Source organism: Carcharodon carcharias, chromosome 12 (assembly GCF_017639515.1).
Source record: "Carcharodon carcharias isolate sCarCar2 chromosome 12, sCarCar2.pri, whole genome shotgun sequence".
NCBI lineage: Eukaryota > Metazoa > Chordata > Chondrichthyes > Lamniformes > Lamnidae > Carcharodon > Carcharodon carcharias.
The window spans coordinates 81,622,111-81,685,111 of NC_054478.1; the positions used below are offsets into that span (position 1 = coordinate 81,622,111).

At 40.4% G+C, this 63,001-nt stretch overlaps 1 protein-coding gene across 4 annotated transcripts; it reads right to left on the reverse strand.

Annotated features, from left to right (window-relative positions):
• Positions 1-4,124: 4,124 nt before the first annotated feature.
• On the reverse strand, positions 4,125-60,680 carry LOC121284868 (transcription factor Sp3-like). 4 transcript variants are annotated; one of them, XM_041200708.1, is made up of 8 exons: positions 60,463-60,680; positions 60,201-60,292; positions 59,919-60,014; positions 42,125-43,595; positions 34,898-34,951; positions 25,689-25,911; positions 14,561-14,760; positions 4,125-6,440 (listed from the first exon to the last, which is right to left on the reverse strand). In XM_041200708.1, exons 1-8 carry the CDS (start codon positions 60,467-60,469, stop codon positions 6,112-6,114), a joined length of 2,472 nt encoding a protein of 823 aa, XP_041056642.1. In that variant the 5' UTR covers positions 60,470-60,680; the 3' UTR covers positions 4,125-6,111. The 4 variants fall into 4 exon arrangements, with proteins under 4 accessions (XP_041056642.1, XP_041056641.1, XP_041056645.1 ...); XM_041200707.1 differs by having other exon boundaries at positions 59,919-60,023; XM_041200711.1 differs by lacking the exon at positions 59,919-60,014.
• Positions 60,681-63,001: the final 2,321 nt, after the last annotated feature.

The following is a 63,001-nucleotide window of genomic DNA, read 5'->3' on the forward strand; positions in this document are numbered from 1 at the left end:
ATCTTGTATGCAGTGCACCCACGACCTTGTTGATGTACTTTCTTTAGGATAACTGGTTTTTCATCTCTGATATTGGTGGAGGAGTGGTCTTTGGTATATTTGGTGACAAATATTTCAACCCCACTTCAACTGTAATTGGCTGAGAATTGTTTTGGATATCAGAAGGACAGGAAAGGTTCTCTTCCTCACATCACCACTCCTTCCACAACTGATAATTGATAAATAATGGCCCAAGGCATTTGACAGATGTAATCAGAAAAATGGGCTCAATCAGAGGAGGGATAATCAGGAACAAAAACAAAAATAGCTCGAAAAACTCAACAGGTCAAACAGCAGCTGCGGAGAGGAATACAATTCGAGTCCATACGACTCTTCATCAGAACAGGTATGAACAGGGGTGACTAAAAGTTTGGTGAAAGAAATGGGTGCTGAGGAGTTTGGGAAAGGAATTCCAGAGCATGGTGCCTAGGTGGCTGAAGACATAGCATCAATGATTGAGTGGAAGGAAGGGTAAGGCACATGCAGCAAGAATCATATGAATTTTTTTGGGGGTGGGTGGGGGGGGGGGGGGGGGGGGGGGGGGGGTGCGGCTGGGGGGTTGGTGGAAGTATTATGGGGCTAGATGAGTTAAGAAAGACGGGTTTAAACGACTTTGAATTTTACATTTGAGGTGTGAGGGGACTGAGAAGTAAGGTACTCCAGCAAGAGCAAGGATGATGGGTGAGCAGGAGTTGATGCAGGAAAGAATACAAGCCAGGGTGCTTTGGATGAGCTGAAATTTCTGGAGGATGGGAGGCCAGCCTGAATAATATTGGAATATTTAAACAAGAAGGTGACAAAAACAGGAGCAGATAGGTTGGAGGCAGGCAATGTTAGGGTGAAAGTAGACTGTGCTAGGGAAGATATGACGTCAAAAACTCAACTCATGGTTAATAGGGGCAAAGTTGCAAACAATAAGTTTCAGCCTGGGATAATGGCTGGATGGGGAATTGTGGGGGGGTGGGGGCGGGCAGTAAGAACACAGCCTGTGTTACAAGGCTGGAGACAATCTTGGGGTCTTTCCAGTATTTAGCAGGGGAAAACTGTGGATCATCCAAGGCAAGCAAACAGTGGTAATGAGATTGAAATAAGTGGTGCAGTAGTAGAGCTGGGTATCATCAGCATATATGTGAAAGTTGACCCCGTGTCTGCAGATGATGTTACCAAGGGGAAGCATGTAAATATTGAAGAAAAGGGACCAAAGAAAGATCTATGGAGACTTGATGTAAAGGTGGGAATGGGAGACCACCTTCTGGCTATGATAAGGTAGGTAAGAATGGAATTAAGCAAGGGCACACCCACTAAACTGGGTGCTGAGGTGAATGGTGTGAGTGAACTCTCAAAGACAGCGTAGATTAGAAGCAACAATGCACCACAGTCAAAGAGTGCCATTTATTACTTTGGTTAGATATGTTTCATTGTTGGGGCAGGGATGGAAACCTGATTTTAAAGATTTAACAGTAACTGGCTAGATGGGCCTTTCTTAGTGGTCAATAGGTTCACAGAATCTGCAGACTAAAAGGAGTTTGGAAATGGGACAATAGTTTGGAGGAGAGTTGAAGAGTCAATTTTTTGTGGGCTTGGTGACAATGTTTTTAAAAGGTTAGTAACTGAGAATCCTTTACAATTTCAGCTAGCACAGGTGTCACGAAAGGAAGCTGAGTGATCAGTTTAGTAGGAATGAGGTTGAGGTTGCAGGAGCTGAATCTGGTGAGCAAGGAGAAGGCCTGAGGGGGTACCAAAGAGAAACTAGAACTCAAAGCCTAGGTGTCTGAAGACATAGCTGACAATGTCAGATGAAAGGAAGGCCTAGGCAGCAGTTGGCCAGGAGGAGCCCAGGGAACAATAGGGGATAGGCACTGAATTGATGGTTTGAATCCTTCCACTCGGAAGGTGAGAGTGGGGAGTTTTAAGGAGATGGTTAGTAGTGGAGAAGAAGCTAGTGTTTTTTTTCCCCGTTCTCCAGCATGATCCTGGAGCTGTGAGGAGATTTGACAGTACAGTGATGCCTGGTGGCATTTGACGTGATCCAGCTAGAACAAATGTTGGATGGCTAAATTAGTTGTGCACCCCTCAGAATTGAGAAAGGTGAGAGATTAAACCAAGAGGTAGCAGCAGGTTTAGAGAAAGCAAATGTTTTGCTGCAAAGACATCAGAAGTGGAGGTAAGGATGATGATTGTTAATATTCCAATTAACTTCTCTGCCACAGAAATTGAACAACTTAAACTATGGAGTCTCATTCCTTCCTGAGATAAATCATTCTTAGATTTTGAAAACGTTATTTTTTCCCTTACTCTTAATCCAATCTTCCTTTTCCTTTCTGAATCCAATTTGGCTCCAATACTGTCTCCAGTTGTCCCTCCATTCCTTTATCAATCTTTAATAGAATTACATTAATACAGCAGATAGCCCAACCAGTCCATGCCAATGTCTATGTTCCACTCAAGCCTCCCCCCATCCAACTATCAACATAGCCCTCTTTTCCCTTCTCCCTTATTGGCTTATCTAGCTTCTGCTTCAGTGCATCTACACCATTCTCCTCAACAGATGCTTATGGTAGTGAGCTCCACCCTCTGGGAGAAGTTTCTTCTGAATTCCCTGTTTGGTTTCATGATGCCCATCTTATATCGGTGACCCCTAGTTTTGCTCTTCCCACATGAGGAAGGCACCAAGTCTATTAAAATGTTTCATATTTTTAAAGTTCTCTGTCAGGTCACCCATTAACCTTCTCTTCAGCAAGAGATCCAGCTTGTTCATCTTCTGGATAGGTGTAACCATGTAATCCTGGTATCATACTTGTAAATCTTTTGCACATGCTCCAGTGCCTCCATACTATTTTTATAACACAATCAGAATAGTACATGGTATTCCAAACGTAGCCTAACCAAGGCAAGTTAAACATAAGTTCTTCATTCAGTACTATTTCTCTTGAAATAAACCCTAGTGCTTGGTTTGCTTTTATGGCCTTACTGACTTGTCACAACTTTAATGATTTGTGTATTTGTACTCTCAGATCCCTTTGTTCATTTACCCTATTTAATTGTTATTTTCTGAGTAATGCTACCTCCTTATTTTTCTTCACTTACCAATGTTGAAATTAATTTATGAAATTTCATTGGTTAAGAAAATACTATGGTTCCTTCATTCATTGAGGTCCCAGATGCCTTGCCACAACTGCTTCAAATATTTTTTTTATATAAACTGATATTACAGAAAGCTAAAACTTCTATTACCTGTAACTGGGTTTCATTGATGTGGTTTACTTGTTTTGCCCTCAGCATTCCTTGGTGTAAAACATGGTAGCATAAAAAGAGGAATCTAGTTTGAATCAGTTAAGTCTACTGAATGTAGTTTGACCTGGAAAATACTAGAAGTTCAGAGTAACTTCTAATATATTCCAAGTCAAACTAGATTCAGACTTAACTGATTCAAAAAATTATAGTCATGCCAATCATTTTAAAATGGTTTATATGCACACCCATTATTTCTATTATTTGTTCCCATTTTTGTTTTAATTTTCATTTGTTCATTCATCTGCTCTTTTGTTTTTACATCAATTAAGAATGTCATGGAGGACCAAAGATTGTATCAAAATCTTGCAACAGATATTGTACTAGTGACTTAGTTTCAGAAACATACATTAATAATGCATGCATCTCTTATGGCAAGATGACATTAAGAACCCAAGAACAAAGCTCTGTAGTTCCCTAAAACATACCATGACAGTACATAATAGTGTTCACCTGCTCAGCATACTGGATCACAAACTTGGACACGAAGTTTCACCAAAAATAAATTTTAAAAAAGGATCTGTGCTCAGGATGATGCAACAGGCAAGGAAAGTAAACTTAAAATGAAATGTCTAATTTTAGCCATTTGTAAGTTAGCTGTTGGAAATAGTTTTAAGGAGTTGGGTTTTTCCCCCTTAATTGAGTGTGACAAATGAGATAAACTGTTTTTTGCAGGAGTCACGTGTAAAAGTAAATAATACTTTGCAAATTATATAGAAAAATACTTAGCGTAGACTCCTGTTGATAACTTTTTAATACTGATGAAAATTTAAATAAGGTCAGCAATTTATTGATAGTATAATCTTACTTTATTAGCATTTTAATTTATATTTATACATTTTGAAGGAACATGTAAGACTAGACACAATTACCACATGGCAATGTATATATTTTTATTGAATTTTAAAATCAAGTTTCATCATTGTTTTAAAATACCACATTAACTGTTTTAGAAGGGGAGGGAAGAGGTAGGGAGAAGAGTATGATCTATATTAGCTCTAAAATGCAAAGAAAACTGCTCAAACAACCTATTTAAAACATTAACAAAAAGTAAAAAAAAAATGCAATAGGTCACTACAAAACGGTACTATCCATTATATATTTTCACATGTAACATACACTTTTTACCCCAACTGTTGGCACTTGCACATATAACACATCTTAGTTTGAGGCCCATTTTTCCAATGCAAGTTGACACACCCTATGTAAGGAAAAAAATTACTGCAATAAAGGAACTATACTTAAACTTCAAATATCACTGTGGGGAAACCTCAAAGGTCTTGAGTCCTATGTTGAAATACAATGTACAATGTATGCTTTTTGGAGAGTTCTAGATAATCAAATCACTTTTACTAAAGAGTAACTGGATTAAAAATAGAAACAATGATCAACTGAGTAATGATATAAACATTTTCTATATTTGTGTCTTTATGCACACAGTACTACGTTACCATAGGAATAATGCTACATCAAGTGACACCGAATCCTTCATAGTAGTGGTTCCTCAAAATTACTAGAACCAAAAAATTATTGAAACCACAATTCATTTCAGTTGGTTCATCAAAGCTGTTTTATACTGTAATCTGAATGTTTATTCTGCACATCTGATTTCATTACAAAAAGGACAAGACAGTTAGAAATAAATTTCAAAAGGGTGCAAACCACAATGTGATGCAGTACTTAAAAAAAACACACAACTGGCACAGGATATCTCTAGTAAATTCTGGAGAGAAGTGCAACTGAGTTATTTAATGGTACTGCACGTCTGGAGGCAAGAATGGTCACCCTAGGGTTTGGGAAGAAAAACAAAAGTCCAATGGTAGCATCTTTATCCCCACTTCTATGCTGCTGAAATGATGATAGAGATTAAATAGTTATGCATTACCTCTGTAGCCTTAACAAATACATAATAAAAATACAAACCGAATATATATATATATATATATATATATATATGCGCAACAAATAGTTAAGGTAAAAACTTGTATAGAAAATTACAAAGGGTAGATGAATTAGGATCTGCAACGTGTCAAAGAAGTTTTATGCAATAGTTAACTTTGAAACTTCAAGGTTAATTACAATCAACGCACTCAGTCATTTGGCAGATGACCCTTAACATTTAGCAAAAAAAAATGGCTTTTAATAAATTGAAAAAATAGATTAAGACTTCAGATCCCATTTTTACAATATTCCTCTTTTATAAAGAGCTTAATGATACACAGAAATGCATACTTTGACATTTAAATGGCAAACAGCTAGTTTACTAATCAGCTTATAGAATGCAGACCATAGTGACCCTTTTACGATTGAAATATGCTTACTTGTATCAGAAAATGCAATGCACTGAATTAGAAAATTGCTATGAAATTTAATAGAAAACAGATTTATCACAATAAATTGTGTTCAAGATGTACATACTTTCCCACTCTGAACTGGATCATCCCCAAATCTTTTAATTTCCAAGATTTTGCCATCAGTCTTGCATAGCTATTTCCCTGTGTTTATAATCTATCATGAGTGCTATTTTTGAAAAATTGCTACATGTGGTGAGTATCTGCAAAATGTACATGCAACATTGCCAGTGTTCAATAGATATATGAATACTGTATTACAAATACATAGAAAATAAGGCATTTTAGTGACATTTGTCACTTTTCCATAATACATGAATTTTTTTTAACCACACTGATAAAAAGACTGCAGAAAAAGCTCAAAATTTACTAGCCTTTTACTCCATTATAAAATCACTAACACATTGTTTTTTTCTATAAACTGCATTTTTCAGTCCAGACAGTCATCTCCACCAATAGTGACTAACTGTATATCAGTATTATGTAACATTTCTTCAGTATTTGCACCATCAGAATGGTCAGTTCCAATCGCTTCCATATGGCCCTGCTGAATGCTTGCTATTACAGGTGACATTATAGTTCCTCCTGAAGTAAGGATGCCAACATCAGAGGCAGATGTCACTTCCATTGATGATATAGCTGCACTGTTGTGGCTGGAAAGATTGGCCCTCTTGTTTTGATGTGTTTTGATGTGCTTTGAAAGGTGGTCACTTCTTATAAAGCGCTTGGAGCATTCTGGACAGACAAATTTCTTCTCACCTGCAGGGTGTAAATTCAGACTTTTATAAAACTCTCCAGAACAAATACTTGCATTTATGCAGCACCTTTTACAACCTCAAGACATCAAAAAGTTCTTTGCAAAAAATGGATTATTTGTAAGGTAAGAAAGTCAGCAACCAATTTGCGCAAGACCTAAAGATTATGCATGTACAAAGTATATGTAAGTTAGTGAAATCCTTTGAAGATTGGTTCCCTTCTCTATAACATGTTCAGAGAAACTAAATATTAATCTATACAAAAACATTACTTTAACATACTAAAAATCTTACATCTGTAGGTAGTTCCTGTCAACTTTTTCCAAAATAAATTTGATGCCTGCACGATACCTTTGATTCATGTGACATTGTCTTCCAGCTTCTCAATCTGTATTGTAGAGAAACTTACGTTCCAACTAATTCTTTTCCAAATTACTATGAATTTTGCTGTTTAGCTACAAATATTAAATTAAACTTAATAAGCACAGAAAGCATGACTTTAAAATGCAACTAAGATACACCTGTATGCTCTAGTCCAATTATTCACCAACCTTTAGCCCTGTTTCATCCAAAGATTACACTTGGTCTTGCCTCAGTGTGAAAAACAAAAATAGACCATTTACCATCTTTCCCGCTGCTGGCAAACTGGCATGGCGTCATAAAGACTAACCAATGTCTTCCCACGCCATTTTGCCAACCTTCCCACCCTCGAGCCCCAAAGGTCCTGTAAAATTCCAGCCAAGATCCAATTCTGAGCTGTGCAGATGAAACAATGGGACAAATGAAATAGGAAAATGACTTTTAATTAAAAACTAAGTTGCAAGAATGCCAGGTCATATGGGCTGCTCTAGAACAAATGCTTGTATTTCACTAATGTTCAAAATTGTCCTCAACTCATATTAAAATAAGCATGAAATGCAGAAATTGTAAGAAGATCTAAATCTTGTTGAACAGTTTGCATAAAACAGGATACCAGAGTATCTTAATTCAGTGATTTTCAAAGTTGTTAAGTGGGGACCCAGCAGATATTGATACTTCCTGGGCTTATTGTTCAAACTTCTCAAAAAGAGAGTGACAGATATTCTGAGGAAAACATTGTCATTATTGCAGAAAACATTTTTCTAAGTTCAGCATACAGCAACAGAAATAAAATGCCAGTTATATTGAAACTTGGACCATCCCAAATTCCCAGAAAGCCCTCCTCCTATCCTACATTATGAAGCCTTTGATCATTCAATAAACAACACAATCCTCCTCCAACACATCTCCACAATTCTCCAACTTGGTCAGACTGCCCTGACTTCTTTTCCCATTCCATGCTGTCAGCTTGGGAGTCTCCCAATGAGACCCTACTCCTCCACATTTACATGCTGCCTCTTGGTGACAACCCCTATGCACATGGGGTCAGCTTTTACAAATTACGCTAATGACACACAGCTCTGCCTTTCCACTGGAGAAGATGAGCACAGTTGACGTTGAATCCTCATGACCCTTCAACAGACCGAAGTAAAAATAGGAAAAGGGTGAAATAAAGTTGTCTCAATTTCTCTGCTCCTCTCACCCATTCTAACCTGTCTCTCTCTGAACTTACTGCACTCCGTTCTCTCAGGTCCAACCCTAACATTGTCATCAAACCCGTTGACAAGGGTGGTGCTGTTGTCTGGCGCACTGACCTCTACCTCGCAGAGGCTGAGCATCAACTCCCAGACACTTCCTCCTACATCTCCCTGGACCATAACCCCACCACTGAACATCAAGCCATTGTTTCCAGGACTGTCACTGACCTCATCTCCTCTGGAGATCTTCCTTCCACAGCTTTCAACCCGACAGTCGCCCAACCTCGGACGGTCCGCTTCTACCTCCTACCCAAAATCCACATACAGGACTGTCCCGGCAGACCAATCGTTTCAGCCTGTTCCTGCACCACAGAACTCATTTCTTGTTATCTTGACTCCCTTCTCTCTACCCTTGTCCAGTCCCTTCCCACCTACATCTGTGATTCCTCTAACACCTTACGTCACATCAACAATTTCCAGTTCTCTGGCCTCCTCTTCACCATGGACGTCCAATCCCTCCACACCTCCATCCCCCACCAGGATGGCTTGAGGGCTCTCCGCTTCTTCCTCGAACAGAGACCCGAACAATTCTCATACACCACTACTCTCCTCCGTCTGGTTGACCTTGTTCTCACACTGAACAGTTTCTCCTTTAACTCCTCTCACTTCCTCCAAATAAAAGGTGTGGCTATGGGTACTCGCATGGGCCCCAGCTATGCCTATCTCTTTATGGGGTATGTGGAAAATTCCTTGTTCCAGTCCTACTCCGGTCCCCTCCCACAACTCTTTCTCTGGTACACTGATGATTACTGCGGTGCTGCTTCATGCTCTCGTCGGGACCTGGAAAAATTTATTAATATTGTTTCCAATTTCCACCCCTCCATCATTTTCACATGGTCCATCTCTGACACTTCCCTTCCCTTCCTTGACCTGTCTCAATTTCTGGTGATAGACTATCCACCAATATCCATTACAAGCCTACCGACTCCCACAGCTACTTTGACTACAGCTTCTCACACCCCGCTTCCTGTAAGGACTCCATCCCATTCTCTCAGTTCCTTCACCTCCGTTGCATCTGTTCTGATGATGCCACTTTCAAAAACAGTTCCTCTGACATGTCCTCCTCCTTCCTTAACCGAGGTTTTCCACCACGGTAGTTGACAGGGCCCTCAACCGTGTCCAGCCTATCTCCCAAGCATCTGCCCTCATGCCTTCTCCTCCCTCCCAGAAACATGAGAGGGTCCCCCTTGTCCTCACTTATCACCTCACCAGCCTCCGCATTCAAAGGATCATCCTCCGCCAACTCTAGCATGATGCCACCACCAAATACATCTTCCCTTCACCCCCCCCCCCGGCAGCATTCCGTAGGGATTGTTCCCTTCGTGACAACCTGGTCCTACTCCTCAACCCCCTCCCACGGCACCTTCCCATGCCAACGCAGAAGATGGAACACCTGCCCCTTCCCTTCCTCTTTCCTCACCGGCCAAGGACCAAAACACTCCTTTCAAGTGAAGCAGCATTTCACTTGCATTTCCCCCAACTTAGTCTACTGCATTCGTTGCTCCCAATGTGGTTTCCTGTACATTAGAGACACCAAACGCAGACTGGGTGACCGCTTTGCAGAACACCTTCCGTCTGTCCGCAAGCATTACCCAGACCTCCCTGTCGCTTGCTATTTCAACACTCCACCCTGCTCTCATGCCCACATGTCCATCCTTGGCTTGCTGCATTGATCCAGTGAAGCTCAACGCAAACTGGAGGAACATCACTTCATCTTCCGACTAGGCACTTTACAGCCTTCTGGACTGAATATTGAGTTCAACAATTTTAGATCTTGAATTCTCTCCTCCATCCCTGCCCCCATTCCGTTTCTTCCCCCTCCTTTTCATTTTTTCCAATAATTTATAAAGAATTTTCTTTTCCCACTATTTTTAAATGTATTTCCATCCATTGTTTATCTCTACCTTTTATGCCCTTTTATATTATTTCACCCCACCCCCACTAGAGCTATCTGTACCTTGTCTGTCCTGCTCTCTACTCTTAATTAGCACATTCCTTTAAATAATATCACCACCTTCAATACCTCTTTGCCCTTTTGTCTGTGACATCTTTTGGTTGTCTCCACCAATAATGGCTGCTTGTCCCGTCACCACCCTCCCCCCACCCCCCCAAAACAGCTTATATTTCACCCCTTTCCTATTTTTACTTAGTTCTGTCGAAGGGTCATGAGGACTCGAAACGTCAACTGTGCTGTTCTCCACCGATGCTGCCAGACCTGCTGAGTTTTTCCCAGGTATTTCTGTTTCTGTTTTTGTTCTGGATTTCCAGCATCTGCAGTTTTTTGCTTTTATCTCTGCCTCTCCATTACCTCCCCACTGCATGGGAAGTCTGCTTGTTTGTCATTGGCCCATAACTTCTGAGCTCCAGAGCAGCATATCTGGGGATCTGGAGGATACCCCAAAGGTGCACTGGGGAACAGCGCCCCCACCCCCTCCATCCCAGATGTTGCTAGGGAAGGACTACATGGCAAGTGCCTGGGGAGTTCAAACTTCCAATGGGCAATTGCCCTGCTCTGGGAACCAACTGAAAATACGATTTAAATTGCAAACTTCGGATGGTTCCGACTATCTTACAGAAATAGTTAACCAGAAAAAGTTAGGAGAATTAAAACCACTTCTGGGTAACTATTGTACTGACCTCCCACAGGACCTCCCTGCTTTCGGCAGTTCAGCCCTTGACTGAAGGCCTCAGGAGTGCGTGCCCTACATAAAACTGCCAAGTTGGAAGGTCGAACGAGAAAGGGTCGTCTGGATTTCAAGGTAGGAAAGTAGGAGCAGTGTGGCAATCTGACTTTGATTGCCACTCCATGGAAATTCAGACCCATTAAGTCATAATGAGTCACAATTTTCTCCACCTGAACACTGGCAGCACCTCAGACATCATCTTAATCTTAAGGTCCTGTCAGAATCCCTGTACCGTTCCCAGAAACAGGCTCGGCTAAACCTGACTTTAAGCAAACTCTCTTCAAAATGACCCGAAGCTGCTCTTCGGACTCCACATCCTCTTCATTACTTCTATTTTTGTTCTATCTTAGCCCATTGTTGCTGAAACCTTCATCTATACCTTTCAGCTCCAGACTCAACTATCCTTGTTGGCCTCTAAGTTTTAGCTCATCCAAAACTCTACTGCCCATTTCCTATCCTCTCACCTATCAGCCCTGTTCTCCTTGGTCTATGTTGGCTCCTGATGTCCCCACTACCTCAAATTTAACTTTATCTTTTGTGTTCAGATCCCTCCAAGGATTCACCCCCATTGTTGTAACCATCTCCAGTGCTGCAACAAGCAACTACCAAACAAACCTTTCCTGGCTCCAGTCTCTTGCACATTCCCCCTTTGTTTGCAACCAGGAGTGGCATCCATCCCATCAGTTACCTGGCCCCAACCTCTGGAATCTCCTACCCCGCCCCATTTCAGCTCTCCTTCTCCTTTAATATCCTCCTTGTGACACAGTTTTTGGTCACTCCAACTAGTATTTCCTACTTTGGCTCAAAGTTTAGTTATTTTCCCCCTTATACCCCTGAACACATTTGGTCCATTTTCTAGGTTAAAGATGCCACCTAAATGCAAACTGCCAAAATAGCCAAAAGAAACAAAATAGAATTACATAGCACCTATGGCACAGAAATAAATAAATTGTTCAGTCCAACTGCACTATGCTGACTTTTGAGCCTCCTCTCGTCCCTCATTATTTAACACCATCATATCCTTTCATTCTCTTCACCCACGTGTTAATCCAGCTGCCCCTTACATGTATCTATTGTTCACCTTAATTACTCCCTTTAGCAGTGTCATGAAGAGACATTAATGTCTATAATGTTATTGGAAATTATTTTTAAATTGGAATTGTAGTAGGGTCTGTGTCTATGTGTGTGTCTTAATTGGGATTAAAGCCAGCTAGTCTGGGTGCTTTGATGTATAAAAGCAAAAAACTGCAGATGCTGGAAATCCAAAACAAAAATAAAAATAAAACTACCTGGAAAATACCTGCTTTGATGTATAGTGGTTTCAGATGTTAATTAGATAAACGTAAAGAGGAGAAGGTAAAGTGTAAATTTGCATTGTTGAGTAAACCACTCAAAAGAATGGGTAAAAACTTGCACCTAGCTGGGAGACACTATGCAATGTATTTTATATTACTAATTACATTGGTGGAATGAAAGCATTATTGTTAGGGGAGGTAAAATGAAAAAAACCTAGTAATACAATGGAAAATTTACATTCAAAGGAAAAGCTAGATATAAACAGAAAGGAGTTTGTGTGTGTAAGCCAGTGGAATTTAAGATCTAACCAGCCTGTAAGCCCACAACTGTGTCTGCAAAGGAACCAAATTGAAAGGAACCTCATTTTGAATTTGTAAGATCAAATGTGCTTTGCCCGGTGTCTGTTTAAAGTATATGGGTTACTATTGCCTTGGTGAAGATTTACCTTGGAGTGATTAATTTGGGGATCTTTTAAAGGTTATTATGGTAGTAATTTGTAGACATGTGTATGTGTTTAATTTGTTGTTAAATTAATAAATGTTTAATTTACTTTTATATAAAAAAACCTTGAGGCTTGGTGGGGAGGCGGTGGTGTAGTGGTATTGTCACTGGACTGGTAATCCAGAGACCCAGGATAATGCTCTGGGGACCGGGGTTCAAACCCCACCATAGCAGATGGTGGAATTTAAATTCAATAAATATCCGGAATTAAAAGTCTAATGATGACCATGAAGCTATTGTCGATTGTCATAAAAACCCATCTGGTTCACTAATGTCCTTTAGGGGAGGAAATCTGCTGTCTTCACCTGGTTTGGCCTACATGTGACTCCAGACCCACAGCAATGTGGTTGACTCTTAAATGCTCCCTCATCAAGAACAATTATGGATGGGCAATAAATGCCAGCAACACCCAAATCCCAAGAATGAATAAAAAAATTCAGAGCTACATCTCAAAACATGCCAATTGAAAATATAGGTTATGACAGTTGTTCAAGTCCCCCGCTGGGATTTAAACAACTCAGCCTTTACCAACTGCTTTGTCATAACAATCAGGGAGTTCCATTTTCTTCTGGCTCTTTGGCTAAAAATTTTCCAGTTGATTTTAGTTACATCACAAATGGAAACACCATCTATGTGTCCACCTTATCAACTCCTTCATAATTTTTAAGACCTCTGTTAGGTCATCCTTCAATCTCGTCTTTCCAGAGGAAAAGAGCCCAGCCGTTCCTTAAGTATATTTTCAGTGCTGGTTTCATCTTTTTTTGCACCTTCTCCTTGCTTCTATATATCCTTTTAATAATATGGAGGTCAGAACTTTATACGGTATTCAAGTGTGAAAAGATATAGATTTTAAATTATCAAATGAAAAACTCCAAAATGTAAAGAAAATCATAAGGCAGGGCAAACCAAATTAAAAGATCATTGCAGAAAGTTACTCTTTTATATGTTATAATCTCTAATAGTGAAAGCCCAGAGGTTTCAATTAAGATATCCAGGATAGAAAAAGGAAAATCCTTGAACTGACCAACATTTTCTTTCAATAACAAGGGTGTCAACTGGAACTTTCCTGGGTTCAGGTTTAGTATTTGACCCAAATTTAGAGATGAGATCTTTTAATTACACCTGCTCATTATCAGGGTATCCAAGAACCAGTTTTCATGGTTAGTAAGGAGTCACCAGCATATTTTGCCTTCTGAATTACACAAGGTATGATGAGAGAGAGAAAATATATCTGAACATTTATTCTGCAGAAGAGGATTCTGCTCAGTGTCTGATAATAAAGCACAGTGGACTATTTTGCCATCCAGGGTAGCAAGTTGGTCTATCCCTGAGAGCCAGTGCTAAAAATTCTTGACAACCCACAGGTGCATTTCCCAGTGAGTAAATCATGCGACAGCCATATTGGTAATTACATTGTCTATTCTAGCTTAACACTGCAGCAGTGTGCCAGTAGAATCATGCCCTGACAAGCTCACAGATCAATCCTGTAACAGGTGGTGGAAATGCTCCACAGCTAATCTCACTACCCATATTTCTAGATAATTGATTGCTTTATTGACCATCAGTTCTAATCCCATTGCAATTGGTGCTTCGCCTCGTCGGGCTGGGAGAGAGCTCTGCAATGTACATAGCTGAGCAATCTCAGTTGCAATGATTTCAAACACAAGCACAAATATTGTTGCTGCCATGAAACCTGCTATTCTTAAATATCCTTTCACTGGGACACATGACCCTTCTTGTGAGTAGCATTTCAATCCAAGTTACTATAAACTGACCTAAAGTCAGAAAACCTTCTACTACGCATTCAAAATAATATTAATAAGGAAATAATTTCTTGTAAAAGTTGTATCTGCTTCTTGTAACTGATTGCCAAGTCTAGCTATTGGACTATATTTAGCTCAATAGCTCAGGACGTTAGGAAGAGTGTTCTGCTGGAGGATAATTGGGAATTGATGAAGTAGCAACTAACATTAAGACAGAGTGAAATCCACTATATTATGTTTTAAAAAGGTGAATATGAAATTAACCTGTATGTGTTTTTCTGTGTCGCTGCAGTTCATCGCTGCGAGTGAACCGTTTTCCACAGAAAACCCAGTTACAGACAAAAGGTCGTTCTCCTGTGTGCCAGCGAAGATGAGCTCGAAGATGGGATGTTTTTCCATATGTCTTTCCACAGCCTGGAAAGTGGCAAATATGCTGTTTTTTCTTGCCTAAATTACTGGAGGATCTGAGGAAAAATATAAATTCAAATATCGTAAGCACTTTCAGTTTTATCCTCTGAATTCTGCAAACATTTAATACAGTTTCAAAATTTTCTATAGAATTAACTGCACCAACTGAAAACATTAACTTAGTAATTACTTCTGAATAACTATTTTACGCACTATTGTATATAAGACTATTCTGAGGAATGGCAAAATTATACTTAGCAATTATCTTCCTTTTTTTTTTACATAAATAGAACCTAAAAATAATGAGGATTTTCTGTCTATATCTTTAACAAATTTACTTAATTGATAAATAAAATGCAGGCTTTCATGGCTGCAATGGTGCAGTTTATAATAATTTGAATTTACATAGCCCCAGCCCTTAATGTCCTAAGAGGGCTGCTGAGCCAAAAGAATAGAAGATGCTGAGCTAAGGAGAGGTTAAGAGATTGGCTAAACAGAGGTATTTTAAGGCAAATTTTAATGTGAGAGAGCTAGAAAATAGAATGGGGCCTAGACAGGCAAAGGCGTAAATGCCACAGTCAGAACTAAGAAGAGTCTAGGAGGGTGTGTGTCGATAGAAAAGTCAGAAATACAGCAACAAAGCCTTGGAAGAATTTAATCACAAAAATGTGAAATTTTAATCTGATGTCTTGAAGGACTGAGAACATGCACATGTCAGTAAGAATGGAAGGGGGGCAGGAATAGAAAAAATAGGAAAGTAGAGCATTAAGGAACAGGAAATGGATGAGCTAAATAGTGAAAGCCAGGCAAGCACTGGAGTTAAGTATATAACAATGTCACAGAGGTGGAAGTAGATAGTCATAGCTATAAAGGGGATATGGGGTTGAAAACTCAACTTGAGGTTGGATAGATTTTTATTCTTTCATGGGATAGCATGTATTGTCCATCCCGAATTGCCCTTGAGAAGGTGATCATGAGCTACCTTCTTAAACCACTGCAGTCCATGTGGCGTAGGTACACCCAGTGCTACTAGGGAGGGAGTTCCAGGATTTTCATCCAGCGACAGTGAAGTGAGTAGTCTGGTTCAGCCCAAAATAGTGGATAAAGTTTGTTGTGGCTCAAAATATTGGAAAGAGTTTGTGGTAGGGTTCAAAGACAATTGATATATTCTCAATATTTAGCTGCAGGAAGTTACAACTAATCAAGAACTCAAACGTTGAGCAGTCAGACTGACAGCCAGGAGAAGGTGGAGAGAAAAGTGGGACAGAGCTGGGTTTTACTAGCATATATGTGGAAACTGATCCTATGTCAACAAATGACTCCAGCATGGAGGAGAAACAGCAAAGGCAAGGATACACTCTTGGTGGGTGCTGATGTGACAGTACAAGTAGAAGATAAGCCCTCAACTTTCAACAGGATTGTGTAAATAAGCTCTTATAAACTGGAGATCAATGATCAAAGAAACGGAAAATTTTATGAACCACTGAAACCCCCGTTTACATTTCAATTTAGATGCAAAATGGTCTTAAAGAGATCAACTGAATTCAACTAATTTATTTACGTATATGAATTACAGTAGTCTTACCTGAAAATTCAACAGTCTATATTTCTAATCTTTATAACTGTAATTTTAATAAGGCTTAGAAGGCAAAGTTGAATTTTAAATTACAATGATCTGAACTATCAATTCAATTTCACCATTTCTAAACTTCTCCTTAGCCCATAACTCCTGATGAAACCAGATAAGGATTTTCCTCCCCCTCCTTCTAGCAGGGGTCACTGGATAGTGACCAGAACCAAGACCCTATCTCCACAAGTCCTGAAACAGAAGCCAAATGTAATATGCCCACTAAATTACTTGGTTCAGCACAGAGTCTACAGAAGATGTTGACCAATCATAAGTAAAATCCTATTACATGACAGATTTTAAAGTTTAATAATGTTTAATATAGAATTAGGATGTTAAAAACAAAATTACTCAAAATTCTCAGACAAAAAACTAATGCTGTTTTATCTCTGAAGATTTGATTGACATGAACTCAGTGCATTGTTTATTCATATCACTCGCATACAACCTTGCGGAATGGAAGTTTGATGCATATTAGTATTCAAGAGTTCTAACATTTATCATCAAGCTAAGGAAAAATGTTCTTAATGATCTTTTGGGGATGTACTGTTTTAATTATCATAGTTTAAGTAACTTGCTATGTCTTTATTGCTTCTATTACGTACAAGCTAGAAGCAGGCCATTCAGTCCCTCGAGACTGCTCTGCCATTTGATAAGATCATGGCTCATCTGATTGTGGCCTTAACTCTACTTTCCTGTCTATCCCCTATAACATTTGACTGCCTTGTCAATCAAGGATCTAACTCAGCCTTAAAAATATTTTTATGACAGTCTCCACTACTCTGAGGGAGAATTCTGCAGACTAACGAAAGAGAAACAAAATCCCTCATCTCCATCTTGAATATTTGTAAATACATCCGACAGTTTTGCCTGAACATCACAGTACAACTGATATTTTCATCTGTCAAAAAAAAGGAAAATGGGAAGGTTCTCTCATGTGATGAGTGGCAGGTCAGATGATTGGACAGAATATAAAGAACGGCAGAGAATGACTAAAAGGTTAATCAGGAGAAAGAAATTAGAGTACGAAAGGAAGCTAGCTAGAAATGTAAAAACAGATAGCAAGAGTTTCTACAGGTATTCAAACAGGAAAAGAGTAAAGTGAGAGTTTGTCCTCTAGAGAGTGAGAATGCAAAGTTAATAATAGATAAGGAGGAAATGGCGGATGAAATGAACAAATATTTTGCTTCAGTCTTCACTAGAGGGTACAAAAAAAACTGTAAATCGGGAGGTCAAAGGGAGAGCGGAACTTGGTGCAATTACAATCACTAGGGAAGCAGTACTAAGCAAACTGATGGTGCTGCGGGCTGACAAGTCTCCAGGTCGAGATAGACTTTTTATTAGAGTTCTTTGAAGGAGTAACATGTGCGGTGAAGAGGGGTGCCTGTAGACATACTGTACTTGGATTTCCAGAAGGCATTTGATAAGGTGCCAAATCAAAGGTTATTGCGGAAAATAAAAGCTCATGGTGTAGGGAGTAATGTATTAGCCTGGATAGAAGATTGGGCAGCTGGCAGAAAACAGAGAGCATGCATATATGGGTCTTTTTCTGATTGACTGGATGTGATAAGTGGAGTCCCGCAGGGGTTTGTGGTGGGGCCTCAACTTTTTACAATTTATATCAATGACTTGGATGAGGGGAGCGAAGACATGGTAGCTAAATTTCCAGATTACACAAAGATAGGTAGGAAAGTATATTGTGAAGATGACACAATGAGTTTGCAGATGGATATAGAGACAGTTGAATGAGTGGGCAAAAATCTGGCAGATGGAATATAATGTGGGAAAGTGTGAAGTTGTTCACTTTGGCAGGAGTATTTCTTAAAGAATGGATGCAGAATTCCGAGGTGCAGAGGGATCTAGCTGCTCTTGTGCATGAGTCACAAAAAGCTAGTATACAGGTACAGCAAGCAATTAAGACGGCAAATGGAATGCTATCCTTTATTTCAAGAGGAATTGAACATCAAAGTAAAGATGTTATGCTTCAGTTATACAGGGCCATTAGTGAGACCGCATCTTTAATGAAGTGTACAGTTTTGGTCTCCTTACTTAAGAAAGGATGTAAATGCATTGGAGGCGGTTCAGAGGAGGTTTTCTAGATTGATGCTTGGATTGAGCAGGTTGTCTTGAGGAAAGGTTGGACAGGCTGGGCTTGTTTCCACTGGAGTTTAGAAGAGTGAAGGGTGACTTGATTGAAGTATATAAGATCCTGGACAGTATTAAAAAATTGAATATGGACAGGATGTTTTCGCTTATGGGTTAGTCCAGAACTAGGGGGCACTGTTTTAAAATTAGGGATCACCCTTTTAGGACTGAGATGAGAACATCTTTCTGAGGGTTGTGCGACTTTGGAACTCTGTGCATCAGAAGGTCGTGGAAGCGGGGTCACTGAATATTTTTAGGGCAGAGATCCAATTTGCATGCATTTGCATCTTATGCAAACTCATTAAAAGGCCACCTCGCCAGAATCAAGTACGCCCTCCAAATTAAGTACCCTGCCAGCGAGAATTTAGAACGTTAAGTTTTACGAATCAGCTTCACCTCTTCCACCACTTTTGAAGTCAGCAGATGCTACTTTCACCTTCTTGGGGACCTTACATAAACTTCACTCGTATCAAGTGCCGCCAGCAGCAGAAGCTGCACCAAGGCTGGACATGGGAGGCATGCTGATCGGGGAAGAGGGTGGGGGAAAGAGAGTGTGTCTTAGAGGGTGGTGGTGTTGTAGGGCCCTGGGGGGTAAATTTAGGCTACCGGTGAGAGGACGGAACAGTCACAGTCAGAGGGGAGAGTGGGATGAGGTAAGGTGGCAGGTACAGGGTGAGAGTTTGGTAGGAGAAGCTCTCATGAGGGGGTCTGTCACAGAGTGGGACTAGACAGCTGGCTCAAATAACAAAAAGGAGTAGGGTCAGGGTGGGCATGGGGATGTTTATTCTAAAGGGGAGGGAAGGCATGTAAAGGTGGGTGGTAATAGGGGGAGTCTGGAAGATGGCACACACAAATTTTCAAATCTGACCTTGACCACAGTTAGCCAATAAGCAAGATCCCTGTGGTGGGAGGAGGGTCTTTTTGGGTGGGTGGAGTCCAAGGTCAACACAATTGGCTGACTAAAGGGACATCCTAATAATTATGAGGCATCTGGATATTATCCAGGCTCAGTTGTATTCTCTTCTAAATGGTGAAGCCCACATTGTTGCAGGTTTGTTCCCGACTCATAGGGCTCATAACATTGAGATCCCAGCAAGTTGTGCAGCTGCTGTTCATTCTATAGTATCTCCGCTTAAATAATATTCTACTTTTCTATTCTTTTCAAAGTGGATAACCTCACATTTTCACAAATAACAGTCCATTTGTCAAACTTCTGCCCGCTCACTTAACCTATCTATATCCTTTGCACATTCTGTATCCTTTCCATAACTGGCTTTTCAAACCATTTTTTGTATTGTCAGCAGCTTTGGCTACCCTATACTCCGTCTCTGCAAGTCATTAATATAGATTGTAAAATAGTTGAGAGATCAGCACTGATCCTAGTGGTACCAATTAGTTAGCTTACCAATTGAAAATGACACATTTATCCAGACTCTGTTTCCTGTTAGTCAGTCCTCTAACCTTGCAAATATATTATACCCAACACCATGAGCTCTTGTGTAAAGACCTTTTATGTGGCACCTAACTGAATGCCTTTTGGAAATTCAAATACACCATGTCTACTGGTTGGTTTCCCTTTATCCACCCTGCTCGTTACATCCTCAAAAGAACTTAATAACGTGGTCACTGTTTCCACTTCATAAAACTACATTTTACTCTGCTTGAGCGTATTATTATTTCCAAGTAAATTGTTACTACTTCCTTAATAATGGCTTCCAGTATTTTTCAAATAATAGATGTTAGGTTAACTAGCCGAGAGTTTCCTGCTTTCTGTCTTCCTACTTTCTTGTATAGCATTGTTACAATTGCAGTTTTCCAATCTGCTGGAACCTTTCCAGCATCTAGAGAATTTTGGAAGATTACAATCTACGCATCCACCATCATTCCAACCACTTCTTTTAAGACCCTAGAGTGCAGTCCAACAAGTCCAAAGCACGTATCAGCCTTTAGTCCCACTAGTTTGCCTTATATTTTTTTCTCTAGTGATAGTAATCGTTTTAAGTTCCTCCATTACTTTTGTCCCTTTATGTTCTACTATTCTTGGGATACTTTTAGTTTCTTCTACCGTGAAAAAAAGAGATTGACAAGGGGGTAGACATGAACAGGAAAGTAGTTAAGGCCACAATCAGATTAGTCATAACATTTTCAAATGGCAGATCATGCTTGAGAGGCTGAATCGCCTACTCCTAATTCATATGTACGTCTGTAAAACACTTTGGTCTCAGCCTCTAAGCCACCAATGTTTACTTTAACTAATCTTTTCTATTTTATATATCTCTGCTCTTACTCTTGCTGTCTACCCATATATTCTAATTTCTCCCCTTTCTATTTTTTGTCTCTAACTTTCTAATCTCTATCATGCAAGTTTTTTTCAAGGAAGTCGTTGCTAACTGAGATTTTTAAAACTGCTCACTGTAGTTTGTGGAAACTTGCTTTGCACAAAACAGTAACCACCTTATCTTAAAGAACTGTCCTAGATAATTAATACTATGTAAGGTGCTTTGGAAGAATTAATAGACGCAAGGGTGAACAGATGCAAATCTTCTTTGCTTTGAAGGGAGAGTCAGCAATAGTGTAAATGTTGTAAGTTTCTCGTTTACTAAACTAACTAAAACAACTGCTTCATGATTCAATAAAACATATACTTGGGAAGCCAAGTGCATTTTGTATGTAGTTGAACTTCAAAATGGAGGACACCCACATGCACATTTGCTTATAAACTGAATAAAAGACAACCAAATACATAATATATATGACTAGACAAGATTATTACAGCAAAATTCCCCGAGCAATAAAGAAGGCTCTCTCAGATCGTTAAAAAGTGAACATGGTACATGGTCCTAGCAGCATACTCAATCTTAATTTTCTGTGTACATGGGATGATTACGTATCATTGGGAAAAGGCATTTTGTTGAAGCTTTTCGTCTTGCACTCATCAGGATGATCACAAGAATACCAATATCAGGGGAAGCAACAGCTCTCTTCTCATACAGTATAGAATGCTGATTGGTTGGTTAAACTGTCAGTCACCATTAACTAGTGCATTCTCCATGGCCTCTACCAAAGTCCATTTGCCAACAATTAGCGCACTCTTCTCATACAGTATAAAGTTACTGCTTCCCCTAACATAGATATTCTTGTGATTGTATCAGAGTGCAAGACAAAAAGCTCTGGCAAAATGTCTTTTTTCAGCAATACTCAAATTCTGTACTACCAAACAATGATTAATGTAGTGAAAAAATTGCAAAAGAATTTATAAAGAAGAGAACACCAATGGTTATTCCTAATATGGGAGAAGCAATATACATGGCAGTTAAAGTTGGAAAATATGGACATAATAATCCTAAGGTAGCACCTTACAACCTGTATTTAATTTTTAAATATAGTGTTCATGTTAATGTTGACGTTTGTTCATCTCTTAAAAAGTGAGAAATACCTATACAAGTACGTTTATAGGGGACATGACTGTACAAGCATAGAAATGAGATCGCAGACTGAAGGAAACAGCAAACTAGTATGAAATGCAACATATTTGGATACTGCCCCCAAAACAAAGAGGGGACTGATAGAAAACAAGATGCATGATCAATCTCATACAACAGAATGTCTGTACATTTGCCTGATGTGCAAGTGGTTTACTTTCAAGAAACTAAAGAAAAATAAGCGATTGTACAAGCAGCAAACAAGAATACAATCCTGGCAGCTCATTTCAAGTTGAACAATGACAGTATATCCACATAAGAGGTTGTAATTATTAGGGTAGATAAAGGGGAACCAATAGATGTACCATACTTGGATTTTCAAAAGGCAATTGATAAAATGTCACATAAAGGTTAATACACAAGATTAGGGCTCATGGATTTGAGGGTGATAACTGTCACTTTAAGATCAGTTCAACTGAGTAGGAGTCACATAATTTGTTCAACAAATGTCTGGCTAGTGGGTGGTAATAGACTCTAGGGAGGGGTTTCCTAGAGAAAAGATGGCTGTATGAGGGACTGGCTGTATACAAGCAGCCATGGAACCCTTGTGTAAATAGTTTGTTTTGTTTGACTAAGAAACCTCCCAGAGCGTGTTTCTACAGATTGGTTAATAGACAGGGAGCTGAGAGTAGGGATAAATGAGGCATTTTAAAGTTGGCAGGTTGTGACTAGTGCAGTGCAGCAAGGATCAGTGCCGGGGCCTCAGCTATTTACTATCTATATTAATCATTTAGACGAAGAGACAGAGAATAATGTATCTAAGTTTGCTGATGATACAAAACTAGGTGGGAATGCAAGTGGTGAAGAAGGTAAAAATAGGCTACAAAGAGATATAGACAGATTAAGTGAGCAAGCAACAAGGTGGCACAGAGAGCATAATGTGGGCAAACAGAACTGGTCATAAGAATAGAAAAGCAGAATATTTTTCAAAAGATGCGAAACTTTTAAATGTTGATGTTCAGAGAGTCTTGGGTGTTCTCATTCAAGGAACATAATGTTAGCATGCAGGTACAAGCAAGCAATTAGGAAAGCAATTGGCATGTTGATCTTTATTGCAAAGGGATTGCAGTGCAAAAATAAAGTCTTGCTACAATTGTACAGGGCTTTTTAACAGCACACCTGGAATAGTGTGCAATTTTGCTCTCCATATTTGGGGATATATTTGCATTGGAGGCAGTACAGCTAGGGTTCAATAGATTGATCCCCGGGATGAGAGGGTTGTCCTATGATGAGAGGCTGAGTAAATTGGGTCTCTCTTCTCTGCAGTTTGTCATTGAAATATTCAAAATTATTAAGGGAATTGACAGGGTAGATACAGAGAGGTGGTTTTCCCTGCGTGGGGAATGTAGAACAAGAGGGCATAGTTTCAGGGCAGGGGCCAATCATTTATACAAAGGAGATGAGGAGAAATCTCTTCTAACCAATGGTAAACAGGATGTATGTTCTACGTAAATGTATACAGCAACTGAATTAGGTGTTTTGGATGATAATTTTGTATGTGAAAATACTTTAATAGGTACAACTCTGCATTCAATGCCCTTTCAGCTTAGAACACTTTTTTTTGCTACATTTGCATTTTTCTAATTCTAAAGGTCCTCTAACATCATAGAATAAATTTAAACAGATAGTGGGTGAAGACTTTAAACATAATATACTTAGAAGAAACTGCTTATTCTCAATTTATTGCATTCAGGAATTTTAAAACTACAGCAATACGAGTTTACAAAACTTCAGCCTGCCAGCGTACACTTTGACTAAGGTTACTTCAACATTTGCGAAGAGGAGAGCAAAGGCAATGTTCATAAAGAAAAACTTAACCATGATCAAAAGGTAAATGTTGCATGCTGTCTATAAAAGAAAAAAATCAATGCACTCTTCTTGGATGGTTCCACAGGGACAGAGAAAATTTTTGTTTATGACACTTGTATATATGAGGCAAATGAGGCGTAATTTTACTGTGTGCTTCAACTGGCATTGCTTCTACTTTTTGCATTGGAGGGTAAACAGCATATTCGCTTTTTAAATTAGAATACCAATCCATAAGTGTTCAACATGCAAATTGAGAAACAAATTCTAGACAAGCAAAATTTATTAGAAAGTCAAAGTCTATTATATGGATTGAAGCTCCAATGATGCCAACATATTGCTTCTAGGTGGTGGATCATTTGCTTAAAGATTAAATGAATAATGATTGTTTTGCTGGGAGTTGTTTATCGACAGCTCCTACCAGTTATTTCTAGAGCTTCAAGGAGGATATATTCTAGGGAGTTGAATTAACAAAAGTAATATATGGCCACAATCGAGGGAATTCAAACTTAAAGAAAACGAGGGATTAACACCTAAGGGTATTTGCAGATTGCTTTCTTAAACTAGGAAATGGAAAATCTGTAGATTCAATTGAAATAATAGAGCTTCTCTTCCAAGGAGCCAAATTGTAGATTTTCTAATGGTAAAAGCATGTATTCAATATCAATTATTCTTCAAAAACTGTTCTTTGTGCTAAAAATGAAATAGTTTTTAAAATATTGTTGGATGAATTAAAAGAATAAATCAGCATTGACTCTACAGGCTAAGAGGATGGTAACAGTCAGCTCCTTCGATAGCACCTTCCAGACAAGGGCAGCAGATGCAAGCCACCATCTGCAAGTTCCCCTCCAAGCCCCACACACCTTCCTGACTTGGAACTATATCACGGTCCTGGGTCAAAATCCTGGAACTCCCATCCCAACAGCACTGTTGGTGTTCCTACAATACATGGGCTGCAGCACTTCAAGAAGTTAGCACACCATCACATTCTCATGGGGAATTAGGGTTGGGCAATAAATGTTGGCTTAGCCAGCAATATCCACATCCCACGAGTGGATAAAAATACCCTCCAGAGTTTCTACACAGTCTAGCTCCAATGGGCATGCCACTGCACAAGCTTAGACTCAAGGAAGGAACAATTATGTTGCTATGAAACTCAAATCCTAAATAGGGACTTTGTAATGGAAGATTGGTAATGAGAAAGCTGCTATCTTCGATGATAGGTGCTTATAACAGGCAGATTTCAAGGAAATGGTGTATTTATTCCTCGAACAATATTGAGCCCATCAGATGTATACCTCCCTTTTCGAGAAAACAGTTCCAAATCAGACTTTTCACATTTAATGACTATAAGCAAGTCACGAGGCTAGACTTTTGACAAAAGTTTTATATTTCTAGGTCTATTTACAAATGGTCAGCTTTATGTAGCTTTCTCCAGAGTGTGATGCTCTGATTCACACAGTGTGATTGATCAATTCTGTTAAAAACTGGTGAAATAATTGAAAATCCTGTATTTAATGTGGTCAAATTAGTATTTTTATTGCATTTGTATTTCAAATGTTTTGCAGGTCTCTTATAGTACTTCAATAAAAGCGCCAATGTTAATCCTGGGCACATTATTTTAGACACTGTATATACAAAGACTCAAAGTTTGGCTCATAGGAAACTCTGCTTATAGAAATGGTCTTCATATTTTGCTGTATGGAAATGTTGAAAGTTTTAATTAACATGAAATTGGTTTGCCAAGCTTACTCATGGTATACAATAAGACGATGACTATGGAAGCCCTTGTTTTCCTATTGTACATTTCCCCCTGAAGAAACATTTAAGTAGTGAGTATAATGCTCACAGAAGCTTTCAACACTTAAAAGGATTAATTTTAATTAATCCTTTAATTAATTAAAGAAACTAAACAGAAACATACCTTCCCAAAACATCCTTACAATTAGGACAAGTACATGCTACTCGCCGGAGTCGTTTTCCTGGTTGATACTGCTGATCATTGCCATCCTCATCCAGGTTCACAGACACTTGCGCTAAATCACTGGAACTAAGGACAGTCGCAGTGCCCACATTAGTGACTGTAGATGGTTGTGATGCTAGCTGCCAGGATTCAGAGTCATCCTCCTCTTCTTTTATCTGTACACCTGGAATAAGTAAGGGCATGTGCAATTCTCTTCTGTAACTTTAGAACTACAGCAATTCTGTTTAACCCTTTTCAAACATTGCCACAACGATATACAATAAGATTAAAATGCAACTATACATAATGCAAAGATAAAAACAAAAACTGTGGATGCTGGAAATCCAAAACAAAAACAGAATTACCTGGAAAAACTCAGCAGGTCTGGCAGCATTGGCGGAGAAGAAAAGAGTTGACGTTTCGAGTCCTCATGAAGCCCAACGCAAACTGGAGGAACAGCACCTCATCTTCCGAATAGGCACTTTACAGCCTTCCGGACTGAATATTGAATTCAACAACTTTAGGTCCTGAACTCCCTCCTCCATCTCCACCCCCTTTCTGTTTCTTCCACCTTCCTTTTGTTTTTTCCAATAATTTATGTAGATTTTTCTTTTCCTACCTATTTCATTTTTAAATCTTTTCTGCTCCCCCCCACCCCCACTAGAGCTATACCTTGAGTGCCCTACCATCCATTCTTAATTAGCACATTCGTTTAGATATCACCAACTTCAACACCTCTGTGTTCTTTTGTCTGTGACATCTTTTGATGATCTGCTCCTATCACTGCTTGCTCGTCCCTACAACCACACCACCCCCCTCCACTTCTCTCCCCCCACCCAACCCCCCGCACCTTAAACCAGTTTATATTCCACCCCTCTCCTTGGATTCACATAGTTCTGTTGAAGGGTCATAAGGACATGAAACATCAACTCTTTTCTTCTCTGCCGATGTTGCCAGACCTGCTGAGTTTTTCCAGGTAATTCTGTTTTTGTTATACATAATGCAATATAGCTCAGTTTCCGAGTGTTCAGAATTTATTAGGGGATTTCTTTCAAAGTCTTTTTGAGATCTGGTGTTTTTATAATAATTTAATTTTCTTTACTTAACAATGGCAAGTAGTGCTACAAAAATCAAGTATAGATATCCAACTTCAGAAAAGGAAACCAATTTCCTGGTGCAACTGGGCAAATTTATGGAGAACTCCTGCCAAGATTTCTTACCCTGTAATATTCAGAAAAATGTGCAGTTCAATCTGAAATCTCAGAACATTGGGTATAACCTCAATACAATCAATGTAGTATTCAAGGTAAAGCTAGTTAGTTACTAATACTGTAATACACAATTACCAAAGCCTAAAGTATGAATTACTAGAAGACCAAAGACATCACTACAGAGATTAAGCACTGATACTACCCATACAAAATAAAATAACAATTACAGAAGTGATCCTTTTAAACACGTCAATTATGCCATGGTAAAATATTCTTCTAGCTTGACAATTCCCTTTTAACACATATTTGTAAGTTTAATCAGCATCCACATCATCGCCATCTACCTTAGTAGTCGAATGACATTGAAGCTATGTTGGTTTAGGGAGAACAGAGGCTGGGGACACTGGGAATGAATGCATCCAACAGTGGTTGTCAGCTGAGCAAGGAGGAGGGTGATAATGAACCAAAGTTTTAACTGGACATTTGGCAACATGGGGATTTTTGCTCCACCCAAAAAAAGCGATGAGAAGCCACAGATCATAACTGAATCAAGGCCTGAATGGAAAAAAGGAGCTTCATTCAGTGCATCGACACATCTTAAGGAGCTCTGTCTGAGAATCTCGACCAAACTGATGGGACACCAGCATAACAAAGGAAATCTGCTTTGAAGAGTTAAATACATTATTGCTGAGCATGGTCCACAGGATAACATACAAAAGCACAGTTGCCACTGCAGTACTGCACAGAATGATGTTTCCTCAGTTACTGCGGCTAGCTGAACAACCAAGGGATGACTGAACTACACGAAGTTGGCACATCTTGACAACTGTTACGATAAGATCACCAGATGCTGGAAGTCCTCTTGCAGGACTGCAAGTGGTTGAAGAGTCTAGACTTCTCCAATTGCTGTGGGTTGATGCTTGCAGGCACTGAGCGAATCCAGCTGCACCTTCCCAAGCTCGCCTGCATCCAGGCTAGATACTCAGGTGGCTGACTTGTCACACTCGGACCAAGGACTGGATGGCAAATCAAGCAGATACTGGAGGGCACAGTTCCTAACCCCCCTGCAGTCAAAACCAGGATTTGAAACACTGTGGTTCATGACAAAGGTTCTGACTTAAACTTTAGTAACACAAGACCCAGCTTTTACTTCCAATACAGCTGATGTATTACTGCAGGCAGTTTAGCCAATGTCACTAAGGTTAGATGAAGTAAGGTGGGAGGAACCTCATGTGAAGCATAAAAAATGGCATAGACCAGTTGAGGTGACCAAAATAGAGTAAAACAAACAAAAAAAAAAGTGTTGCAAAATCAAATCTGCAACAACCCTTCTCCCCAACCCCACCCCTGAGGGAAAATAAATAGTCTTCTCCAAACAGAAAAGTTTAAATGAGCCTTGAAAAAACCTCATCCCCTACCAAATCAGAGATTCAAACAACACAACTCCCTACATAAAATGCAAGAATTGGGGTGTACATTTCTAATGCAGATGATCAAATAAAGTTACAAACAATGTTTCCTATACTGTGCTCAATCTCCCAATACAATGGTCATACAGCTTCATTACCCTAAAGCAGAGATAGCTCATAACACTCCATCCCCTGTCAGCAAATAAGGACACCAGAAACCAAACCTGGAACATGGAAGAAGTAGTGCCACATCCCTCTCCAAAACAGAGCAGCAACACACCAGTGCTTAGACATGGCTTCCACATTCTGGGTCAGCAGAAATACCAGCCAAACCACTTGAGCAGACATCAGCCATAAAACATAAACAGAGATAATGAGCTACCCAACATTCACCACCCTACCTGATTACGGTCATTAGAATGGCAATGACTAAATATCGTGTCCGACATGTCCATAAGCTGTTATTAAACTGATCTCACTTATGAGACATTAAGGCCAACTCTCATTGAACAGAGAGAGTGGCCCTCCACACTCAGCAGAGATTGCTGGAACACCGCTCAAGAAGCAGAAATTAGCAACCACCCACTAACCCATTTTAAAAGCACCATCCAATGGTCATTGTTGCTGTAATATGAATAGGAACTTTGGAATTCTTATCCCCACTATCCCCTATAGCTGTGATCCCCAAAATTGCAGGAACAAATAGTCAAAAACAAAACTGGTTTGATTTGAGGAATGGATTTAGTCTTGGCCCCCTTGTTGCAACGAAAAAAGGTGTCACTGATTGAATTTGACATGATCTGGGATAAACAAACTGAAACAACACCTTTCCCAAGGATAAAACTTTGAAAGAGTCAACTTCAAGAGATCAAGTAATCAAAGGCAGAGTAGTATACAAGAACCACAACTGTGGAAAAATGTAATACATTTAAAAACAGATTACTGATTATGTAAGATAAATTCATATAGGATGCAGGGCGAACAAAATGTAACCCCAAATTAAATTAACAAGACAATACATAGGGAAATAAACTGCAAAGCTTTTAGATGGTAACCACGCCAAAAATATAATTCTCTGTAACTACTGATCAATACAGCTCTTTCATTAATTCTTTTCATCTCACCTTGCAATCAATAGACAATCTTTCTGCACTCAGAATAAAATCCACAGTAAGAGAACAGGCAATTTAGACTACAGTATTAATTGAATCCACAAAAAAAAAAGTGGACACAGATTCAGGCATTGCACGATCAGGGGCAGGTGAAGTAGAACCAATATATTAGTTTAGCTGAGTTTAAAAGTTAGCAATTTATAAAGGCTGATTCAATTAAGAACTAAAATAGGCTTCACAGATTATACTTATTATGACAATTGCAATATTATCATTCCTCTTCTCCCATACAGCCAATGCATGCATAATTGCATTAGTAGCAGTAGTTCAGAGAAGGTTCGTCCGCCTGATTCCTGGAATGGGGTGTGGGTTATCCTATGAGGAAAGGTTGGACAGATTGGGCCTGTATCCATTAGAGTTTAGAAGAATGAGAGATGATCTTATTGAAACATAAGATCCCGAGGGGACTTGACAGGATGGATACTGAAAGAATGTTCCCTCTTTTAGGAGAGACTAGAACTAGGGGACACAGTTTAAAAATAATTGGTCTCCCATTTATGATGGAGATGAGGACTCAATGGGCTGAGTGGTTTCCTTCTGTGCTGTTATGACTCCATAACTACAATATATTCACAAAGGCAATATCCAATATAAATGTGAGCATGGGAATTTAAAACAGGAAAGGTTGAAAATGTGACAAAAACATCTCATTTAATTCTCTTGCATTTTTACAAAGATGCAATCATCAATACATGAAGCTGATCCCGCACTTCACACTTTTAGTCCACTCTCCTGTGAACTAATAGCACTGCAACAGTTGAACTTAGAGCTGAAGTACAGGTCCACTGCTTCCCCATTGCGCATATCATAAAAGCAAAAAGGTTGCAAAGCTTTTAATTATAATTATATTAAGGCTTTTGCATATACAAGCACTTCTTTTCTATTTTAAATACAAAATGCTGTCACGTTTGTGTCTAGTTTATTTCTGAACAACTGTGGTGAAACAACTAAGCACAGAAACTTGAGCTTATATAAAAAGCTCAAATAATTATTTGAAAGAATTTGTAAAGTTATAAAATACTTTAAATTTGTTTTACAAATTACAGGGTGGTGGGGGGGGTGTGTGGGGGTGGGGGGAGGGGAATAGAGAGCGGGGAAGTATAGAAGTAGCGATGTAATTTAATACACAAGTGTCAAGTGATGCATTTCGGCAGAAAGGAAAGAGCAAGATTATATAGGTTCAATGGCAGAGTTCTAAAAAGTTTGCAGGAACAGAGGGATTTGGGGATTCATGTGCATAGATCTTTGAAGGTGGCAGGATCTATTGAGAGATTAGTTAGCAAATCATATGGGAGCTTGGGCTTCATAAATAGAGGCATCGAATGCAAAAGCAGGGAAGCTATGCGGAAATTTTATAAAACTCTTAGGCCACAATTAGAGATTGCAATCAGTTCTGGTCATCACTTTGGAAAGAATATGAGGATCCTTGGGAGGGCGCAGAAGAGATTTACAGGATGGTTCTAAGGATGGGGGAATTTAGCTGCAAGATTAGGCTAGAGAAGCTGGGGTTGTTCTCATTGCAGCAAAGGAGACTGAGGGGAGATTTGAATGAGGTGTACAAGATTATGACAGGTTTAGATAAGGTAGACAAAGAAAAACTGTTCCCATTAGCTGATGGAACAGGGCTATGAAACAAGGATTTAAGGTTTTGAGCAAGAGATGCAGAGGGAATGCAAGGATGAACTTCCCTTTTTACACCGAGTGGAGCTTGCTGCTCATGAGAGTAGTTGAAAAAGGAAACTGGTATGGAACTTCACAGCAGTTTCACAGAATTGTTACAGCTCAAATGGTAGACATTTGGTCTGCTGTGTCTACACTGGATCTCCGAATCAGCAATTCACCTAGCGTCATCCCCCTGCCTACTCCCCATAACCTGCACATTCTTCCTTTATAGATTAACAATCTCATTCCCTTTTGAATGCCTCGAATGAACCTGCCTCCATAGTAATCTCAGGCAGTGCATTCCAAACCCAACCACTCACTATGTAAAAAAGGTTTTTCCTCATATCGCTTTTGCTTCTTTTGCCAATTACTTTAAATCTGTAACCTCTTGTTCTTGATACTTTTATGGTTGAGAACAGTTTCCTCCCTGCATCTACTCTGTCCAGACCCCTCATGGTTTTGAATACCTCTATCAAATCTCCTCTCAGCCTTCTCTTCAAGAAAAACAGACCCAAATTTTCCAACTTATCTTCATAACTGAAGTTCCTCATCCCTAGAACCACTCTCATGAATCTTTTCTGCAATCTCTCTAATGCCTTCACATTTTTCCTAAGATGCAGCTCCCAGAACTGGATGCAATATACCAGCTGAGGCTGAACTGGTGTCTTATACAACAAAATCTCCTTGCACAGAGGTGTCAATAACTAGGGGGCATAGATTTAAGGTAAGGGACAGGAGGTTTAGAGGGTGGTTGGAATCTGGAACACACTGCCTGAGGGGGTGATAGAGGCAGGAACCCTCACAACATTTAAGAAATATTTAGATGAGCACTTGAAATGCTATAGCATACAGAGCTACAGGTCAAGTGCTGGAAAATGGGATTAGAATAGATAGGTGCTTGATGGCCGGCACAGACACAATAGGCCGAAGGGCCTGTTTCTGTGCTGTGTAACTCTATGACTCTTGTACTTTATGTCCCTATTAATAAAGTCTAGGATACTGCATGCTTTATGAACCGCACTCTCAACCTGTCTTGCCACTTTCAATGACTTAAGCACATGTATGCACAGATCCCTTGATTCTTCCCTCTTCAGTGCTGTACCCTTTATTTTATAAAGTCTTTCCATGTTCTTCCTACCAAATGAACCACTTCACATTTCTCTGCATTGAAATTCATGTCACTTGTCCACCCATTTCACCAACTTGTCTATGTCCTTCTGAAGTTTTACACTGTCCTCAAAGTTCACAATGCTTTCAAATTTCATTTCATCCTCAAATTTTGAAATTGTGCCCTGTACACATAAGATCTAGATCATTAATATATATCAAGAACAAGGGTGTCAATACTGATCCTGAGCGAACTCTACTACAAACCTTCCTCCAGCCCGAAAAATATTAACTACTACTCCGTTTCCTGTCATTCAGCCAATTTCACATCCACGTTGCTACTTTTTCTTTTAGTCAAGCAAATCCTTAAAGTAAAATTGGCTGACTTGGAACAAACTTTTACCATAGAGTTGTTTTGAGTTACTAAAGGCACATTTTCTTTTTAAATCCAACAAATGAAATACGCTAAGTTCCAATGAACCTGTTTTCTAAAACAGAACTCATTTAGGAAGTTACTACCAATCTGGCAATAAGTTTTAGTTTTTGTGAAGGAAATAAACTTGCCAGGATAAAGTGACCGAAATGGGACTGACTTGCTCCATGGATTGCTGGTATAGACTCAATGGGTTGAATGGCCTCCTTCTGTGCTGTAAATGACCATGGCTCTGTGACTATTGGTCCTTAAATGTAAAGTACAGCCAAAATAAGTAGGAGGGTTGCTTAAAATAACATTTCTGCAAACACTGGCTTTAGTAACCTTAAAGATTAGTCCAACATATATTAATGTATTTTCCAGAATTACTTTATCCACCTGCAAATTGATTAGGTTCTCTTTACATTCAGCTAAGTTTAGATTGGTCGCTCATCTTAATTCTGTTAGGTTCTATTCTGGGCCAGATTTAAGGACCCTTATAGAATACTGTATTTGAGTTGCATCAACCATGTTCCTAGGTGGGCGTGGTCACAGTACAAAGCTACCCCCAAGTCAATACTAATCATGTTTTACTATGAGGTGCTACAGGGTGATTGTGAAATTGAAAATTGTCATACTTTTTCAGTAGAGGTACTCGAGTTTGGAGTTATTGCATTGTTGGGCAGAATAAAGGGAACTTTAATTTCTAATGTTCCACAAAGGACAAGTGCTAACAGCTCAACAAGCATAACAATTCAGGAATAGGAATGGGTATTTCCCACTGTAGCGGAAATGCTGGTACCTGTAACAGAAGAAACTTGGGGCAAGGTCAAGGCCGCATGGTTATAAAGCTACTCTGAATAAGGCACATCAATACTGTTCTCTGGGCCTCAATGTCTCACTAGTTTAACAAAATCATATTCTACATAAGGAATGCTGAACTGCAAGAACCTTGAAACTGTATGTGTAAGTTTATGGAGAATTGGCAAGCTTCAAGAGGGGGAATTGCAAATACTAAACTAGGGTAGCATGTGAAGCATGAACATTTGCCAAGAGAAAACATAAAATTATAAGCCCAAATTTCAGTATGTGAAGATATTTTACTGTGACAGCTATTTCAAATATGGATCCACTTCATTAGATCTCCAGAACAGGACATTCATTGAACACCCATCATCTTGCATTTACATAGTACCTTTAATAAAAACTGTAGTTGGCCACATTCGGTAGAAGATATGCCGAAAGCCAAACATAAAACTGCAAAAGGCACATTATTTTTCAAATTCAGTGCAATCACCAAGGTATCAAATCTACCATATTGTTGTGAAAAATTGAACACATCAACTGTGGGTTGGTGGTCTCTCTTATGTTGTCGATACACTGCTTAATTATTCAGTACTTTATCAATCAGTACAAGAGTAATGGAAAGTCAGGATTGGAGGTCAATCAACATTATTTTGCCTCACCTCAAGGATCAAAAGAAAGTGGATACATAGAAGAATCAAAAGCAAAAGAGCACAACCATCTAATATATCTTGAACATATGAACAAGGAGCAGGAGTAGGCCATTCAGCCACTCCAGCCTGTTCCACTATCTAATAAGATCATGGCTGATCTGAATGAAACCTGAAATCTGCATCCCACCTACCCATGAAAACCTATCACCTCCTTGCTTACCAAGAATCTATCTAGCTCTGCCTTAGACTCTGCTTCCACCACCTTTACAGGAAAAGAGTTCCAAAGACTCTCAACCCACCCAGTGAAAACTTTTCGCCTCATCTGTTTTAAATGGGCGACCCCTAGTTCTAGATTATCCCAGAAGAGGAAACATCCTCTCCACATCCACCCTGTCAAGACCCCTCAGGATCTTAAAGGTTTAAATCAAGTTGCCTCTTACTCTTCCAAACTCCAGTGGAAGGAAACCTAGTCTGTCCAACATTTCCTCAGAAGACAACCCACCCATTCCAGGTATTAGTCTGGTAAACCTTTTCTGAACTGCTTCAAACATATTTACATTCTTCCTTAAATGTGACCAATACTGTACACAGTAATCCAAATGTGGTTCTAGTGCCCTATACAACTGAAGAATAACCTCCCTACTGCTGTATTCAATTCCCCTCGCAATAAACGATAACATTCTATTAGCTTTCCTACTTAAACTAACACATTCAGGCTACAACTAGAACTGGTAACAAACCTCCAGAAAACTGCCTCCAAACAGATGGTGGGTCATCTTCAAGGGAATACTCCACTAAAGACAGAACAATAAAACAACTGTTAACAATACCTACAAAATGTTGAAGCAGAAGAATGACAAATGGCCACCTCAAAGTGCACCACGTAAAATAAATTTCTTTTTACTCATTTCTAAATGAAATATGACATTATTACCCATCTACAGATGCAAGGAACTGTAGGTTGAACATTGAACTGGACCAGTACTCACGCTCCAAAGCCAAATTATATTCCAATGATAGTGTACAAATATTTAGGGTCCACGTAAATTGAAGGCTCTAGAATTAAACTGCAATCGGTAGACAGCTTGTCAATTCTGTAAGTGAAACCTACAAAGAACATTCTCAAGCCACACAATGTCTGAGCTTTCACACTAACTGGAATCAAGGTGATTAACCCACAGATCTTTATGCCAGATGGTTTAATTGCATAACTAAAATTTACAATAACTTGGACAAGATTGTTTTGATAAAGGAATATGATGAGTCAATCCTCATTTCTATAGTACGTTGAACATCGGCTCATACAAGCCCCACCAATCCAACCACTTGAACTGGGGAACTGTGTGTTATCAATGCCAGGTTTCCATTGTACCTTTTATCCTGCAACAGTAACATGAAGTCAACTGAGCCTAGGCTGGATGAACCCTATACAATCATCCTACAATTATTAGGATGGTAGGACAAATGTAACAATGCAAGATTAACTGAAATAATACCTAGCAAAGCGATCTCCAGAACAGGACATTCATTGAACACACATTATCTTGCATTTATATAGTACCTGTAATTTAAAAAGGTCCCAAAGTGCTCAACAGATAGGCATACAGAAAAAAGTCAAAAAAAAGTAAGGGGTGATGAAAAATTTGGTTTAAAATCATGGGTTTTGAGGATTTGTGAAAAGTGAAGAGTCTTAGGGAAGGAATTCCAGAGAATAGGACCAATGGTGTGGTTAAAAAGAAAAGGGAATGCACAAAATGTAATACTCGAGAATGCTCAGTTGTTCATGAAGGGCCAGGAGAGGAAGAAGAAAATATGGAGAACACTACTTTGCAGATAAGATGGGGCAAATAATAAGATTTTTAACGCACTGGGTTGGTCGGGGGAATGGGGACAGACAGCTCATAATTCAGAAGTATAGGACAGGAATTTTGGATCAGCAGGACAGTATATATTCAAAGCAAAAGGTGAAAGCAGTAGGGATGAGAGTGGGTGAAGACACAAAAGGTCTGAAAACGGTGACAAGGAATCATCTACACATTATAGCGCAAAGCAGCAGAGTTGTTGCAGCATGAGGGACCAGTAAATTATAGCATTTCTTTTATGATCTGTAGTGAAATGCAAATGTTTCTAAGCTCTTCAAATTGGTGGAATTATTAGACTTCAAGTGGTAGAAACATTAGTTTTCCCCCTATTTACCTTCAATTACTGTCAAAACTGTAGACTAATGCATTTGTATAAAATCACTGAAGTGACCTCAGCATTTCAACCTTAAATGCAGTTAGTACATGCACTGCAGGATCAAGTACATTCTAACAGAACATGACCTTGCCAGACTTTGTACATGCTAAGCGAAGCAAAGGACTACAGATAGGGGGAGGCGGTGGTTGGAAAACATTTCAAAGGGCAGAATTCCATAATCAAAGTTGCCAAAAGGCAAAAACTTCCTCATCCCTGCAGTAGGAAGACTGCCACCTGCCACATTTGCAAAGTCTAGGGATGTCAAAAGCCCTTAGGGGATTTCAACAGTGAAGGAGCTAAAGTAATGAGGTCGATATTGCTGTGGCAGTGACCGTAAATGTGATTAAAAGGATATGGGATTTTGCATAAATTTATAATTTCTTCTTCACTTCAGTACTCTACATTCCTAATAAAACCTAAACCTTGTTGGCCTTTCTACAGCTTTATCTAACTGCAGCTTTGCATTCACAAAATTATGTTTTAAACCTAGGTGCTGTCCTCTACATCCTTCAGTGTCTTTCCAGTTTAACATATATTTCTACTACATATTTTCCCCTCAAAAAATATTACCACACATTTATTCAGTCCTGAGTTTACCAAAGCTGTACATTTATGACAGTAAATTTCAAGACTGCGTTCTCTATACGCATGTCCAAAGTACTTATGCAACAGAAAAGTAGGCCCAACATTGATCCCTGAGATTTCCAACACTTCGCCACAAGAACACAAGAATTAGGAGCAGTAGACCTTTCAATCCCTCAAGCCTGCTCGTCATTCAATATCATGCTGATCTAATCTGATCAACTTTCTTGTCTGCCCCCTCTATTACCCCTGACTCCCTTGTTGATCAAAAATATCCAACTCAGTTGAACACATTCAATGACCCAGCCTCCACTGCTCTCTGGGGAAGAGAATTCCAGACTAACCATCCTCAGGAGGGAAAAAAAATTCTCCTGATCTGTGTTAAATGGAAGATCCCTGACTTTTGAACTGTTCCCCCTTTTCTAGATGTCCCCACAAGAGGAAACATCTTCTCTGTATTCACCTAGCAAGTCCGCTCAGAATTTGTTTCAATAAGACCACCTCTCATTCTTCTAAACTCCAAAAGCTATAGGCCCAACCTGCTCAACCTTTCCTCATGGAATAACCGCTTCATCCCAAAAATCAGTTGAGTGAACCTTCTCTGAATTGGTTCTAATGCAATTGTATCCTTTCTTAAGTAAGGAGGCCAAAACAATACTCAGTACTCCAAGTGTGGTCTCACCAATTTACTGTGCAACTGTAGCATCCAATCCAAAACATGCTCAAATCTGCTTCCTGTGTTAATCTACTTCCTATTCATACTATTGTATTTATTCACATAACATATGAAACCTGATCTCATATCTATGAAATGATTGAAGGACAGCAAATGAAGATGATAGGCAAAGGGAGATTCTTGGGGGATTGTGGAGGAAATGGCACTGGGAAAGGACAAGATGTCATTGGAGAAGCCTTGGCTATATTTAGAGAGATAGAAATAGAACTATGTGAATACAATATACCAGAGAAGCATTCAAATGTGTTGAATGTGCACAGAAGTTACAACAAAATGCTGACTGTGTGTGTTTATTTGAAATCATAGACATAAGGAATTTGGGAAAGAAACCCATCTCAAAACATGTTGATCTGAGGGATCTGCTTTTATCCTTAGCAATGGCTTTAAAAGATTACCCAAGAAAATCTGTACCCAGAGTTAACCTACGCTACAGCTGAAATGCTGGGTGCTGTGATGTCTCAGTTGGGATCCCTAACCAATTAACAATATCATTATTTTGGAACTCTTCATGCCACTCTGCTTGGTGCTGGTCAGCTATCCTCAACCTGTCCCATTAGCAAGTCATCCTGCTCCATCTCCTCATTTTGAACACAAGGATCTATTGGATTATTAAAACCGAAGAAGAATTCATTAGAACCTATTAAGACTCTAGCCAAGATATTAGCATTCCACATTTGATGCAGAAGCAGAATCAACTTTGTCTTCTTGGGGACCTTTCTATATCTGGGGTTGCAATCATCGATAGGAGCAGCTTTGAATACTTTCTTCTTGATGCCCATTTATCACCCTGACAAGCATTTCCTTCCTTTCTCACACCAAAGTTCAGTTTAAAAAAACAATTCCCCATTGACAGCATGGACTGTTTCTTCAATACATGGAAGTAGTATCAACTGAACAATATACAGTTTCTTAATCATTTTATCCCCCATAAGACATTTCAAATTTACATTCCACTTGACACCGGTCACACCAGAACTATGTTTTGTCCTGTCAAAGTAATATTAAAATGTCTCTTGCAACATCCAAAGTTTAATTACTACAACACTTGGTTGTAACAGACAGCACCCAACTGTCCTCAAACTGGACAAGATTGACAAGGCTTCTATTCAAATAAATGCGCACATGGGTGCAGTTGTGAACTATCATTGATAATGTTTCTTTAAACTTTGCTATTAACTCAAATCCCTTAATATACTTCTATGCTTCAAAAATATGTATGGCTCTGTTAATTAAAGATATCAGTACAACAGAGAGGAATGACCCTAGTTCTAAAGATCAAGATGTAGAATCAGTTTGGGTAGAAATGAGAAATAGTGAAGGCATGAAGTCACTTGTGGGAATAGTTTAAAGACCCCCTAAGTAACCACACCAAGACAGGGTATATAGGAAGAAACAATGGGGGCTTGTGAGAAAGGTACGGTGATAATTGTGGGTGTTTTTAATCTACATATGAATTGGATGAAACAGGTTGGCAAAAGGTAGCCCAGATGAGATCCTAGAGTGTTTTCTGGACAATTTGTTAAAGCAGCACATACTACACAGCCAACAAGGGAGCAGGTGATTCTAGATCTCGTAGTGTGCAACAAGGCAGGATCAATTAAATTACCTCAAAGTAAAGGTGCCCCTAGATAACAGTGATCGTAACATGATTGAATTTCGTATTCAGTTTGAGGATGAGAAGTGTGTGTCTAAGATTAATGTTCTAAATTTAAATAAGGGCAATTATGAGGATATGAAGCCAAGATTGAACTGGGAAATTAGGTTAAGGGACAGGCCAGTAGAAAGGCAGTGGCAGACATTTAAGGAGATATTTCATAATACTCAGCAAAGGTGCATTCCAGTGAGAAAGAAAGACTCTAAGGGAAGGAAGCATTACCCATGGCTAAGCAAGGAAGTTAAAGATAGTAACAAATCGAATTAAGAAGAATGAGAGGCGACCTTATTAAAACATAAGATTCTTTGGGAGCTGGACAAGGTAGATGCTGAGAGGTTGTTTCCTCTTGTGGGAGAGTCTAGGACCAGAGGGCATAATCTCAGAATAAAAGGGTGCCCATTTAAAACAGATGAGGAATTTCTTCCCTCAGAGGGTAGTAAATTTGTGAAATTCATTACTGCAGAGGGCTGTAGAGGCTGGGTCATTAAGTATATTCAAGGCTGAGATACACAGATTTTTAATCAGCAAGGGAATCAAGGGTTATGGGGAAAAGGCAGGAAAGTGGAGTTGAGGGTTATCAGATCAGCCATGATTTCATTGAATGGTGGAGCAGGCTCGATGGGCCAAGTGGCCTACTTCTGCTCCTATGTCTTATGGTAACAAAAAGCATACAATTCCACGAAGATTAGTGACAGGTCAGGAGATTGAACAGAATATAAAAAAAACTAGCTAAGAATGACTAAAAGAATAATAGACGGAGAAAGTATGAGTGTATACTAGCTAGGAATATTTAAAAAAACTGATGGCAAGAGTTTCTACAAGTATTTAAAAAGGAAAAGAGAAACTAAAGTAAGCATTGGTCTTCTAGGGAGTGAGAATTAATAATGGAAAATAAAGAAATAGCAGGAGTATAAAACATTTTGCATCTGTCTTCACTGTAGAGGATACAAATAACATCCCAGAAATACTTGTGCATCAAGAGCTGGAAGGGGGGGGGGAGAGGAACTTAAACAATTCCAGGCACTGAGGAAATTATTACAACCAAAATCTGACAAGACCCCAGGTCCTGACGGACTGCATCCTAGGGCTTTAAAAGTGACCGCTGAGATAACAGATGCTTTGGTTTTAATTTTCCAGAATTCCCCAAATGCGGTAAAAGTCTCATTGGATTGGAAAATAGCAAATGTAACTCCTCTATTCAAGGGAAGGGGGGGAGACAGAAAGTAGGAAACTATAGGCCAGTTAGCTTAACATGTCATTGGGAAAACCCTGGAATCTATTAAGGTGGTTATAGATTCTATTAGAAAATCTCAGTGCAAAAGGACAGAGTTAACATGGTTTTGTGAAAGGGAAATTGTGTTTTTATTAGAGTTCTTTGACGAAGTAACACACAATGCAGATAAAGGTGAATCTGTGGATGTGGTGCACGCAAATTTCCAGGTATTTGACAAGGTGCCACATCAAAGCTTGCAATACAAAATAAGAGCTCATGGTGTAGGGGCTAACAAATTAACAGGGATAGTGGTTTGATTAGCTAACAAGGAGAAAAAAGAGAGTAGGCATAAATGGGTCATTTTCACAGTGGCAAGATACCATGAGTGGAGTGGCATAGGGATCAGTGCTGGGGCCTCAACTATTTACAATCTATAATAACTTGGACAATGGAACTGAATATACAGTTGCTAAATTTGCTGACGACACAAAGATAGATAGGGAAGTAAGCTGTGAAGAGGACATAAGGAATTTGCAAAGGGATATAGATAGGTTAAGTGAGTGAGCACAAATTTGGCAGATGGAATACATTGTGAAAAAATGTGAACTTGTTGCTTTGGCAGGAAGAATAGGAAAAAAGCATATTACTTAAATGGGGAAAGATTGCAGAACTCGGTACAGAGGGTTATGGGTGCCCTGGTACATGAATCACAAAAATATTATGTAGGTGCAGCAAGTGATTAGGAAGGTAAATAGAATGTTGTTGTTTATTTCAAGGGCAACGGAAGATCAAAGTAGTCATGTTTTGTGACAGCTGTATAGGGCATTGGCAAGGCCAAATCTGGAGTACCAGTTTTGGTCTCCTTATTTAAGAAAGGACATAACTGCATTAGAAGCAGTTCAGAGAAAGCTCACTCGACTGATTCCTGAGATGAGGGGGTTTTCTTATGAGGAAAGGTTGGGCATATATCTATTGGCGTTTAGAAGAATGAGAGGTATCTTATTGAAACATATAAAGATCCTGAGGGAACTTGACAGGATGGATGCTGAAAGAATATTTCCACACCTGTAGAAGAGACTAGAACTAGGGGACACATTTTAAAAATAAGGGGTCCCTCATTTAACGTAGAGATGAGAAGAAATTTTTCCTCTCAGAGGGTCACGAGTCTGTGGAGCTCCCTTTCCTGGAAAGCAGTGGAGACAGGATCACTGAATGTTTTTAAGGCAGAAGTAGATTGTGTGCCAAGTTCGTCAAGACCCTAACTCTCAGTAGCAAAACAGCAGTTAAGATAAATAAGAGTTATGAATTACAGCCAGTAGGGAAGTCAGGCATGTCCACAAGGGACAAAAGGTGGGTCTCATACAACACCCAGCACTCAAATTTAGAGCAATGGCAGAATCTTGGAAGTAGGATGCATATTGATATATGACATAGCATGACAGAGGAAAACCACAAATAGGACAGTGGGGAATACAACAGATTCAAACATTATCAAATTTTAAAAATGGATCTAATTACGGATCGAGTTAACTCAAAATACTTACTTGAATTGTGTGCACCTTGTTGCAACTGAATGCTTGAAGAAGCGAATGAATTCACAGTTGCTGTCTGTAATTGTGGGCTACTAACAGTTAATGGAGCTGGTGCAATTGGCGTCAATGCCCCACTGGATGCTACTTGGCCCAATGTGACAGTATGCACCGGTGTCAGAGTTATCTGCTGGGCTGGTGCATTCTGAATTTGCACATTTTGCAAGTTCTGGATGTTCTGCACCTGAAAGGTTTGCCAGGTAATTTCTCCAGATGGAGTTAACGTTGGGGCTCGTATTATTAGGGAGCCTGCATTTTGCACTACTTGTAATTGAAGATTCTGCAAAGCTTGCTGAGGAACGGCTTGTGCAGTAATTGTTTGTCCTGCAATAGTCTGTATTGTCTGTTGTGGAATACTCTGAACAATCTGTGGCTGGACAGTAAATTGCTGATGTGACTGAAATTGAATCTGATGGTCAGCTGTTTGTGAGGTCGAAGCTTGTAAGTCTTGTAACTGTGTTTGATCAACAGTAGCTTGATTCACATGAAGTACATTTGTTGCCTGTATCTGATCAGAGGTTTCGGTAGAATTACTGCTGGAGGGAGCTTGCTGTACATCATCAATATGGTCATCAGAAACAACCATATGACTCACTGAAGTTGTTGGCACAAATGAAGCTATATTAGTGTTAGAGTCACTAGAAGCAGAGTTCTGCACAGCTCCTGTAATGCTTTGCTCATCTGTCCTTGCTGAGGTATCTATATTATTTATAGCTTCTGATGAAACAGGTATAATCATTGGGCTTGATGTGGTAATTGCTGCACTGTTACTTTGAGTCAGGGACTCTGAAGCAGGTGCTGTTCCAAGAGAGTCAACATCAACATTTCCAATGGGCACAAAAGCAACATTTCCTGTTAGTCCAACAGGAACATTAGTAAGAAGTTGAGCTTGACTAGGATAAGATGTACCACCGTAAGCTACTCCTTGAATTTGCACAGGGACTTGAGCATTGCCCTGCTGTATCTGAACTGAAACAGCTGGTGACATAAGATTTTGAGTAGTCAAAATGTTGCCTGAAGGAGTCTTGCCAGCAATTATTGCTTGATTGGAGCCAGGAATAATTTGAATATGGCCATTGCCATCTTGCTGTAATGCTGCATCTGCACTAGAAGAAGCTAAGCTCAATTGTAAGTGCTGCCCATCTCCAGTCTGAATTTGTGGAATAACTTGATATTGAACACTAGGCCCTACACCAGTTGGAGCTGTGGATGATCCTGGAGCAACTGCAAACACCTGCTGGTTCTGCAAGCTTTGTAAAACATATTGTCCACTTGTTGGTACAGAGGCAGTGACTGGAGATCCTGGTACCTGTCCAGTAATTTGCACAAAATTACCAGCAGTATCTTTTGTTACGACAGTTGGTGTTGAAGTTATTAACTGCCATCCATTTGATGCTGCAAGCTGTGCAGAAGCCAAGTCAAGCGGCTGGAAAAAAAAATATGATTTGCATTATCATAATATAATCCAAACATTACGAGATGCCATAATAATTACAAAGCACTCTTTTCAGTCTGTGAAAAAAACCACTTGAGCCATACTAAAATTTGATCATTTAACATTTGTTTAAAAATGTTGGGGGAGGCGATGGCTTAGTGGTATTGTCGCTGGACTAGTATTCCAGAATCCTGCCACAGCAGATGATGTAATTTGAATTCAATAAATTCTGCAATTAAAAGTCTAATGATGACCATGAAACCATCGTCAGTTGTTGTAAAAAGCCACCTGGTTCACTTTAGGGAAGAAAATCTGCTGTCCTTACCTGGTCTGGCCTCGAGGTCCACAGCGATGTGGTTGACTCTTAAATGCCCTCTGAAATGGCCTAGCAAGCCACTCAGTTGCATAAAACCACTACAAAGTCTCAAAAAAAGGAATAAAACTGGATGGGCCACCCGGCATCGACCCAGGTGCCAGAAACTACAATGGTAAACTCAGCCCTGTCAACCCTGCAAAGTCCTCCTTACTAACAGTGGGAGAGCTGTCTCACAGACAAGTCAAGCAATAGCCTGACACAGTCTGATGCAGTCATCCTCAAAGAATCATATCTTACAGATAATGGCCCAGGCACCACCATCACCATCCCTGGGTATGTCCTGTCCCACTGGCCGGACAAGGTGGCGGCACAGTGGTATACAGTTGGGAGGGAGTTGCCCTGGGAGTCCTCAACATCAACTCCAGACCCCATTAAGCCTCATTGCATCAGGCCAAACTTGGGCAAGGAAACCTGATTACCATGTACCAGCCTCCCTCAGCGCTCCTCCATGTTGAACACCACTTGGCAAGGGCACAGAATGTAACCTGGGTGGGGAACTTCAATGTCCATCACCAAGAGTGGCTCGGTAGCACCACTACTGACTGAGATGGCCGAGTCCTTATGGACATAACTGCTAGACTGGGTCTGCAGCAGGTGGTGAGTGAACCAACAAGAGCAAAAAACATATTTGACCTCATCCTCACCAAGCTGCCTGCCACAGATGCATCTGTCCATGACAGTATTAGTAGGAGTGACCACTGCACAGTTGTTGTGGAGACAAAGTCCTGCCTTCACATTAAGGATACCCTCCATCTTGTGTGGCACTACCAGCGTGCTAAATGGGATAGATTTCAAACAGATCTAGCAACTCAAGACTGGACGTCCATGAGACACTGTGGGCCATCAGCAGCAGCAGAATTGTACTCAAGCATATTCTGTAGCCTCATGGCCCGGCAGAGCCCCTACTCTACCATTAGCATCAAGCCAGGGGATTAACCCTGGTTCAATGAAGGGTGCAGGAGGGCATGCCAGGCATACCTAACAATGAGGTGTCAACCTGGTGAAGCTATAACACAGGACAACTTGCGTGCCAAACAGCATAAGCAGCAAGTGATAGACAGAGCTAAGTAATCCCACAACCAGCGGAACAGATTAAGCTCTGCAGTCCTGCCACATCCAGTCGTGAATGGTGGAAGGCAATTAAACAACTCACTGGAGGTGGTGGTTCCACACATATCCCCATCGTCAATGATAGGGGAGTCCAGCACATCAATGCAAAAGATAAGACGGAAGCATTTGCAACAATCTTCAACCAGAAGTGCCGAGTGGATGGTCCACCTCCGCCTCCTCCAAAGGTCCCCAGCATCACATATGCTAGTCTTCAGCCAATTCAATTCAGTCCACGTGATATCAAGAGACGGCTAAAGGCACTGGATACTGCAAAGGCTATGGGCCTTGCCAATATTTCAGCAACTGTGCTGAAGACTTGTGCTCCAGTACTTGCTGCGCCCCTAGCCAAGCTGTTCCAATAAAGCTAATAACACTGAATGACATCTACTCGACTATGTGGAAAATTGCTCAGGTATGTCCTGTACACACAAAGCAGGACAATCCAACCAGGCCAATTACCAACCCATCAGTCTACTCTCCATCATCAGTAAAGTAATGGAAGGGGTCATCAACAGTGCTATCGAGTGACACTTGCTTCACCGACACCCATTTTGGGTTCCGCCAGGGCCACTTAGCTCCTGATCTGATTGCAGCCTTGATTCAAACATGGGCAAAAGAGCTAACTCTCAAGGTGAGGCAAGAGTGACTGCCCTAGACATAATGGCCGCATTTGACCAAGCGTGGCATCAAGGAGCCCTAGAAAAACTGGATTCAATGGGAATTAAGGGGAAAACTCTCCAGAGGTTGGAGTCAGACCTAGCACAAAGATGGTTGTGGTTGTTGCAGGTCAGTCACCTCAGCTCCAGGACATCACTGCACGAGTTCCTCAAAGTAGTGTCCTCAGCCCAACCATCTTCAGCTGCTTCATCAATGATCTTCCTTCCATCATAAGGTCAGGAGTGGGGATGTTCGCTGATGAGTACGCAATATTCAGCACCATTCACAACTCCTCACATACTGAAGCAGTCCATGACCAAATACAGCAAGGCCTGCACAATATCCAGGCTTGGGCTGACCTGTGGCAAGTAATAGTCATACCACACAAGTGCCAGGCAATGACCATCTCCAGCGAGAGAGAATCTAACCACCACCTGGAAGTTCACCTCCAAGTCACTCACCACGCTGACTTAGAAATATATCGCCGTTCCTTCACTGTCGCTGGATCAAAATCCTGGAACTCCCTTCCAAACAACACTGTGGGTGTCCTTCACCACATGGACTGCAGCTGTTTAAGAAGGGAGCTCACCACCACCTTCTCAAGGACAACTAGGGGCGGGCAATAAATGCTCGCTCAGCCAGCAAAGCCCACATCCATAAGTGAATCAAAAAAATTAGTACCTGCTCCTGAAATACAAAAGCCATGTTGCTTGCATTAAAAATGTTACAATTCTTATGCTTTCCTTTCAGGACCACCTGGGAATACAAAAATAACCCTAAGCTTCAGAAACCCCTATTCCCATTATCCTCCACCCTCAACTCTAGCAAGTGCAGGGAGTTCATGGACTTCTTTGTCACCAAGCTTGAGACCAACCATTCAGCTGCCTCTGCTACTTCCCTCCATTCTCATATCCCACTGGCTCAAAAACCTTTTAAGTTACCACCTCCCCCAACTGGAATTCGTATATCTCTATCTCCCCACATGCCCTGTCCAAACTCATCTTGTCCATGATGCCCATCTCCTCAATCCTATTCCCACTAAAATGCTGACCACCCAGCTTCCCATACAGCCCCCCACATTGTTCACATTTCCCTTTCCTCACATACTATCCCACCCCTTCAAATCTGCAGTCAGCACCCCACTCCTTAAAAAAGCACCCTGGATTCCCCCACCTGCCTTCCAGGAATGACCAGTGTGAGAGAGCACAATGGCTTTCATAGGGACTATTGTAAAGGTGTAGGCAAGTGCGTGACCGAGCAGAATGGCGACTGGTTGGCCAAAGGCTAGACAACTGGGAATTTGGAAGTGCAGTTGGAACTGATTTGGATGAGATTTTTCCAGGGGTGCCATGGAAGGAAATAAGTTGGGAAGTCGAGGATGGAGAGAGAATATTAGGAAATGACCACCCTTTCTCCAACCTCCCATTCCTCTCCAGTCCTTGAACTTGCTGTCACCTTCCAAATCTGTGTCGATCTTTCCTGAAGGCATGTTTAAATACCTCCAATCATGCTTCCAACCACAATACAGTTACAGCCCTCAAAGTTACGAATGTTCTCCTATGTGATGGTGACAATGGAAAACTATCCCTCCTTGTTCATCTCAACATGCCTGCAGACTCTGACATGCCTGACTGCACCATCCTCCTCCAAAGCCTCTCTTCCATCCTTCAGTTGTCTGGGACTGCACTCTACTGGTTCCAGTTTTATCTATCCAGTCATAGTCTGTGAATCAGCTATCATTTTCTTCCTGTTCTCATGCCATTACCTCAAGTCCCTACGGGTCTTAGGATACCCGCACTTCTCATCTACCTTTGCCCATCTGTGACATCATCAGAAAACAGTGGTAGTTCTCACATATACTCAGACCCAGCTCTGCCTCTCCACATCCCTCCCATTATCTCTAATTTGTTACACTGCTTACCTAACAACCAAGACTAGATGAGTCAAAGACCACCCACAAACTCTGCTCTCCGGGCCTCTCCCTGGCACCTATCTGCCAAACCAGACGGTTCACTACCTTGGTGTCATATCTGACCTCGAAATGAGCTGCTTACAACATATGCCCACCATCACCAAGGCGGTCTCTCCCTAACATCACCAAACTCCATCCCAGCCTCTGCTCATTTGCTGCTGAAACCCTCATGAATGCATTTGTTACCTCTAGATTCGCCTATTCCAATGTACTTCTGTCCAATCTTTTCTTATAGTACCTTCCATAAACTTCAGCTCGTCCAAAACTCTACAGCCTGTATCCAAACACCAAGTCCCATTCACCCATCACCCCACTACTCGCTTACCTACACTGGTTCCTGGTCTGGCAATGCTTCAATTTTAAAATTGTTATCCTTGGTTTCAAATCTTTCCATGACCCTGCCCATCTTTGTACCCTCCTCCAGCCATACAACCCTCATGCCTCTACACTAATCCAATTTTGGCCTCTTGGCCTCCTATTTTAAATCATTCCACCATTGATTGCTATGCTTTAAGTTGCCTGGGTTTTAAGTTCTAGAATTCCCTCTCCAAATCTCTTCGCTTCTAAACATCCTTTAAGATGCACCTTAAAATCTACTTCTTTGGCCAAGATTTTGGTCATTTGTTCTTTATCTGCTGATGCAGCTCAGTGTCAAACTTTGTTGATAACTCGTATGAATGAATTAAAAAAAAACACTACTAGTTCTGCCTTTAATTCAGAAACAGTTTTCACTTGATATCAAGTCATCTTTATTAATTCTGCATTTTAAAGTGCTAATCACGTACACATATCCTGCAATCAAATAATTAGTATGTTAACCTTAAAAATCACATTCTGAAAAAAGCAACCACTCACCAAGTCTCTCACCATTATTTTTGGGGGGGTCAGCACTGACTAGTCATACCATCACCATGACTACAAGAACAGAGTAAAGAGTGGGTATCTTGAAAAAACCTGCTCATCTACAAAGCTCAAGCAAACAGTGATATGGCATACTCACCGATCAACAGTCAAAGAGAGGACATCATCCTATTTAATTAATTAGCACCTATGCCATAGACCCAATGGCATACTAGAACTGCAGCATGTACAATTCATAGGATACACCGCAGCAACTCTCCTAAGGTGACTTAGCAGCACTTCATCCATGTGACCGCTACCATGAGTAGAAAGGTCAAGAAAATACTATTAACTCCAAAGTCTCTATCCAGGTCATAAAGTTACCCTGACTTAAGGCACATTATGCCATTCCTTTAATTTAACTGGGTCAATATCTTAGAACTTCTTACCTAACAACATGTGGAGTACCATGTAACTGTGTATTCTGAACATGTGCAAGCAGCAAACTTTCCCAGTAAGCAAAGCAAGTTGAAGGGTAGGATGGCAATTCCCCATATCCTGTCAATATTTGAGTTTCATTGCTTCCAAAAATATTTGCAAGAAATTGGAGATTGAATTTTCAAATCTTTAATTTCAGCTAAATGACAATCACAAACATGCATTAACAAATTCATATATTTTGTTTACCCATTTATGAACAAATGGGAAGAGGAACAGCTATTATCATGGTTGCTTTGTCAATGGTTAGAAAAATTATTTTGGAGCATGGATTTTTCTTTCAAAAAGCCAATCACTATTTTTGGTTTGTTATATATTCAGTCAAAAATCTGAGGAACTATTTCTGAGGTTTTCCTTACATTTCGAAACCGCATAAATCAACTAAACATTTTATGGGGTGATTTGTTCATGGAAACTTATGCTAAAAGCGGCATAAGTCAAATTTTGCTCCGACTTTGACTTTCCAAATCCATATTTATAATAGAAACTTCTACGTAGACTTTGCCAGGCATTCAGGGAAGTGCCAGATTGTTAAATGAAGTCGAGTTCATGGATTTGGAGTAATATATTAGCATGGATTGAGGATTGGTTAACTTACTGAAAACAGATTAGAAATAAAATGGGTCATTTTGAGTTAACTAGTAGGACGGTACAAGGATCATTGCTTGGGACTCAGCTATTTACAATCTATAATTAGTCATTAAAGTCCAGAAGGAGACCATTCAACCCAGTAAGTCCACATTAGCTCTCTGCAGAGCAATCCAGTCAGTCCCATTCCCCTTCTCTATCCTCTCAGCTCTGCAAGTTCATTTCTCAAGTTTACCCAATTTCCGTTTGAAATCAACGATTACCTCTGCTTCCACCACCCTCATAGGCAGTGGGTTCCAAGCATTACCACTTATAAAAAATTCTTCCCCCCAGCCCCCTTTATCTCTTGCCCAAAACTTTAAATCTGACTGCTTGAGGGGACCAAGAGACAAGACAAAGCTAGATTGGAAAGCAAGTTGTGAGGAGGACACAAAGAGACTGCAAAGGGATATAGACTGGTTAAGTGAGTATGCAAAAATATGGCAGATGGAGTATAATATGGGGAAATAGGAAACCACTTTGACAGAAATAGGAAGAAAGCAGTATTATTTTTTAATTGAGAAACTAGTAAATGTTGATATCCAAAGAAACTTAGGAGCCCTTGTGGACAAGTCAGGCACATCAAGCAATCAAGAAAACAGATTTACGTCAGTCATACTCTAACCCATTTGTAGTAAGAAGATTAAGGAAGGCGTTTGATTAGACCACACTTGAGAGTGTAAGTTTTGGACTCCTTATCCAAGGAAGATATACTTTCCTCAGAGGTGGCGCAACAAAGATTCCGATAATTCTGGGACGAGGGCTATGCTACAAGGAGAGATGAAGAAGTAGAATGGGTCTTTATTTTCTGGAGCTTAGAGGTACTGAAAACTACAAACTGCACAGAAGGCTGACAGGATAGATGCTGAGAAGTTATTTCCCCTAGCGAGAGAGTCTAGAACTAGGGGGTCATAGTCTCAAGATAATGGCCGGACATTTAGGACCTCAATAAGGAGAAATGGCATTACTCAGATATGAATATTTGGAATTCTCTTTCCAGGAGGGTTGTGATGCACAGTTGTTCAGCATATCCAAGGTTAAGATAGACAGATTTTTTGACACCAAAGTAATCAAGAGATATTGAGATAGGACAGGAAAGTGGAGTTGAGGTAGAAGGTCAGGCCTGATCTTAATGAATGGCACAGCAGGATCAAGGGTCTAGTACTTCTATTTCTTATGCAATAATTAATGCTTGATATTGGCAGCACAACTACTGACAAAATGGTGCAATTAAAAGGATAGTAGATTTACATCAGAAATGTGGGTATTTGTTTTTCACGAAAATATAAAAACAAGGATGAATTACATCTGCTTGCCCTGGTTCAATTATCTCACGCTCTTAAAATCTTCTTCACCTGAAGTCTTCAATCCATATTTGCCATGCTATCAACCAGTAGTATATTAAATTTCCCACTTCTGGCAATTTTACATCCATAAATTTGAAGCGGAAAATTTATGCACAAAATGCTTTAAACCAAAAACAAAGACAGGAATGGACAGACAATGGGAGAAGTAATGGTGGGAATACTTAAAGGCACAAAATAGGGTTGCAGGCTGGACAGACAGGGAGGCTAATATATGAAAATAAGGGGGCTGGACTTCAATAGTTCTAAATTGGCCAACTCTCCACCGGTTGGAGTCATACCTAGCACAAAGGAAGATGGTTGTGGTTGTTGGAGGTCAGTCGCCTCAGCTCCAGGACATCACCGCAGGAGTTCCTCAGGATAGTGTCCTCAGCCCAACCATCTTCAGCTGCTTCATCAATGATCTTCCTTCCATCATAAGGTCAGAAGCAGGGATGTTCGCTGATGATTGCTCAATGTTCAGCACCATTCGTGACTCCTCAGATACTGAACCAGTCCATGATCCAATGCAGCAAAACCTGGACAATATCCAGGCTTGGCCTGACAAGTGGCAAGTAACATTCACACCACACAAGTGCTAGGCAATGACCATCTCCAACAAGAGAGAAACCAACCATCGCCCCTCGATGTTCAATGGCATTACCATCACTGAATCCCCCACCCCCCCCCCCACATTATCAACATCCTGGGGTTACCATTGACCAGAAAGTGAACTGGACTAGCCATATAAATACTGTGGCTTCAAGAGTGGGTCAGAGGCTAGGAATCGTGCAACAAGTAACTCACCTCCTGACTCCCCAAAGCCTGTCCATCATCTACAAGGCACAAGTCAGGAATGTGACGGAATACTACCCATTTGCCTGGATGAGGATAGCTCCCACGATACTCAAGAAGCTTGACACTGTTCAGAACAAAGCAAGCCGCTTGATTGGTGCCAAATCCACAAATATTCACTTCCTCCACCACCAACACACAGTAGCAGCAGTGTGTATCAAATACAAGATGCACTGCAAGAATTCACCAAGGCTCCTTAGACAGCACCTTCCAAACCCACATCCACCACCCATCTAGAAGGACAAGGGCAGCAGATAGATGGGGACACCACCACCTGGAAGATCCCCCCCAAGTCACTCACCATCCTGACTTGGAAATATATCGCTGTTCCTTCACTATCGCTGGGTCAATATCCTGGAACTCCCTTCCCAAAAGGGCTATGGGCGTACCTATACCACATGTACTGCAGCAATTCAAGAAGGCAGCTCACCACCACCACCTTCTCAAGGGCAACAAGGGATAGGGCAATAAATGCTGGCCCAGCCAGCGATGCCCACATCCCATGAATGAGTAAAGAAAAAGCATTTTGGATCTCATTCTCCCTCACAAGATTATCGAGAGGGCAGGATATAATAATGCCAGACTCAGCCTACATCAAATATTACTTCCCCTCTCAATCATCACAAACCCCAATGTAACCAGAATCACCCCAAGCTTATAGACGTCCCTCCCCAATTGCTCCAGATCCTAGGATTCCTCTTCCAACTTTTTGTACCAATGTTCCTAGATGCTATCAAAATACTGTCAGAATTCATCCTACAAATGTCAGATTATAAGTTCCCTTGCCAATGTTCTCAGATCCCTGTGCCACCAAATGCCGATTGGCATTTCAATTCTTACAAAGTCTCTAACTCAATCACCAATTACCATGGAAGAATTGCTCATAGTACATAATGTGCTAATCTAGTTTCCAATCACAATTTAGGCATTACACTTAAAAATTCAATTTATTATCCTGACCCAGCGAGCAGTGCCATGGCGAAATCTACTTATTGTATCACAATTGTCATACTAAGATGACATGCAAGTGTTGCTTTTAACTGTACAGCAGATAGATATTACACATAACTTTCAGTCCCACTGCTGTTCAGAGGTCAGTTTGTCTTGGTGATACTGCATCTAACTTTAATTTTTTTACATTGTTAAAGATTGCCCTCAATATATTCCACAGGTAGTTACCATTTTATGCTTTAAGTGTGATGTGGCCCGATTCTAAACTCCTCCAAACCTTTTCTGCACTTCCATTTAAAACTTAATTTTAAAATAGGAAGCAGGAATAGACCCTTCAACCTCTCCAGCTTGCCCCACCATTCATCTAAGTCATGGCTGATCATCTATCTGATCCCCATATCCCTTGGATGTCATTCGTACCTAGAAATCTATCGATCTCAGTCTTGAACATACTCAATGACTAAGCTTCCAGAGCCCTCTGGGGTAGAGAATTCCAAAGGTCCTCTAGAATCCTTCTGAGTGAAGATATTTCTCCTCTCATCTCAGTACTAAATGGCTTGTCCCTTAATCTGAGACTGTGCGCCCTGGTTCTAGACACCCAACACCCCCACCCGGGGGAAGCATCCTATCCACATCTCCTCTGTTTTGCCCCTTAAGATGTTAGTAAGTTTCAATTAGATTATCTCTCATTCTTCTAAACTCTAGAGAATACAGGCCCAGTCTTCTCAATCTCTCTTCATGGGACAGTTTGGCCATCTCAGGAATTAAGTCTGGTGAATCTTATTGCCCTCCCTCCATAGCAAGTATATCCTCCCTTAGGTAAAGGGACCAAAACTGTACACAATACTGCAGGAGTGGTCTAACCAAGGTTCTATACAACTGAAGCAAGACATCTTTATTCCTGTACTCAAACGCTCTTGCAAATAAAGGCTAATATACCTTTTGCTTTCCTAATTGCTTGCTGCACCTGCATTTTAGCTTTCAGTAACTCATGAACAAGGGCACTCAGGTCCCTTTGGACATCAACATTTCCTGATTTCTGGGCCTAACATTGGCTCTTTCCTGCTGCCTGTTTCATCCAATTCTTGGCCTGCTGTCATCTAATCTGCAACCATTGAGAATCCTTCCACAGATTTGAGATATTAACCCTGCTGTATTCCAAGTCTGGGTCAGGAATTTCCCATCCTTGGATATGCTGCCTCCTGAGTGGCCTGGTCCATGAACTCTCTGCTACAAATGCCATTCCACCCATCAATCTCATGCCTTCAGACACTGTGTACTTCGGTGCTAGCATTTTCTGCTCAGAAGCTATTCTTCAAATACTTTTGGAAAAGCTTTAGTGTACACATGTGCAGATTTTTTTTAAAGAAGAGGCTGTGTGTAGAAAATTGTTCAGATGAGGTTTTGGTTTGTATTCCATACATTTTTAAAAAGTGCAGAGATTTTATTACTTAATGTAGGTAAGTGGGCCTCTTGGTAGAGTATGTGGGGGGCAGGGGGGTGGGGAGGAAGAGGAGAGGAGAACTGAGTATAAAAAAGTGGAAGTAGAACAGAGAGAAGTACAAAGGGAAGAAGTAGGCTTAGGGCTGAAGGGGTTGTAGCATTGACAATCAGTAGTGGGAACATAATGGCAAAGGGGTTAAAAAAATGCAATGAGGTGTACTTGTTTGGGATAGGGGTTGAGAAGGTCACATTTCCCTATAATTCCCACCCAAAATGTGACCCCTTTGCCAGTCAGTGTTATCAATTCCCACCAGAAAGAAAAGCAAAGAGAAAAGGTGGCAAAAGTAAAAATTGAAAGGGGGCGGTTGGAGGGTGGGGGGAGAGCAATAGCACAGAATTGGAGTATAAGGCCCCAAAAAAAAACACACGAGAATATCAGTGAAGGAGAGAGAGAAGTTCCAAAATCGAGCTCTCAGCATTTGAGGGAAAGAGCAAAGCCAAATGAGAATCAAAATGATAAGTTTTACGCCGGCAGCCAGGAGGCAAGTTGTCCCTCCACTCACCTCAAAAGGGTTTCCTAGTCCACCATACAGCTCAATCAACAGAACCCCTCTACCATCTCACCTTCCATGTTACCCATCTCTTCTCCTGTACCTGTACCCCTATTACCCCTCCTTTCCTCCACTCAATCCTCCTCCCATATTTTCCCTCTTCTCTCCTACCCAATTAATCACTCTCCACTTCTTGCACTTATGAAGCTGTGCATAAGCAGTCCTGCTGTGCCTCACATATGTCCAGACTAGGGCAACAGTGCAACAATGAAACGGCATCAAATGTTCTTGAATTTAAACTGCTCTCGCTCCTCCAGTCTTTGACAGCACCCTACCAACAGATGATTTTATTGAAGGTTCCTCCATAATTATTTCTCAACCAATGCCTGTTCCCCATATTCCTTCCCCTCTCCTACATCTATATTCCCCTCTCCTCCTTCCACTACATTGGGTAGTGATGAAACCACTAATTCTAAAATGACACATATGGCTAGTTAAGACCAAATGGTAACACCATATTATTAAAAGAACTAGAAAAGACTCAAATAACTGTGCCACTTCACATCAAATTCCAAAGTCACTTTCCCACCACCAGCACTCTGCTGACGTATACTTGCAACTTTCCTCTCCAATACTGCAAAATACCAATAACCCCGGTATTGCTGTTTATAAAGCTCAAACCTCCCCGTACCTAGTCCTGCTGATTCCCCTACCTTGTATGAGAGTTGTAGTTCTCCAATTCTACAGGGAAGGACTGCTCAACAACCCAATGAAGAGGCCGTATGTAAATCAATGGACTAGTTTATTTTCCAAGAAAACAGTGACTGAAAAGAATACGGTTTACAAAATAAATTTTATTAATTTCCTGTTGCTAAAAAAAATGCAAATTCTTCTCCATTTAAGGCCTACCTCACTCTTATGAATCAGCATCAACAAACTAACTGCCAATAACTTCAGGGGAAAAGACTGCTGTCTCTCTGCTCTAGGCACAAAGTTTGCTGCTGTCATTTTCCACCCAATGAAAAAGACTTAACCAAATAGCAAATGCTTAACCATCTCTCCTCTCCCAGCTGTGTTGAGAAATTGCCCATTAGCTGCCAATAAGAACTATCACCTACCAGTGCGAGGATAAAGACATTGCATTGACTGTTTTGCTAAAACCTTATTGAATTTCTTAAATCTTTGCCTGTAGAACTTCAGGCAGTAAATCATGTAATGTGCTATTCTTGATGCATCATAGTTCATACTGTCCGCTGGATCGACATTAGAAAATGCTGCAAATACTTTATCCACTTACACGTATGTGGCTATTCTACACCCATAATAAAGGACTAAGCAGCTCATCATTAGAGCATCAATATCATTTATTTTTGTCAAAATCTGCATTGGATCGATTTTAACTTAAAATGATAGGTCAAGTCTCACTGAACCTAACTTAACGGACTCAGTCTTTAAGCAATCTTTTTCAAGCTTGGTTTCGTTCAGCCACAGTTCCTCCTCCTCCTCACTGATCATATATTTGAGGTTCCCTCTCCTCTATCCATTTACTTCAGGCGTCTCTCATTTACACTTTCAATATTTTTAAGCAGAATGCTCACTTTTTGTTATCCTCCTCTTGTGGTGAATTAATCAATATTTTGACTATATTTTTATAACCCAGTTCATATCGACCCCCAAAAATACATTTTAGAAGCTAATAAAAAGAGGACCAAAGTTGAATCTCTGGAATACACTCCCTCAACCCTAACACCTACCTTGACGACAAATGTTTTTGATCGCCCTCTTTTTTTTTTGGCTGAACTTCCATTTTTCCCAAATTGAAAGTTTATCTTCATTAATGCTGTTGTATATACAGAAAGTTACGTAACCTTCTCCTGCTTTCTGAAAGATAGACTGTTGATGACTCAAATGAGATAAGGCCAACTGTAAGCCAGTTAACTTTTATTTTACATGTAATCCAAAACTGAACAGAACACTCTTGGCACAACATCTTACCCAATGCTTACTGTAAATTCAAAAAAAATATACTGCAAATTTTGTTCATACTGCAAACTTTGCTCTTGATACAGGGTTATTTCACTTTTGCAAGCAATTATTACCAAATTGACTGGCACTAACTTTACAAAAGCTCCCTTTCCTGTTTCAGACCCAAAACCAGTACTTTCCCCCACCTTGAAGCAATACATTTAAACCCCTGCACCTCCTCCAGTTGTGTTGAGAATTTCCACTTTAAGCTGCCAATGAACACTAGCATCTGTCCCTACCAGTGTGGGTGTTATAGAAAGTAAACTTAAGCTCAGCAAAAGTCCTAACAAAAGAGACAAAGAATGGGGGCCATTTTAGCATTACAAGTGTGAATATTTCCAGGTGTCAGATGAATGCATCTTCTCAAACTAACCTAGCCTGCAAGAAATACAATTCTTCACCCAGAGCATCAGCTAATGTGTCTGATCAATAACCCAGACGGTGTGTGTGTTTCAAGAAGTCAATCCCTAATAGCTGAATTTAATTTCATAATATAAAATTAACCCAATATGCTTTCCAGGCCAAATAGATGAAAACCACTAAGTGTGACATGTCCCCGATACTAATATACTTTAAGGTTCCTGAAGTAACCAGCATTTCATGTGGGTCATGGTGACTTAAAGCTGTAATTTATGAACAGGTATAAATCACCCTCTAATTCACTAAGGGTATACAAGCAGCTACCATTTCCTCAAATGTGTGTGTTTATGGTTTTGTTTACCCCCACCCAGAGTATTCAAACCTTAAAAAGAGGGATACAGCAGATAAGCAGCTAAACATCACACCATACTACAACACATCTGCTAGTGGCTAGATAAAAATGTTAGTCTGTATATTTTGAATTTAAGTGGGTTTCAATAAACACTAGTATATTAAGCTAATCACAGGTCCATAAAACAAGGATAAACCATTTCAATTTTAGCTGCAGCCTTAATTCTGTTAAGCTATCAACAAGAGATTGTAGGGGAGCCGAGGTACAAACTACCTCATTTGGTAAGATTAGTATAATGTAGGGTACAATTACAGCATCAGGTAGATGGAAACTTTCTTCCTGTTGAAGGTCTATATGACCCAAGCTATATGTTTTGTGCATCACAATGAGGACACCATCAATTTTTTTTTTTTACATTCTTTTGTTGCAGAGGTCCTTTCCCATGTATATTTGGTTGCCTTTATTCTAGTAAAGGCGAGAATGTCTGCACTTAGTCGTCATTTTCATCACACTCAAGCAAGGTGAATACTGCTGGGAATGCACAAGGACTACATGTCCATGTCTTTTCTGCAATGTAGAGTATTCCTGATATTTACTTTCCCTCTCCAGTCAACAGGCATGTTTCTGGAAACAATGAGGAGTTAGACAAAATGCCCCAATTTTAATTTTCTGTACCATTTTACTTGGGATTCAAGAGTGCTTTCTTCCCATAACATTAAAATAAAGATTTTTGGTTTCTGGAGGCCTTTGCAGTGTAGTGGTCTTCCAAAATCACAACTGGGAGATCTTGAATCAAAAGATGAATTCTCATGGATTGGAAGAGCTGGGTGTATTCCAGAGGTAATTTCACCAAAGTCTGCCAGCGATGGGTGCATGAACTATACAATACACAAGCTAGAAAGACAATGGTTACTAATTGCATACCAATGCAAGGTATGATTTTCAGAAAATTCAGGTGATTCAGAATCAAAAAACACTACCCAGTCAAGACAGGTACCTGTACTCTATAAACTCAAAAGTACAAAATAGCTGGCATTTTGCTAAGATTATCATAACATTTGATCAATAGAAAAGTTAATTATGCCAGTCTCATTGCTACTGGGGTAAAGGAAGGGGGAGGAAAAGAAGCATTATTTGAACAGTTATTCACTGCTAAAAAAAAATGGAGGGGCATTTAGGGAGGCTAAGTTAAAAGTAAGCATTTGTAGTGGTCTATTAACCGACTACAAAAAGCACTTACAATTTTGTTTCTTTCTAACCCCACTGGCCTATATTTGTTATTTTTTCATATCACCGTTGACAATAGTTTTGTCAAAAGACATAGCAAAGATCTGAAACTCCATTACATTAAATGAGTGCAGAGAATTTCTGCCAAGTTAATTACTGGTGCACCATCAGTTGTTCCACAAATCACTCTAGTATGCTTGACCATGTTGCCCTTTCGCTTTAGCAATACCACTAATAGCTTCCAGAAAATTTAGAGCAGAACTGCTTTGGAAATAATATCCTTGATCACACGGGCAATTGGAAGAAAAGACCGAAAAAACTGAGGTGGCTAGGAAATTCCCATCTTACACCAAAGCAAGTTCTAGGCTGACAAATAGCTTAAAGGTTTGCTGAGCTTTTAATCCTAATATCCATTTTGCATTCTTAAAGCAAACAGAATGGATAGCTGAAGAAACAAGCCAACTGTACGGTTAAACCATTGCGTAACATACAGTATGACAAAGTTGGATTTTGAGCAGGTAGTAAGTGAAAGAATTCATACAATTTCTCCTTTTTGAAAAATATTGTCTACCCCAATTTTTCTTGGGCTTTATTTCCACAGACAGGGAAATAATTATTCTTATTGAAAATTTATGAGCTAAGATACACTCAGGTGCGTAATGCATTCCTAGGTGCAATATTTACTTGGGGTTGAGGAAGCTGCCAAAGATCATCATTTGAGATAATTATAAAATTAAAATTTAATCCTGTTTATTTACTCATGCCTCAGAAATAAGGATAAAGGGTTATGTGTTTTGAAAATTAAGTTAATAAGGCCACTGAGGTTTTGCAGGGCCCTATTTTTCATAAGAGCATTTTAATACTGCAGAGAATGAAGTTGCATGTACATCGACGTATTCGTTCATCATTTTATAACCAACTTGCCTGACGATTATGTCTGCCTTTTCTTTCGAAAAATGGCACTTTTACATGTCGGTAACAAAAGGCTGAATTCGCAGAACTTCACTGCGCCGGTAATTGTGTTTGCTGTCGCGGGGGGATGGGGGGGGGGGGTGCGGCCGTTTTATTTTGCGATATTTGATGTTTTTGTTTTAAATGCGTGTTCGCACACTGTCTGATTGACTCACCAGCCCGGTCCCAACTGTTGTGGTAGCTCCAACGGTCTCCGATGGCGGCGAGCCGATCTTGCTGCACGTAGCTGCCAGCAATGCAAGCGGTGACGGCTGAATGTTCTACCCACAGGGGGCGGGTTTAGGAGGAAAGTGGGTGTGAATTAGTCCGGGGCTTACACAGGAAGTAACCGTACACATCAAAATTTAAACATGTGAACACACACCAACATAACAGATTCTGTTTATTTGCAAACTGCAAGACAAAAGAAAGCGCGCGAGTTTGGGGGCCGGCCTTACCTGCGCCCCGGCGTTTCTGTGCTGCAGATACTCGCTCTGCTTGTCCACGTCCAGCGCAGCCATTTCCTCTTGCTTCACTGGCTTTTCTGGAGCTGCAAAGAAGGGGGAGGGGAATGAGAAAAGAAAAGATCAGAAGGGAGAAGACTCGCAAACGGCGTTAAGGAAATGTAATCAGATTGAGCAGCCGCCCAAGGCCCCCGGCCTCCCTCGCCGCCTCTCAGCGCCCGCCCGCCCGCCGGACCGGCCTTTCTTGCAAACCTACCAGTCATAGCGGCTCCCGGGCGGCTCACACCGGCTCGGTTTATACGGTTAACATGGTGCCTTTCGGACGCTAGCGCCGGGCAAGCGTCGTTCGGGTTTTATTTGTGTTGTGTGCTGCTTTGATTGACGGTGCAGGAAGCGGGCGAAGGGTGGGGCTTCGAGCCGGGACCGTCCGGGGGTCGGCAGAAAAACCACGACGTTCCTGGACCTTCAACCAAACCTGATAGCGGAAGCTCCGCCCTCTAACCGAATCCCCCATTGGTTTTTTTTCTCCTCTTGTCCGGTTGAGCTGAGCGTTGATTGGCTTTCTCAGCAGTCAATCTCACCACTTCCGCTCAAAGTTTGGTTGAGCCACTGCATGTTTTTCCCTGAGGGGGTGGGGGAGGGGAAAGAATAGATTGGAGTCGGGAGGTGACTCGATGTGAGGCGATAGTCGAGTGTTGGGTTTAATCCCTGTTTCAGTATGAGAACTGCGCAGGGTAGATAGAAGGTTCTGGGTGACCTTCGTCATCGTAGATCATGGATGATCTGATTATGGCCAAAACTCCACTTTCTTGCCTGATCCCATAACCCTTTACTCCCTTTTAAACTGAGGTAGACAATGACCTGGCCTCCAGTACTCTTATCTATGGAAGAGAATTCCAAAGACCAATGACGCTCTGACAAAAGAAGTTCCTCCTCAGTCTTAAATGGGAGACCCCTAATTTTTAAACTCTGCCCCTAATTCTAGACTCTCCATGAGGGAAAACATCCTCTCAGCATCTACGCTGTCAAGCTCCCTCAGAATCTTATGTTTTAATAAGATCGCCTCTCATTCTTCTAAACTATCAACAGGCCCTTTCCTTGCAAAATAACTCCATCCCAGGAATCATTCTATTGAACCTTCTCTGAATTGCTTCCAATGCAAATATATCTCTCCTTAAATAAAGAGACAAAAACTACACATACTATTCTGCAAGGCATTGGTGCAATTACACCTAGGCTGGAATTTTACAACTCCATGGAGCCAGGGACAGGACCATAAAATATGGTGAACCATTCTGAACTCCATTGGCTTTGGTGGGACCAGAAAATCCCATCCACCTTGCTATAAAGGCAATTTGTCTTCCCAATTACTTGGTGTGCCTGCATGCTAACTTTGTGGTTCATGTACAAAGACATACAGATCCCTCTACCATAGCATTCTGCAATCTCTCAGTTCAAATAATATTCTATTCTATTCTTCCTGTCAAACTGGATAGCATCGCATTGCCCACTCAACCTATATTTGCAACTGTCCTCACAACTTGCTTTCCTACCTATTTTTGCATCATCAGCAAATTTGGCTACAATACAGTTGGCCCCTTCATCCAAGTCATTAATATAATTTCTGAATAGTTTTACAATCTCATGGAGTCTCTTTTTCAATGGAATATATCTTTGAGGGCTATGAAATATTTCTTTAAGTGTCTGTAACCGCTTCTCTACCACCTTGTCTTTTAACCCCTTTTCCCAGTCCAGTTTAGCCATCTCTATCTTGATTGCCTTGTAATTAACTTTTAGCTTAAGACTCTAGTTTCAGACCTACATTTCGCACTCTCAAATTTGATGTGAAATTCTATCACGTTAAGATCACTCTTTAAGGATCCTTTATTATAAAAATCATTAATTAATCCTATCTTATTACACATTAACGGGTCTAAAATAGCCTTTTTCCTGGTTGGTTCCAGAAAATGTTGTTCTGTCCCAAATACACTATGAACTCATCATCCAGCTATCACTGCCAATTTGATTCATCTAATCTATACGAATATTAAAATCACCTATGATTAATGCAGTGGGTTTTCAGTTTCCAGCTCTTCAAAGAAGAGTCATATTGGACTTGAAATGTTAACTCTGTTCCCTCTCCATACATGCTGCTAGACCTGCTGAGTTTTTCCAGCACTTTGTTTTTATTTCAGATCTCCAGCATCCACTATAGTTGGCTTTTTATTATCAAGCTGGTTGTGGTTGTTGCAGGCAAATCATCTCAGTCCCAGGACATCACTGCAGGAGTTCTGAAGGTAGCCCAACCATCTTCAGCTGCTTCATCCATGATCTACCCTCCATCATAAAATCAGAAGTGAGGGCATTCACTGACGATTGCAGTGTTCAAACCCATTTGTGACTTCTCAGATACTGAAGCAGTTGGTGTCCGCATGCAGCAAGACCTGGACAACTTCAGGCTTGGGCAAGTAACATTTTCAAGACAAATGTCAGACAGTGACCATCTCCAACAAGAGATACTATAACCAGCTCCCCTTGACTTTCAATAGCATTACTATTGCCAAATCCCTCACCATCAACATCCTAGGGGTTACCATTGACCAAGAACTTACTTTGCCCACCATATAAATACCATGGCGACAAGAACAGGTCAGAGGCTGGGAATGCTGCAGTGAGTAAATCACTTGGCTCCCCAAAGTCTGTCCACCAAGTACAAGGCACAGATGAGAAGTGTGATGGAATACTCCCCACTCACCTGGATGAATGCAGCTCCAATAACATTCAAGAAGCTTGAT

Excerpts from the sequence above, each read along its gene's own strand:
- LOC121284868 (XM_041200707.1), bottom strand. Across the intron at positions 60,024-60,200 it reads ACAGAAACGCCGGGGCGCAG|AACATTCAGCCGTCACCGCT; the intron begins GTAAGGCCGGCC and ends CCCTGTGGGTAG. Across the intron at positions 14,761-25,688 it reads TGTAAGGATGTTTTGGGAAG|ATCCTCCAGTAATTTAGGCA; the intron begins GTATGTTTCTGT and ends ATTTTTCCTCAG.